At 45.6% G+C, this 71,372-nt stretch overlaps 5 protein-coding genes and 1 pseudogene across 5 annotated transcripts; 4 read left to right on the forward strand and 2 right to left on the reverse strand.

Moving 5' to 3' along the window:
* Positions 1–21,161: 21,161 nt before the first annotated feature.
* On the forward strand, positions 21,162–59,473 carry LOC142775804 (pre-mRNA-splicing factor SPF27-like). The gene is made up of 4 exons (XM_075877911.1): positions 21,162–21,251; positions 50,917–50,987; positions 52,776–52,959; positions 58,755–59,473. The coding sequence occupies exons 1-4, from the start codon at positions 21,162–21,164 to the stop codon at positions 58,767–58,769; spliced, it is 360 nt and encodes a 119-aa protein (XP_075734026.1). The 3' UTR covers positions 58,770–59,473.
* LOC119176580 (uncharacterized) lies at positions 23,082–28,751 on the forward strand. Its single transcript, XM_075877909.1, has 3 exons — positions 23,082–24,946; positions 25,854–26,547; positions 27,718–28,751. Exons 1-2 carry the CDS (start codon positions 24,741–24,743, stop codon positions 26,533–26,535), a joined length of 888 nt encoding a protein of 295 aa, XP_075734024.1. The 5' UTR covers positions 23,082–24,740; the 3' UTR covers positions 26,536–26,547; positions 27,718–28,751.
* LOC142775803 (uncharacterized) lies at positions 27,625–28,751 on the forward strand. The gene has a single exon (XM_075877910.1). The coding sequence runs from the start codon at positions 27,943–27,945 to the stop codon at positions 28,396–28,398; it is 456 nt and encodes a 151-aa protein (XP_075734025.1). The 5' UTR covers positions 27,625–27,942; the 3' UTR covers positions 28,399–28,751.
* LOC119172959 (uncharacterized) lies at positions 30,616–31,804 on the reverse strand. Its single transcript, XM_037424095.2, has one exon. The coding sequence runs from the start codon at positions 31,609–31,611 to the stop codon at positions 30,694–30,696; it is 918 nt and encodes a 305-aa protein (XP_037279992.2). The 5' UTR covers positions 31,612–31,804; the 3' UTR covers positions 30,616–30,693.
* LOC142776893 (uncharacterized) lies at positions 31,917–33,692 on the reverse strand. Its single transcript, XM_075881224.1, has 3 exons — positions 33,627–33,692; positions 32,107–32,211; positions 31,917–31,931 (listed from the first exon to the last, which is right to left on the reverse strand). Exons 1-3 carry the CDS (start codon positions 33,690–33,692, stop codon positions 31,917–31,919), a joined length of 186 nt encoding a protein of 61 aa, XP_075737339.1.
* A 6,000-nt stretch (positions 59,474–65,473) lies between the features above and the next one.
* On the forward strand, positions 65,474–69,579 carry LOC119175487 (pre-mRNA-splicing factor SPF27-like; annotated as a pseudogene).
* Positions 69,580–71,372: the final 1,793 nt, after the last annotated feature.

Raw genomic sequence — 71,372 nt, forward strand, 5'->3', positions numbered from 1 at the left:
CTTCTGCTAGGCGCGGTTCATTCCGTCAATTAAAACGGCCTCTTAATTGCGCAGCAGCGCCGCGCTCGACTTCTGTTATGCGCGGTTCATTCCGTTAATTAAAACGGTCTCTTAATTGCGCAGCAGCGCCGCGCTCGACTTCTGCTAGGCGCGGTTCATTCCGTAAATAAAACGAATTCTGTAAGGCGCGGTTCATTTCGTAAATTAAAATGGCCTCTTAATTGCGCAGCAGCGCCGCGCTCGACTTCTGCTAGGCGCGGTTCATTCCGTAAATAAAATGAATTCTGTAATGCGCGCTTAAGTCCGTTAATTAAAACGGAATTAAAACGACCTCTTAATTGTACGGCAGCACCACGCTCGACTTCTGCTAGGCTCGGTTCATTCTGTTAATAAAAACGGCCAGCGTCGCTCATGCACTCGCGAAATGCACCGCGGATAGCACGAAACTCTTACGGAGAAGCCACAACTACAAGAGAAAAATTTTCAGCCAAGAAATGCACCGCAGATAGCACCAAACTTTTACGGAGAAGCCACAACTACAGGAGAACAATTTTCAGCCAAGAAATGCACCGCGGATAGCACCAAATTCTTACGGAGAAGCCACAACTACAGAAAAACACTTTTCAGCCAAATTTAGCGGCAGTCTGGCAACAACCACCCTTTCAGTTTGGCAACCATTTATGCAACGCCAAAAGGAACCGTGCCGCCTGCGATGTGTTAGGTGGTGAAAACTCTGATGAAATCATGGCCATGGCCTAGGCCACTCCCAAGGAGGACTGGAGTGTCGTCGCTGCTTCATTCATGTGATTGCTGGATGCTTAGTTGAACCTGGTGGTTGGAGCTAGCGCGGCCGTCCACCGCACCGCAGCTTCATCTGAGTGTGTGCGCCATAAAGTTTCTCAGTATGATGTGCGGATTACAATCGTTGGACGTACTGCGTTTTCTAGATTGCAATGCCAAGCGTGGTGTTGTCAAAGGTGAAAGTGTTCTTGCTGCCGAGTTTTGCTTGTCAAGAAGGGCAAGGTCGACGATGAAATAAATGCTTTCGGACGGTTCACGTGTGACTGACCGGACGCACATGCATGAAACCCCAGTGCGTCGGCAAAGTGTTCATACGGTGGATGGAAACAACTTTATTGTAATGTTCTTACGAAGCCTGTGATCTACGAAGGCCAAAGCTACTGCATTGCCGTCTGTTTTGTCAAGTGCGAACACGTACGGCCGTTCTCAACCGTTGCTACGTGAATGCTCCCGTGCTGTCACAGGCCGCGCGTGTTATTGAGCAAGACAGACAAGTAGTTAGATGGGCTAACGCCGTCGGCACTTGCCCTTGGGCATTGTTTGTCAAGTGCTGATCGCCGAGAACATTGCGGTGACACGTCAGTATTTTTAAAGAAAGCGGCCTGCCGGTTACCTCGTCAAGTGATGGTACACTGAGCGACATAAAAAAAGTTGCCCGAGACTACGTTGCAGGGCACCTTTCTGTCATCAAAACTTTAATAAACCGTGGAAATCAACATTCCTGACACCTGTGCTGAAGAAACCAATGCAGCCAGCTGCATTCGAGTTTTTGTTTCGAGTTGGCACTAGCCCAAAAAACTCGAATGGTCGAGTTTGTGTCTTTTTGCGTCTCGCTGATTAAGAGCACTAATTCGCAAAACACTTTATCATAATTAATATAGTCAATCCTGCAAGAGCCATCGAAGATCCAATAATAAAGGACCTGCGGACGGGACCACCACCAGCAGCAAGTCGGGCTGATGAGGAGGCGCAAATGTTAAAACAATGCATGCGTGAACAAAAAAAAGAGAAAGTATCCATAACTGCAATGGGAATTGAACCACCGACCTCACCAGTTCATGTGTTGCTTTAACCAACTACGCCACAGCTGCCGATCGAACAAACAAGCTGGTTTCGTATTGTTGTCACGCTAAACCTAAATAACATTTTTGTTCATTTTTTTCGTTTGGACGTAATTTTAATTGCTTTTATCGTTATGTCTAGACGTTCCGCAAGGCACTCCTGAATATTTAAACAAAGCGCCTAACCGGAAAATGCAACACGTCACTTCCGTGCGGCGCAGAAGCCGTCTCTGTGTGGGGGTGGCTCGTGCGTCGCGCGGCGCAGCAGTCTAAACCTTTTTGAAGACACCCTTACTTGAGTGGCGCCACCACCGTAGTTCCGACGACCGCCGCTTCCCAAGTGACCGCCGATATGCACGGGAAATCTAGGAGGCGTTGGTGTGGGACACGGGCAACGTTGTAGTGACGTTGACCACATGAACGGGGTAGGCGGCTGTTTTGAAGCAGTTCGGGGCGCCCGGTTAGTTGTTAAACAGCTAGAGCCGAACGCGAAGGGGACCTAGTGAGAGGCTACTAGCGAAATAGAACACAAATTTTTGTGGTGTAGGCGGCAGCTTCAAACAGTTGTTGAGGCAGAAGAGTTAACGGAGGCGGCTGGATAGCGGGATTATGGTTGAACGTAGGGCTGTCAGGCGCTGGGTCCGATGGTCGGGCGGGCGATGGCTAAAGAGGCTAGGAAAACCACGAGCGAGAGTGAGCTGCTGCAGTGCGAAGAATGCAAGTGCTGGTGCTACTTAGATGAGACAGCATTCACGAGTTTGGCCGACGCGCAGAAGGCGAGCTTCGTGTGCAGGCTGTGCGAGGCACTGAAGACGGCCGTGCAGCGCACGGAGGCTAGCATCGAGGGGCTTCAGGGGGAGCTTAGGACGGAACAGGAGCAGAGGATAAAACAGCTCGGAGCGTCGCGTGAGCGGGAGGAGGCTCCCGCCAGCCTATTAAAGCAAATGAAGGGCGACCTTCAAAAAGAACAGGAAGGGCGGACCGAGATCGAGCAGCGGGTAAAGGAGCTGATGGCGCTTTGCCCCCGCCCCGAGCGTAGTCAGGCGGAAGGCATGGGTAGCGGAGAAGGTGACAGGCGGGAAGGAACAGGGGAGAAGGAAGGTCAGGGGGCCGCAGTGTCTGGCCACAGCACGGAGGCCCCGACAACATGCAGCTCGGTGGTGCGGCAGTCTTCAAGCAGGGCAGGAATACAGGACAGACGGCAGAGAGAGAAACAGGTGAAGCAAACAGGGGCGCCATCACAAACAGGAAGCCAGCGACTGGAGCGTAGAAGGGTCCCGGTGGTGGGGGACTCTAACGTGGCCAAGGTTAGAAATGGCGTCTTCAAGACAGTGAAGGAAGATGGGAGAGTGAGGGTGGAGGCCCAGTCAGAGAAGGGCGTGGTGGATGCACTGGCCAAAGCTCAGGAGGTTGTAGAAGACAGCATGGAGGGTGAAAATCTTGTCATTATTCATGCTGGGCTCAATGATGTATTGAAGGGCAAGAATCAGAACCTTCAAAGACAGTTAAAGAATGGGATGCGTAAGCTCCGAGAAGCCTCTGGAAGCGTGCATGTGACCTGTGACCATATGCACAGTCCCAGAGGTCTGGGGGCACAGTCTCGGGGGATTGAAAGGAGGGTAGTGGAGGCTAACTGTGTGATCAAGGGTATGAGCCGGCAACTCTGATACAGCATAATGGAAGTGAACCAAGACGTCTACGAGCCCGGCGCTCGCCCCTTTGCACAGGATGGCATTCACGACAGTGGTGCGACGGGCAGGAGGGTTGGTAATAGGATGGGTCGTCAAGCCACAGCTTTTTTAGTTGGGGGGGGGCCCAGAGCTCTGAGGCCAACAGTGTAGCCGAAGACGGTTCTAAAGGGGCACAAATATTCGAGCCAAACGAAGTCCGTGGGAGAATAAATCGACGTAAGCACAAGGGCCGAGCTAAAACAGACATAGGCTATATTAACATGCAGGGTGGCAGGAATAGGTTAAAGTGGGAAGAGATAGAAGGGCAGTTGAGGCAGGAGGAACTGATGGTATATGGGGTTGTGGAGACACATCTTCGGGACATGGAGCAACCACCTAGCAATCCGGACTACGTATGGGAATTATGTAATAGCACAGAAGGCAGCAGAAAGGGGGGTGGTATTGGGGCATTCATTCATAAAAGTATGGACTGGCAAAAGGTCAAGCAGGAGTGCAAGGAACATTTATGGGTCAAAGATAAAGTGGCAGGGCAAATGGCACTCCTTGGTTTGGTGTACTTGTGAACGGGAGCAAAGGCCAAAGAGGAAAACCAGGCGATGGTCGAGTGTATATCAAAGCAGATTGAGGAATTAGGAGGAGAGTGCGAGATAATTATACTAAGAGATATGGATGCGCACATAGAAGACAATGATGGGTATACTGACTCAACAGGCAAAATGATCATAGATATGTGGGAAAGGCATGATTTGATCATTTGCAACAGTACTGAGAAGTGTGAAGGGCAAATAACTTGGGACGTAGGAAGGCTGCAGTCGACGACAGATTACGCACTGATGTCACGTAGGATGTATGATAAGCTCAGGGGAATGCAGATAGACGGAGGTGGCTCCAGAAGTCTGGGTAGTGATGACAAACCTATCAAGCTAAGTTTTGGAAGAGCAGTGAAAGTGGGAAGGAGACAAGATGAGCAACTACAGGAAAATTTTCATTCAGAAAGGCAAATAGCAATTGCTACTAAACAAATTGAGAAAGTAATCACTGAGGATAATAAAACAGTGTAGACATACACAAATCTAATCAGACTGTTTGAGCTAGAGCTTGCTAAGGCACGTGACAAGTCACCCAGAGAAAAAGACACAAGCCCAAGAGTCGGTGGGATGAGGAAGTTAAGAGAGCCATAGCAAAACGTCAGGAAGATTCTAGGGAACACAGACATGCTAAGCGACGGGGTGAACCGATAGATGATGTTGAAAGAAAATGGGACATCTTTCTAAGCTCTAGAAGGGAAGCATCCCACCTGGTCAATGAAAAGATTTGAAGAAAGGGTTCGCAGTGGCTGGCAGAAGTACATAAAAAGGACAGAAAGGCAGCTGCGAAATTTTGGAACCATCTAAAGTCCCTAAGAAATGAAACAAGTCTAGAGCAGAGGTTTATAGCTACAGCTCGCGGTGCTAGGCTAGAAGGGGACGAAGCTATTGTATATATAAGAACAAGGGTGACATAAAAATTTCAACAAAGAAGTGCCTTATGCACCAGAATAGACGAGGATGGTTCTTGTGGTGCAATGGCTCCATTTTCACAACGAGAGTAGGAAAGAGCTGAGAAGAGGGTTCAGAGTAGTACATCAACAGCCCCATATGGCATTCAAATTATGTTTATAAAGACATTGGGTCCGAAGTCTAAACAGACTTTGAGAGAGGCAGAAAGCAGAACAATAATCGATGGTGAAGTCCCCGTTGGATGGAAGCTTAGCAGGATGAGCATGATCTACAAAGGAAAGGGGGACTAAGTTGACATAAGCAACTACCGTCCTATAACAGTGACATCAGTGGTCTACAGGTTGGCGATGCAGGCATGAATAGAGGATGAGGGGGTGCTGGGAGAACTGCAGAATGGGTTTCAGAAACACAGGAGGTTGGAAGACAATCTGTTCTCACTGACGCAGTGAATCAAAATAGCAGAAAAGGAACTAAGGCTCCTGTGGCTAGCAAGGGAAGAAGTTCCCTTAGGTATACACTTTCCCTTGTTCATTAACGAGGGTCTCGTACTGGCAGACTTGGTGCCTTTATGTTGTATACGACGGACTATTGGTCAGCTGCCTGCTCGCAATAAGTTCACGTGCTACGTGACAACACACAGGCTCAGAAAAGGGTGTTCCACACTCGCCACTATGGCTACAGATGCTGACTGACACTCCAACGTTAAAATTGATATATAAACCAAATAAAGTGGATGTGGGGACAGCCGCTGTGATAGCTCAGTGGTTAGACCATCGAACACGTTATTCGAAGGTCGTAGGTTTGATTCCTGCTCACGGCAAGTTATTTTTTCGCCCACTTTTTTTTCTTCTTACATTTCATTGGTTCTAATAACTTCCCCTATACATTATTTGGCATGATTGTCTGTTAGATCTCATATATATATATATATATATATATATATATATATATATATATATATATATATATATATATATATATATATATATATATATATGTGTATATATATATATATATATATATATATGTATATATATATATATATATATATATATATATATGTATATATATATATATATATATATATATATATATATATATATAGTGGGAGTAATATTTCACTGGGCCAGTTAGTCTTTGTAAAGGTATGAGATATGGCACAACGGGAGCATTGTCAACAAGGATAAATATATTTATTTCCCAACAGTTTCGGGAGGGGTCCTCCTTTCATCCCCTAATGAAGGGAGGACTCCTCCCGAAACTGTTGGGAAATAAATATATTTATCCTTGTTGACAACGCTCCCGTTGTGCCATATTCCATATATATATATATATATATATATATATATATATATATATATATATATATATATATATATATATATATATATATATATATATTTATATATATATATTTTTGTATATATATATATATATATATATATATTATTGTCTGTTAGATTTCATTAATATCATGTCAAAACACAGAAAAACGAGCCCATAGGTATACACTTCTGTCCCTTCAGAAAGTGAAATCTTTTAAATGGTAGGTATTTAATTGGTGAAAAACTTTCAATATGCATTTCAGAAAGAATCAGGTTTGCAGAGAACTGCAGTAGTATATGTTTAGTTAATACTGCAGATGACTTCAAGTATGGTCACATATCTCTTAACGTGTAATGTGCACATACATGTGCACCGTCACTGCACAACAAAAGTTATTGCAGTTGATGAATGAGGGAACCAAGTTTTTTGTATTAATTGCAGCTACATAAACTGCATGCTTAGTGCATATTGGGTTCTCTCGAGAGAACCGAAGATGCACTTTACATCCAGACATATTGTTGCAAAACAAACTTGTACTGCAAATGAAACAAGTTTTGCAAGGATCGAATAAGTACAGGCGATAATTAACAGCATGATGTTGTAAAACCAACATGACTATCACAACTGTATTAATTATAACAACCGAGTTTATTTTATGACTTAATTTTTATGGTTTATTTTTATAGTTGTGAGTAAGTCGTTGAAAGAGATTTGGTTGTATACAGTAGCGGTGATATTCTAGATCACTCATTTCTTTTCATATTGTTACGTGGAAAATAACAGTTGTCGGTCCGCAGCCACAACGCAGCTCACTGACAACGTCCACTTCTTCACTCTCAGTCTGAGGCACCTTACTTGGGTATGCCCCACTATGCCTTCTTTCAGTCAGACGAAATCACGTAACACGACCCCCGGCAGCAAAAGCGCCGACCCGGCGAGTTTACGGGGCCACAGCAGGAGCAGTGTGGTAACGCTTGAGCCTTGATGCGTGGACGATGTCCCTTGACAGCAGAGCGGAAGAGGTTGATGGATTATCAGGGACAATTTCATATGTAGTGCCGGTCACTCGTCTAAGCACGTGGTATGAGCCCGTGAAACGAGAGAGAAGTTTTTCTGACAGGCCTGCATGTCGCGTAGGGGACCAAAGAAGAACGAGGGAGCCTGTTGGAAAGTGTTCGTCGCGATGCCGCTCGTCGTAATGATGCTTCTGCGAGTCTTGGGACGCCATTAATCTGCTGCGGGCAAGCTGATGAGCGTGGTCAGCTCGGATAATAGCGTCGCGTGCATATTGAGAAGTATACTGCGCAGCGGCTGGCAGGAAGATATCCAACGGCAATGTTGGTTCGCCTCCAAACAGAAGGTAAAATGGCGAGTACCCGGCAGTGTCATGCCGGGAGGAATTGTATGCGAACGTCACGTAGGGTAGTGCAAGGTCCCAATCACGATGGTCGGCCGAGACGTATTTCGATAGCATGTCTGTCAGGGTGCGGTTTAAAAGTTCTGTAAGCCCGTTTGTGTGGGGGTGGTACGATGTCGTGAGCTTATGTTGGGTAGAGCAGGAACGCAGGATATCGTCAACCACTTTTGAAAGGAACGTACGGCCTCGGTCTGTCAGCAGTTGACGAGGGGCTCCATACACTAAAATGAGATCGCGTAGTAGAAAATCAGCGACGTCTGTAGCGCAGCTTGTTGGCATGGCTCGCGTAACTGCATAACGGGTCGCGTAATCTGTAGCCACTGCAACCTACTTGTTTCTGAAGGCGGATGTTGGGAAGGGACCGAGAAGGTCCAAACCAACACGGAAGAATGGCTCCGATGGGATGTCAATGGGCTGAAGATATCCGGAAGGTAGTGCCGACGGCTTTTTGCGACGCTGGCAAATTTCACAAGCGTTGACATAGCGACGTACAGAGCGTGAAAGGCCATGCCAGTAGAAGCGGCAGCGCACACGGTCATATGTGCGAGAGACACCAAGGTGACCCGCGGTTGGCGCGTCATGGAACTCGCGTAGGACTGTAGAACGCAGGTGCTTTGGTATGACCAGAAGTAGGTCGTGACCATTGGGCGATAAATTACGCCGATATAAAGTGTGGTCCTTTAAGGTAAACATGCGAACGGAAGCGTCTTGCGGTGAAGATTCGAGCTGTTGTATTAGGCGGCTGATATCCGGATCGCGACGCTGCTCGTCCCCGAGATGAAGCAGCTGGGAGATGGAAAGGACGCAGCCCACAGAATCAGTGCTCGTAGGATCGCAGTCGGCCACAGGGTAGCGTGACAGACAATCCACATCTTTGTGCAGTTTTTCCTGATTTGTACACTACGGTGTAAGAATACTCCTGGAGGCGGAGTGCCCAGCGGGCGAGATGACCTGTGGGAACTTTGAGGGAGGCGAGCCAGCAGAGAGCGTGGTGGTCGGTAATAACTATAAATGGTCGGCCGTATAAGTAAGGGCGAAATTTCGCGACTGCCCACACCAGCGCTAGGCATTCGCGCTCTGTGATGGAATAATTACGCTCCGAGGTGGACAGCAGCCTGCTGGCATAAGCTATCACGCAATTTTGCCCACGTTGTCGCTGAGCCAACACAGCGCCTATTCCGTAACCGCTGGCATCGGTGTGCACTTCGGTCGGTGCCGTAGGGTCGAAGTGAGCCAGCACAGGAGAAGAAGTGAGCAAAGTGGTCAGGTCGGAAAATGCTGCTGCTTGCGAGGGACCCCAGGTAAACGTCTCATCCGGTTTTAGTAAATCTGTTAGGGGCCGAGCGATTTCCGCGAAGTTCTTGATGAACCGCCGAAAATAGGAGCAGAGCCCCACAAAGCTGAGGACATCTTTGGCGGTTTTCGGCACAGGAAAGTCCTTCACAGCTCGAACTTTTTCTGGGTCAGGCTGTACACCGTAAGCGTCAACAATATGTCCAAGTATTGTAATGCGACGGCGACCAAACCGGCACTTGGATGAATTCAGCTGAAGGCCAGCGAGACGGAATACATCAAGGATTTTCGACAGTCTCTCAAGGTGCGCTTCAAAAGTGGGAGCAAACACAATCACGTCATTCAGATAACAAAGACACGTAGACCACTTGAATCCATGGAGCAGGGAGTCCATCATTCGTTCAAAGGTGGTGGGGGCATTACATAAGCCGAAAGGCATGACCTTGAATTGGTAGAGGCCATCGGGTGTTACAAAATCTGTCTTCTCTCGGGCCATGGGGTCCATGGCAATCTGCCAATAACCAAAACGAAGATCGATGAAAGAAAAGTAGGCGGCACCATGGAGGCAATCAAAGGCGTCATCAATGCGGGGCAGAGGGTATCCGTCTTGGTGATGTTGTTAAGGTGGCGATAGTCCACACAAAATCGCCACGATTCGTCCTTCTTTTTAACTAATACCACCGGGGATGCCCAAGGACTGGAGGATGGTTCAATAATGTCCTTCGCTAGCATCTTGTTCACCTCCTTCTGAATTATGCTCCGCTCAAAAGCAGACACTCTGTAGGGACGGCGGTGAACAGGGTTGGCATCACCTGTGTGTATGCGATGCTGGACAAGGGACGTCTGCCCAAGAGGTTGGTCACCAAAATCGAAAATATCCTGGTAGGCCTCGAGAAGATGTTGTAGGGCTTCAACTTGCGGAGGCGGAAGATCAGTGGCGATCATGTCTACAATTTGACGGCTGCCCGAATGTGTTGCGAGTGATGTGCGCTGCGGTGAAGCAAGTGTGTCTAAGGCAAGCACTTCAATTTGTGAATCGAGCAACGGACACAGGTGGGCCACAGAAATGCCTTGTGGAAGCACATGATTCATGTAGCCGAAATTGACAAGAGGTAGACAAGTTTTGTTATCTGTGATGCTGAGCACCGTATAGGGCACTGCAACATTGTGCGCAAGGAGTACGTCGGTGAGAGGCGTAGCGTATTAGTCACCGTCGGGCACAGCTGGTGAGCACAGAAAATTGATGTACGTCACAGTTTTGGAGGGCAGGCGAACAAAGTCGCTGCATTGTAATCGGCATGTAGGTTGGTACGGGGCGGCACTGATTTGTGGCACTTCAAGGCGGAGCACACCAGCGGAGCAATCAATCAGAGCAGAATTGGCGGCAAGAAAATCGAGGCCTAGTATGAGGTCGTGAGGACATGTTGCAAGCACGGTAAAAAAGACGAACACTTGATGACCGACTACGGTAAGTTGAGCTGTGCACATACCGACGACAGGAACTTTTGCACCATCTGCAACTTGGACGACACTGGTCAAGGGGGGCGTGAGGACCTTTTTCATGCGACGACGAAAACGCGAACTCATAATACAGACGTGAGCGCCCGTATCTATCAAAGCTTCAACAGGTGTGCCATCAACATATACTTCTAGGGTGTTCCGGTTCAAACGTAAGGGCAACAGAGGATTTTTGGGTAAGGTCGACAGGGCAGCTTCACCTCCAGAAGCTGCGCTGCCTAGTTTTCCAGGGACATGCGGCGGTTGAACGATGGCGAGGGAGAGCGGCGACGCGTATTTGAACGAGAAGGGCGGCTTTGAGGCGGTGGCGACGACGGGGCCGGGTGGCCGTAGTTCTCAGGGGCAGTAAATGCTGTAGACTCAGTACGGGTCGGATAACGGTGGTTTGGTGGACGGAATGAGTTACTGTAAGCGGGGTATGAGCCAGAAGACATAGATGGCCATTGGCTGTGGCAGTAACGAGCGATGTGTCCTGCACGACCACAGCGGAATCAGATTGGCTTATCATCAGCTGTTCGCCATTCAGACGGGTTCCTGGTTCGAATAGAGTACGGACGGCGACGTCTCATGTCCACAGAAGCTATCAAGGGACCAGTATTATCCAGTGTGGATGCAGTGGACAGGATACCAAGGTTAGCGAATTCCTGGCGGACAACAGCCTGGATCAAGGCGACAGCTGGCGTTGAGGCGTCGGGCAACGTCGGTTTGTTGGCAGCCGGGTAAGCGGCCTCGAGTTCACGTCGGACGATGCGCGTCACGTCTTCGGTTGTAGACGGATGACAAGAAGTGGCTTCACAAGACGACGTTGCCGCGGTGTTGGGTAGGCGCTGAAACTGCTGCAAAATGCGTCGACTCTTCGCCTGCTCGAGACGGCGGCACTCTTTGATCACGGCGTCCATGGTCGTTACGTTGGTAAATACAAGCAGGCTGAACGCATCGTCGGCGATTCCTTTTAACACGTGCGAAATCTTGTCGGCCTCAGTCATGTTGGGATCGGCCCTTTGACACAACGCTAAGACGTCTTGAATATAAGTCAAGTAGGGCTCAGTGAACGTCTGTGTACGTACAGCCTATTGCTTTCGGGCATCAAGTTGTTGACCAAACGGGTTGTCAAAAAGGTCGCGGAGCTGTTGTTTAAACATTTCCCAGCTTGTGATTTCGTGCTCGTGGGTCTCAAACCAAGTGCGAGGGGTCTTGTCAAGATAGAAAATGACATTCGCAAGCATAACGGTTGGGTCCCAGCCATACTGCTTGCTGATGCGCTCGTACACGCTAAGCCACTTGTCCACATTCGCGTTGTCCTCTCCAGTAAAGGTACCGGGATCACGGGGTTGCGTTAGGGCGACGTACCGGGTTGCTGTCGTTGCTGAGGTAGGTGGCGAAGCCGTATCCTCACCCGGAGCCATGGTAGCAGACTTAAGGAGGCGTCCACTGCGTAGCTCCGTTGTCAGAAGAGCACCCAGCACTTCCACCAAAATGTTACGTGGAAAATATCAGTTGTCGGTCCGCAGCCACAACGCAGCTCACTGACAACGTCCACTTCTTCACTCTCAGTCTGAGGCACCTTACTTGGGTATGCCCCACTATGCCCTCTTTCAGTCAGACGAAATCATGTAACAATATGATCGATATAATAATGAAAAATATATCGGTGCAGGCAGTGCGAGAATGTTTGAGAAACTTCTAGATTGTTTTAGACTATTCGTGTGTATGACACGTACTAGGAGTCAGGTTACTAACACAGTTTTTATAACTGTGCTCCCAACATGAGCCTCCGCGGTAACGCTCATTTCTCCTTTAAACGTCAGCTTATATGGCCACCTTTCTCATAAAACGGTATACTGTCATGAACACACATGACAATCGATACTCCTCGAATTAGATCGTCAGATGAGAAGCGGTTCTGAATGTCTGACAAATGATGTACATGTACATCGAACTATATATAGAGTATGTGAGCTAGCTGAAGTGCGTTGACAGGCTAGTTTGTTTATCATACTTGTATGCATGATAGCTTGAGATAATCACGTCATGTAATCACGAATATGATCTCTAGAGATAATGTTGACTTTGATCTACTCGTTTGAGTCAAAATTGCATCGTTGTGACCAGAGTTGAAAACGGTGGAAACGCAAAAATGTGCGTTACTTAGCCCTGAATTCTCAGGTTACAATCCGTGCGTTTGTGTGTGCATTCACACCGGTAAAAGCACACGAAGATATTAATTTGATGCGCAAGAGATGTTAACTCTTATTAGTCTGCTTGCCATGAGCAACCCAAGAGGTCGGATACCTTTCGTTACATATATAGTTAGATTTTTGACAGGCACACCTTCGATCTAATCGTGCAGCAAGGAAGTTTATTCTGTGTGGGTGTATGTGCTTGTTCTCTTCTGTCCGCCTTCAATCGCGCTGTTTCAACTTAGTGGGAGCTTGCGCAAGAAGCTCCTACAAGTTGTATACATCAGGGAGCCCCGCTTTCGGTATGCTCACAACAAATATGCTTTACCGCAAAGCAAATAAGCTTCACCGTGTGACATTTTGTCGTGCAGCGAAGCCGAACAAATGGTACGTTGTTTTTAAATGCATATACGATCGGCCCTTCCCCATGTGTAGATATGTATTTGTGTAATGACCGCGGTGCTATTCTATGATTGTGACAATATCTGTAGCTCCAGCTCCGCTTTCCATCTCGATAAGGGAAGTTTATTTTTAATTTGAATTAAGAGATATTTTGCATTGCATGCACCTTTCAGTACAAATATTTACGGCCGTTTTAATAATTTATATGTACACCTATAACCAAGAAGGGCCAGAAATTGAGTTGATAACGTTATAAAAATTCAATTGACCAAGCGTTTATTTGGCTAAGAAGGAAAAATTAACTTCAATGGTCTGTTTATATCTATCTATCTATCTATCTACCTATCTATCTGTCTATCTATCTATCTATCTATCTATCTATCTATCTATCTATCTATATATCTATCTATCTGTCTGTCTATCTATCTATCTATCTATCTATCTATCTATCTATATATCTATCTATCTGTCTGTCTATCTATCTATCTATCTATCTATCTATCTATCAATCTATCTATCTATCTATCTATCTATTTATCTATCTATCTATCTATCTATCTATCTATCTATCTATCTGTCTATCTATCTATCTATCTATCTATCTATATATCTATCTATCTGTCTGTCTATCTATCTATCTATCTATCTATCAATTTATCTATCTATCTATCTATTTATCTATCTATCTATCTATCTATATATCTATCTATCTGTCTGTCTATCTATCTATCTATCTATCTATCTATCTATCTGTCTGTCTGTCTATCTATCTATCTATCTATCTATCAATCTATCTATCTATCTATCTATTTATCTATCTATCTATCTATCTGTCTATCTATCTATCTATCTGTCTATCTATCTATCTATCTGTCTATCTATCTATCTATCTATCTATCTATCTATCTATCTATCTATCAATCTATCTATCTATCTATCTATCTATATATCTATCTATCTGTCTATCTATCTATCTATCTATCAATCTATCTATCTATCTATCTATTTATCTATCTATCTATCTATCTATCTATATATCTATCTATCTGTCTGTCTATCTATCTATCTATCTATCTATCCCTTAGCTTTGGGTAAACCAAATTAGTATGGGAAAGTAAGATGCTTTCATGAATATGATTGCACGCATGGTCATTAATAATTCCGCAATATCATCGCTTTTGTCGTCAAACCCTTTTTTCAAGATGTGTGGCACACATATATTGCAGTATGCGGTTATGTGCCACAGGTGATTGATAGTTCGTCTACCCAAGAATGGCAAGAAATAATGTTGGTTATTTTAACATGACAACATCGAGACAAAAGTCAGTGTTGATCTTTAGATCATCAAAGGTAAGATATGTGCAGGAGGATAAAAAGGCGCGGGCATATATGCAAAAAAAACTTGATAATTTCTATGTGGAAATAAAAGAGTACTCTGATAAATCGAACTGATACACACATATATGTTGACATGATATATAGATTATATACCAATAATTAAAATATTAAGAGAATACCACTGTGCTAGTGAACAAAAATTATATATGTATGCACAATTACAAATTACGTACCTATACCAGAACATGTACATTCAAAATTTATTGTGAAACATTGCCACAAGTGAATTTTTAAAATAAATTCGAGGAAAAATGATTGATTTTCGCGTGAATGCTGCATGAAAATGACGTGTTGCTTCAGGTTACATATAGCTGAGGAAAGTGAATTCAAATAAATGAATGAGTGCATAGCACTCAATCAGCTAGTTTGAAACAACTAAGGCGAATATCTTTAATTTCGATCTGGGAAGTTAAGTATGTTGTGGAACAGAACATAAATAATCGCAGCTGCGGCTGATGAGAAATTCTAAACAAACTGCATGCATGAGCATTGATCGAAGGTCATGGGCTCCTGCTTTCCATGCTAGTTTTCGTGGTTCAACGCTGTGCTGGTTCTGGGTTTTTGTACTGACCAATTCACCGAGTCGCAAAGAAAGGACTGACACCTTCCACTAAATAGTGAGTGATCATCTACACCAAACTCTTGCTATGCCGACTACTGTGCGACCTCAAGCGGGTGATGGCTAGTTGCACGTATTTCTTGTCATGCATAAAAAAGGCAGCTTCACCGCGATGTTGGTAAGAGCGATGGCAAAGATATACCACTCCTTTCTTCTCGCATTGCATTTTCTTCACACAATGCTGCTTACTGAACTTACTTTTGTGTAACGGTGGTTTAGTATTGTCCTACTGTTCCGTCTTACCTAAAGAATAACGATGGTTTCACATAAATTCCTGTTTTTAGAGGTGCGGCTGGTGTAACATATGCAGCATCTTTACAGCTAATTCTATTTAACAGCCAATTACTCGCACAAAAAAACTCAGTCATGAAGTGATTTTGCTGTTACTTTCGCCTACTTCCGCACTGGAATGTACAATTAACAGCACATACTATTGGGCGCACTTAACGTTTAGAATGTGTCATTATTTAAGGTATTGCAAACAGGAGTTTCGCCTCGTTCAGCCGTTTAGTTCTGCATGTAACTGCTCCCAAGCTCAAACATCGCATCTTTGACAATTAGCTATAAAATTCAGAGGCAAGAGGCACAAGAGACTGCAGTGGCTAGGCTTACCAGTTTATTTCTTACGCAGCGTCCCATATATTAAAAAAATTATTTTCCTTATGCTGTGTGGAAAGTATAAATTTGATAAATGCTTTCAGTGGCAATATAGTTCTGTGCACCAAAACGGATGCAAGAAACACAAAAAAGCAGTGCGTACACACAAAGCATTATTTTATTACCCACCTGTGATCTCATTTGGATGCACAACTTTTTAGTTCTTTAAGATGTTCATGAACACGTTCCAAGTGAACTCGTTCTTTGGAGGCAATGACCGACAACCCCAAGGTGACCCTCGCGTTCAGTGGCAAGAGAAAGTCGGGGGAAGGACTACATAATGGAGATGCTGAGGAAAAGGTGAGTCCGCAGTACTGCAGGCACTGCAGGAATCTCAAGGTGATGGAAGTACACAATATCATCATCATCATCAGCCTGACTACGTCCACTGCAGGACAAAAGCCTCTCCCATGTTCAGCCAGTTAACCCGGTCCTGTGCTTGCTGCTGCCAATTTATACCCGCAAATTTCTTAATCTCATCTGCCCACCTAACCTTCTGTCTCCCTCTAACCCGCTTCCCTTCTCTGGGAATCCAGTTAGTTACCCTAATGACCAGCGGTTATCCTGTCTACGCGCTACATGCCCGGCCCATGTTCACTTCCTCTTCTTTGTTTCAACTATGATATCCTTAACCCCCGTTTGTCCCCTAATCCACTCTGCTCTCTTCTTGTTTCTTAAGGTTACACCTACCATTTTTCTTTCCATTGCTCGCTGCGTCGTCCTCAATTTAAGCTGAACCCTCTCTGTAAAAATTCAGGTTTCTGCTCCGTAGCTAAGTACCGGCAAGATACAGCTGTTATATACCTTCCTCTTGAGGGATATAGTGGCAATCTACCTGTCATAATTTGAGAGTGCTTGCCGAATGTGCTGCACGCCATTCTTATTCTTCTAGTTACTTCAATGTTGTGGTTAGGCTTTGCGGTTATTACCTGCCCTAAGTAGACATAGTCTTTTACAACTTCAAGTGCACTATTACCTAGCTCGAAGTGATGCTCCTTTCCGAGGTTGTTGTACATTACTTTCGTTTTCTGCAGATTCATTTTAAGACCCACCTTTCTGCTCTCCTTGTCTAACTCCGTAATCATGAGTTGCAATTCGTCCCCTGAGTTACTCAGCAATGCAATGTCATTGGCGAAGCGCAAGTTACTAACGTATTCTTCATTAACTCTTAACCCTAACTGTTCCCATTCTAGGCTTCTGAAAACCTCCTGTAAGCACGCGGTAAATAGCATTGAGGAGATTGTGTCCCCCTGCCTTACACCCTTCTTGATTGGTATTCTGTTGCTTTCTTTATGAAGCACTATGGTAGCAGTTGATCCCCTGTAGATTTCTTCCAGGATGTTTACATATACTTCATCTACGCCCTGATTCCGCAGTGTCTTTTAAATGAAAAGACGGACTTTCAAACAGTTAAGACAGAAAGGCCTTCGAGTTAAGAGTCAGTTCAAGTTGAGAGCTTGTAGGCTCTCGGGGAGTATTCTACAGTGTTGAGAAAGGGCAACAGAACCAACTACTTCGAGATAACGCAGCAGCCTAGCATGCAATGATAAAATTCGTTTCGAAGGCAGATGCCGGTTCATTCTCAATCACATATTTATTCATCAGGCGTGATGAAATAATTGTTAAAAAAAGAACAGGTCTGGCCTCCTTGGTGACCAGCTGCTGGTAATGAACTCCCTCACTAGAGAAGGATTGGCTATCCTGGTGCAGTACCTGGCCACAACCTTCTATGAATACAGCCATTAACCCTCAGTTCCTGCAGTAGCTGCGAAGCAACTGTCCAAGGTCGCGGTGAGACCTGCGACGCTGAGTAGGGTGTTAAGAGTATCTGGGTCCACTAGAATCCCACTGGAGTTAATGGAGAGTATCTTGGTAAACTGCGATTCGCTGATGACATTGCCTTGATGAGTAACGCGGAGGACGAATTACTGCTCATGATTACTGAACTGGACACGGAAAGCAGAAAAGTAGGTCTGAAATTTATTATGCGCGAAACTAAAGGAATGTGGAACAGTCTCGCAGAAAACGGCACTTTGCGATAGGTGGCGAGACGCTGGAAGTTGTAAATGAATGTCTACTCAGGAGAGGTGGTATCCGTGGAGCCGAACTATGAGAGTGAAATAACTAGTAGAACAAGAATGGAGTGGATCTCATTCCGCAAGCATTCTCAAATCATGAATGATAATCTGCCACTAACCCTGACGAGAAAGGTATAGTATCACAGCTACACTTTATTTACCTACGGAGCGGAAACCTGGAGGCTTACAAAGAGAGTTCGGCTTGAATTGAGGACGATGCAGCAAGCAATCGCATGGAAAGTTATAGGTGTACCCTTAAGAGTGAAGAAGAGTGCAGAGTGGGTCAGAGAATAAACCGTGGTTAAATATATCATAGTTGAAATCAAGAAATGAACATTAGCCGGGCACGTAAGCAGGATAACCGCAAATAATTATGGGTTCCCAGAGAAGGAAAACGGGGGAAGGGGATACGGAGAGTTAGGTGGGCTGATGGGAATCAGAAATTTGCAGGTATAACGTGGTAACAAAAAGTACAAGACCTGGTTGATTGGCGGATCATGAAGAGGCCTTTGCCCTGCAGTGAGCATAAGCCCAAAATGTTTAGCGACTCTGACTTTATTGGGTGCTATTAAATAACTAACCCAAAGGTCCTGCCGCCATGTTCTTGGCCGATCCCCCTCAGTGGGCAAGTGCCAGCAATGCAGGATGATCACAATCATCAAGCCGGAGGGCGTTTTCAGGTTCGCCGTGAAGAGTCATCGAAAAACATCCGATTGCTGTGAAAAGACGCTATGTAAAAGTGTAAACGTGCAAAACAGAAAGAAAAAAATTTTGGTGGCGACCCCATGGTGAATTTCACATACCAGTCGCCACGACACCATGGATTTTTACGAGGTCTATTCAGGCCTACGTATTTTCTAATCAATAAAGATGAAGTTCATTGTCACTTGACATACTAAGTTGCGTAAAATATTGTGAAGCCAATATGAACAAAATACATGAGAACCGCATTGCAACCGGTCACGCTAAAATAAGAGATTTCGGCGTGATGTTCGAAAGTGGAACTTGAGACATTGGTGCAGCGTTCTCTAGAACCGAAAAAGCTGATGCAGTAGCTTTCGGCAGATAAGTTTATTTTCATAACGTGAACGCAATCGTGTGAGCTTTCAGAAGTTAACAGTTCTTATCTTCCAGCACAAAAGCATTCAGGGATGCTGCGCGTCGTCTTCCTTTTGCGTAATGTGAGGTAAGGCGCCGCGCTTTTTAAGCAGCGTAGCGCTTTTCATTCGAGCAACGAAGCGTTGCGGGTTCTCGTGGAACTCAATGAGCAACGCGCGCTTCAATAACAAGTTCTTATTTTGCTTCTCAGGGATAGCGGCGCGTACGTCATCTAGCCACTTGGACGTGCTGCCCTGACAACGGGCGATCATGTCGACCTCAAGCCTGTCGACGAGCTCATTTGCGCGCTGCCTCCGAAGCGCCATTTCATCGAGCTGGTCGGCTTTCGCGGCTATGGCGGCGACTTGTTGGGAGCAGAGCCGGTAGACGCTGGTTGCCACAGGATCTTGGTCTAAGCACACCGGGGTGGTAGCGACAGCTGCGTCGGTGGCGTTTTCTTGGCGCGCCTGGGCGTCGATGGCCGCCGCGACCACAGACTGGCACAGTCGCACTCTCGAAGCGAGCGAATCGCGCAAGGCTGAGACCTCAAGAGTCACGTTGGCGAGAAGGCGCTCGCTCTGCTCCACGTTCCCGCGGACGCGACGAAGCCGTTTTTTCTGCGCCTGCAGCGTTCTCACGCGCGCGGCTAGCTTCTCACGCTTGGCTAGCAAGTCCTGGACATGCAAGCAGTTGCGGGCCCCATCCACGTCCATCTTCACCGCGAGAGTGGCCCAACGCGCCAGCGCTTTCGGAAGTCCTGTCTCATTGTTTTCTCCCAGGCCGTCGCGCACTTGTTTCTCAACAAGGCGAGAAAGTGCGAGACGCGCTGCTTTGAGCAGTGCACGGTGCAACAACGTGGGGCGCTTCGCGTAACGCGCGTCGGTTGACGATTCAGTCCACGACTCGGCGTCCACGCACACGTCAGTCAATTCCCTCACGAGCACGGCGCAGTATTGTTCTTCCCTGCACTCCTTGTACTCGGCAGCTGCGCCCGAAACAATAGATTCGATCCGTCGAATCAATTCCGAGTCTATCGGAGGCGCAGCGCTGTCGTCGTTTCCGGGGCGGGTTACGAGTCTCCGCCGAAGCGCCGCGATTTCGATACGCTTCGTTGTGCACAACTTCTTTTCGGCGTCCAAGTAAGACAAAAGAGGACCAGCTTCAGACTTTGTCGACATCGTGTCATCATGGCAGGAGGCGACCACATCGACGACGTCGCTCACCTTGTCCACGACTTCGTTGAGGAAGGTTTTAGTCTCACCTGAATCACTCACGACGCCGAGCTGATCTAGTCTTGCTTGTAGCTTTTCTTCGGCACGAATCATGTCGTCCTGAGTGGGTTTGTAGACGTCCATCTCCGGCTAGAGCTGAAGCAGACAGCTACAACACACCATGCAACGAACCTCACACAAAGAGACAGCCGGCGTACGGCAATGGCGATGCCAAAGGTAATGTGGGCAACATTAGCAATACCAGTGGCGATAATCTCAAGTGTGATGCTGAAGACAAAACTATGCTGTGAATCTATACAAAATTATTTAACACAAAATAATTTGAAACCGCTATTCGTGGCAGTGTAATAAATTAAACAGCGTAATTGATTTCGGTATTTAATACACCAAAAAATAAATTTCCTAGGTCACTGCGTCCTAGGTCCTGTTTCGTAATGTTTCGGTGAAAATTGTGTAGCTAACAGCAGAAACTCCACCAATTTTACTATTTCTTACAAAACAAATTTTTTTGGGGACTTTTGAGGAATTCTAAATCAACAAACGCGAGTGTCGTAGTTTTTAAAACCACATGACACTTCAGTCTGTAGTCGTGCTTTCATCCGTACCTAGTCAGATCCAAATCCGAGCGTAGATTTTGCCAGAAGTCGCGCAACAAGGCAGGAGAGGTGATCGTCGACGCGCTGCCTTGATACATCGATCAAGGCTATGACGAGCCTGGAATTCGCGAAGCCGTAAGTTTTAGATTCCCAACCCTAATTTTAACTAGTCTGCTTATCTATGCCTCTAAATTGGCGCTCGAATGCGCGCTACGTATGTGGGAATTCAAGCGACAAATGACAACTGTGTCATCGCGCTGTATGTGTTTACGTTCTTCGCTTCTCATTTCATGTCATGGCTATGGTCGAAGAAGAGACGAGGCGATACAGACCCACAAAGAATTACCTGGAACATTTGCCCCAGCTGTCGCTGCATCAGTTTGAGGTAGTAATGATGCGCTCGAACGTTATGAACGTGCTGTTGTGACACTTGGCTTGATACGATGGGCGACGAGCGACTGCCGTAACATTGTGTGACTAATCTGGTTTTTTTTTTAACCATTTGCAGAGCGAAATCATGAAGACCGAATCCGAAGGCCTTCAGTCGAGGTTGCCCATGGAAATGACGAGCATGAAATGGTGAGTCGTGTTGCGTTAATTCGCTTCTTCGATTAGAATGAAACCAATACTCTGACCGGAGAATAGCGCAGGCCTAAGTGATTGGTTTCGTTTATTTCGCCCGGATGACGCAAGTCTGCCTTGTAACGTTTCGCATGTTAGGCTGTCCAGTTCGAAGCGCTGTTGCTCGTATCTCGCTGTCGTTCCAGCCAGCCGAAAAGCTTGCGTTTTCTCTCCACTACGTTGTTTCTCTGATAGCCACTGATTATAGTACGCCGCTCAATTAAGCTGCGCGCTTTCACGTGGTATCGAAGATGTTTGAAGAATCGCTCGCGGTAAGGAGTAAATGGGTCCAATAGTAGAAGCGTGAACCGTTGGGATAGTTGGTGGGAAATTCGTATGGCGAAGAGCGGAAAATGGCGGAATAATGACTGCGCCGACGAAAAAGACATAGTGTACACATGAGAGGCGTGCTATGGAATACAGCAGCCCATTATTGTGCTGATTTTGGGAATGATGCATTGTGACTGTTCAGCCTCCATGAGAGTGATAGGTAGTACTCTTTCTTTTTTTCAGCTAGGGTTGGTATGTTAACATAACAGTATGTTATGAGATGAAAGTTTGTCATGACTACCTGGAACTTTGAATTCGGTGTAACAGCAATGTCAGAATCCTTGATAAATTTCATGAGGATTGTCAGCTTTCCGACCAAAAACCAGCGATACAAAAGCGTGCCTGTGTTCCTGTATTGCGAAGTCTACTATGTGAAATAGTCGAGAAATATTCAAGGGAAACTAGAAGTATCAAACAACTCGCCCAGCTCCAAGTTATATTGAACTCGGGAAATGCATGGCTTCACAAAAACAAGTGGTCGCTATTTGGTGAGGCACTTCTCTGTGGGAAGGACGAGGTGGCTGTGCTCAAGCCTAATCTTTTCTTTACATTGTGACCAAGGTGCAGTGCATATTCACATTGCCAGGGACGAGTTCGTTCTTTGCAGCATTTGTTTCATATATTTTTCGTTGCTTTACAGATACGAGCTTCCGCAGCCGCCTGCTGGCAAAACGACGGGCGTCGCGTCCTGGTCGGAGTCCGTCGACAACTCATCGGCGCAGTTGGAACATAGAGCCACCCGTATTGCCAACTTGAAGGAAGGGCTGCAATGCTGCGCTCGTTCGCATGCTCCGCCAACTGCAGCGGCAACTCCAAGAATTGAGGTAAATTTGCATTTTCACAAGGTGGTGCTCCTACATGCAAAACAAAGGTACTTTATGTCATATCAGGCACTGGAGGCTCTCCTGCTGTTGACCCTTTTGTTTCCTTGTGGTGAGAACAAACTGAAGTTACCTTTATGCGGAATTGAAGCACTATTGATTGGCTTAAAGGGCCACTAAAAAAAAGATTTTAAAAAATTTTCCCGTATCAACAAGTTCGAATTTCTCGATCCTGAAAGCATTACTCTTACTGCAACAAGGTGCTCGATTAGTTAGAAAATGTGATAAAGTAACAAAATGGGCTGACGCGCCTCTTTGAAGTTGCTGCTGCACCAGCATGCCATAATGTCATGTATTTTGACTGTGTTTGAGAATGCCTGGTTGTCATGGAAAATTGTTTGCATTGTGTTCTAAGCTACACGAAACCTTAACATACCAAGTTTGATTCAATCATAGTGGCCGAAATACAGGAAAAAACTGTGAAATTTGTTGCGTCAGCATGACGTTCACTGGGGCAGATTTGGCACAAATTCATAAATAATATTCAGACATAAATTTTCTCTGCTTGTGTTTAACCAGTGACATAAAAAAATAAAGGAGAATACCTAAAGAATAATTTATCCGTTTGAACTGATTTAATTGTTTCATTTTAGGGTCCCTTTGAGTATCTTTAAAGTTGATGCTTTAGTAGGCTTCAATAGGCCATCTGTAATTGACAAGTGCTATCAATTCTGGTTACATTTGTGTACAACATTTTTTGAAGAAGTGTCTTCTAAATTGGTGGTTTGTGTAAATTTGCAGCACTGTGATTGTCCAGACGTATTGCTTGGCAAATTAGCAAATGCACAAAATGCATATGCAACAAACTGTACCACGGCCAGTGATGTCTTCAGCACTGGTGGTGGTAAATGTGCCTGAGGATATGCAACTTCTTACACGGCTCCAACGCCAGTGCTTTGTATTTTCTGACAGACAGAAATGTTACGTTTAAGGAATGCCTTTGCATATAGATTTTGTTCTAATCACTGTGCTGCCTGCCAACACCTTCTGCTTGTTGTGGGAGTCTACAGTCTTTGTATCGTTGTGCTGCATTTGATGTACAAGCAGGCCGACATTCGATGGACGAAAGAACAGCAATCTTTATTTGAGGCATGATTATATAGGCAGGCCGACACGTGTGGCCAAGGAAAAAGAGAAAGGGCGCATGTCTTGTCACATGGCGATACAACCTTCTTCTGAACAAAACAAAACAAAAAAAGCATTTTAATACGAACATTGTTCAAGGCACTTGTTTAAACTTGTGGCCATATTGTAGTCGCGTGGAGGGCCGTCCCTACCTACTGGATCTTCTAGGCAGAAGCAGAGTACCTTAGTCACTAGACCACCGCGGCGAGGTGTGCTTGATCTTGACGAACCATTATTGGGGTTGGCTCACGCACACTGTGCGGAGGGCAGTCTAGTGATCATGGAACAGTTGGCTCAATCGATCTATAGGCAGAACTTTATTGTGAAAAGCACTTGTTAGCGTTGGATTTTCTTAGTTGTTTTCATTCAGTCTGTTGTAAAGTACTGACATGGGTACCTGTTCCGGGTAAGTCAGCAGTAAAGTTGACGTGCATGTGGTCATGCGTGATCTTAGCCTCTTATATAGCGATCACTCTTTGAAAGCCGTAAAGTGGCATTGCGGCAATGAAAGTAGTGTGTCATCGGTTAACATTCCAGACAAAATATGCTTATCAGAAGATCACCGCAGTGAAGCAGTAGTTATAAGGAGCACGGCTGCTCACCCAAAGGTTGCGGGTTCGATCCCTGCTGGAGCAGTCGCATTTCTATGGAGTTTGAACGTAGCGGGGCGGGAACTGTCCGGTGTCAGTGCAGGTTAATGAATACCAGATGATGAAAACTTCGGCAGACCTCCACTATGGCGTCTTTCATAATCATGTCGTGGAATAGACCATATGCGAAATTGCTTTGTGCTCTGGCAACACTGTGCACTTCGACCCCGCCGCCATTTTAATGTGGGCGAGCGGTCGACGGAAACGCGTTCGCTAGTACGGCCGTATGACTTCTGAACACCCGCTTCACTGCGCTGAGCTACTGCGATGGCCACAGCAAGACGTTTCCCAGTGCCCGAACATGTGATGTGGACAAACTGTTTAGAAAACTTGCCGCATATATCGAACGACACTGTAGCGGACCTAATAAACCAGGCGCCGACGTCATCCAAGCAGCAAACAAAATCTTATGCCTTCGCCGTGGAAGCGTACACCTTGCCGCCGTCGGTTGTGACCAACGCCTGTGACACAAGGTAGGTAAGCGACGTTTTGTGTAACCTTCTGAAAGCATGCAGTGCTTTTCCTTTTGGAGCAACGTACAAATAGTGCCGCCGTTGTTAACGTCGTGCGGGCGTTCTCGGCGAGGTCGGTCATGTCACTGCGTGTTTCTTTCACTACGCGTGCTCACGTGCTTGGATAACTTGTCATTATGGCTTGGCAAGAGGAGGCTATGGTTTGGCGTTCATTTTTAGCACGTCCGATCAGCAGGCGTGGTCGCGCAGGAACTTCGCAGCTGTTCCGGTGGTGCAGTGTGCATGCCTTGAAGGACATCGCTCGTACTATGAAAACAGTTTTTTGTGCAAACAAATTTCGCGTCCGCACGTATGCATTACTGGTCTAATATTAATGTGCTGCCTTTACGAGTGCGCATGCTGCTTTGTATAAAACACGACGTACGCTAGTTTGTTCACTAAACATTTAGACTAAACGGGTCTACAAGGACAGCTAGAAAGAACGGAACTGATCCACCGCAAGTGTCAACGTAAGTTAACAGTGGGACTCCTTAAAAACCTGATTCATTCAGTGCATGTTGGTTTGGAGATTTTTCAGCAGCATTGGCATGTGGTTTTCCAACTCGTCAATAAAAAGCAGTGTTTTTTTATGTTCCACTAGAGGTTGTTCACATCGAAGCACTTCATGCAGGTTTTGTATTATTGCACTGTAACGTCAGCTGCGCAGGGGTTTTCCCGAATGACATAGTCATTACTTTGTGGAGAGTAGGTTGCATAACCTTGTTGCTTTGCATAAAGCTGTCATGGCAAGTGCCACGACAGCTTTATTCGTACTTGTGATATGGCACTCGGTAAAAAGATGGCAAACTTGACTGTGTGCAGCTTTAAAAGTTGTTTTTTGTTGTTGTTGTTGTTGTTGCTCTTACAGTCTCGGGATTGTCTATGCACGTGCCACGTGCTACCGAAGCCAGAAGAAGAGTGGGCGGCCGTACAAAGTCAGCTTGGCTTTGAAAAGCGACAGTGGAGCAGTGGCAGATTCCACTTGTGAGTGCCCCGCTGGGGCTGGTGGTGCCTGCAGCCACATTCTTGCGGCTCTGCGCCTCCTTGTTCTGCTGAAGCAGAAGGGCTTCAAAGAGGCACCACCAGAGCTTTCATGGACCGAGTTGCCGCAGCAATGGAGGCGCCCCCGACGACAAGGCATCAGGCCTATGGCCGTGGAGAACGTGGACTGGCGGAGTCCACGTGAGGGTGGCATGGGCATGCCAATGCCCATGCGACTTTTTGATGCGCAGGCTGAGGAGCAAAAGGAGCAGCAACACCTTGAAGCGATCCATAGCCTGGGAGAGGACCTCCAGAGCCTCGGGACCTTCGACTTTGCTGCCATTCTCCTTGCTGCTGGGGGGCCGTCAGTGGACACAAAGCTTGGGCCTGCGCCTGCGGGGTCTGCACTGTCGTACCAGCAGGCAAAACTCCCTGCAGGCTTCACTACGTGGATGTCACCCAGCATTTCGCAAGGGGCAGCCACCGTGACACCAGTGCCAGCTTTGACTCTGTTTAGTGACGGAGCCTCACAGCCACCCTTGCCCGGCAGATTCACGGCTGAAGAATGAAGGGTGTTGACTGTAAGTGCAGTATAGAAAAGATACTTCTCTCTGCACTGGTGGAGTGTGTACCATTGATGCTTTTAACTGATTAGGTGGACCTAGATGTAGAGCACATGCAGCCTAGAAATATTCTTATGCAGTCCTCTGTAAAAAGAGAAAGCGAGAAAATTATGAATGCCCTATTTGCTTCCACCAAATGTTACAAATGCCAAGACAATGGCCCCAGTGATGATAGTGGTTAAGCAATTTTAAACTACAGGCAAACCCAGCACTAATGCTGTGCTTTATTTTATCAGTGCAGATCATTGCTTTATGTTCTACGCTTTGAAGGGTGTTAAGCTGTGTGGTTATTAAACAGTCTCACTCATATGTGCTTCTACAGGCTAACATTTGCTATTTGCTAGATTTACCACCCAATATCCGTATTTTGATTCATTTCAATGCATCATTGTAATGTAAACCAAGACTTACACTTAATCGAACTTGGGGCCACTGTCGATTGCATGTCCTCTGATTTTGTCAAACCTGCATTATAACAATAGAGTTTTAGAATAGGGATGACCGGGCGCTAACGCTGCGGCGGCAGGTGGTGGAGCCCGACTCAGGTGCGCATTCATTCTGTGGTGCAAACACCGATGCCTCGGTTGGGGTGTGTGCCACTCTCAAGCCTAAATCTCTAGCTACTTTTGCGAGGACGACAAACACCCCGTTGTTGTTTTTTTTTCTGTGCGCGGTCACCATCCACTGCATATGCCATTTTAAACATGAGGGGACACACGTGTGGACTTCTTTTTATTGTATTGCGCTTTGAAAACATTTGCAGCCTCATGAGCTTCTATATCCAAATGCAAAAAATATATGGAACCCTAGCTATCCAAGCTTTGCTTAAAAAACCGGGAACTGTGCTCCTCTCTTGCCTGTTCTTATTAAAAAGCACAATTTCATTGCTGCTGCTGTTCTGCCATTCATGCCATTGACTCTCCTAAAAGTGGCTCCTAAATCTGTCTTTTGATGACTGGCTATTAATCTTAGTGCAGCACGGTACCGAAAACAAACATTGGCATACCAGCTAGGCTGCAGGAATTCTGATTGGGTCTTGCTAGTAGTCAAAGTACAGTGTATGCAAGCTCTGAGCCGTTAAAAGTTTCTAGCGCTTTCTCATGCTATATTTACTTCCACATTGTGCAGGAGATCCAGCTGTCACAAGAAGAAGCTCGGGACCTCGAGCTGAACTCAAGGCAGCAGCGGCTCATTGAACGCTGGCGACAGGCACGGGCCAATCGACTGACAGCGTCAACTTTCGGCCACGTCGTCAGGCGGCAGGCATGGACGGAGAAGGGCCTCCGTAACCTCATTGAGCCGAAGGACCTCACGCACGTCCGTCCGGTGCAATATGGCATAAGGAATGAGAACATGGCCAAAGATAGGTATATAGCTGTCATGAACAGCTACGGGCACAATGTGTCAGTGCAGCATTGCGGCCTTGTGGTAGACCCTGTGTGCCCTTGGTTGGGTGCAACACCAGACGGACTCGTGTACGACCCGGAAGAACTTTCATATGGTGTGTTGGAGGTCAAGTGCCCCCATTCTCTGAAAGACTCTGAGCCAGAGGAAGCGAAGAAAAGAAAGTTTTCCTTGGTGTTCGGGGAAAATGGTGAACCGCAGCTGGACAGAGACCATGAGTATTATGCTCAGGTGCTTGGGCAGATGGCCCTCACTGGCTGCTTGTGGGGCGATTTTGTCGTGTGTTCGGAAAAGTGGATTGGCATTGAGCGCATTTGGTTCGACAGGAACGAGTGGGAGGATATGCGCAAAAAGCTTGATGCCTTCTTCTTTGAGCAAATGCTGCCCCATCTTGCCAGGCGGTAATCAGTGAAGCTTCCAGATTTCGGCTGATTAGTGCGCCAAAGCTACACCTAACCTATGAGGCGTGCACAGTACCTGCACACCCTAGCCAAGAGGTAACTCGGTGCTACCTTCGTGCCAGAGGATTTTTCAATACTAAAAAAATAACGCTCCGAGCTTTACTTGCCATTTGTGCATCTGGGCAATACTGTGCCCTGTAATGGATGCTTGCAAATTGTCTTGGCTGCCTGGGCATCTTAACGTGCACCAAAATCTCAACGCAGAGAAGGCAACACAACATAATACCTTGAGACAAAAAATTTTCCTTTTGCGGACATGTGGAAATAAAAACATTGGCTGCTTTATTGTGAACCAAACATACACAGGCTGATTTCGTACAAGAATTTTTTCAGATTCACTTTTTTCAATAGACTTCACATTGCCACAGCACAAGTTATGGAGACCACAATAAGGAAATGAAAAATCTCATGCATCATATTTTGGGTAAAGATAAAAAATTGCATGCCATACCTATTATTATTAGACTCCCATCCAAGGTTTTTTAAGCAGTGTTTAATGAATCTTAGTACATACTTGCAGCATCCAGTTGCTTGTATTCATACAGAACTTAGTGAGGCCTTAAAAGTTTTGGATACGTCTAAGAGAATATAGATATTGTACGTGAGCTCACACTCGCTCGATTTAATCTTGAATAATTTAAAATCTCGCTGATGAAAGTTCAGAAAAACACCATTTTTCAGGCATAGTGATGCTTTGTAACGCATCAGTTTGAGTGATATTGCAGGAAGAGACGCAAACACAACGTAGCAGTTTTCTTAACCACATGCTACAGAGTCACAAGAGACATGTACTTTTGTGTTCCTGCATTTTTTTTTGAAATAGAGAAATACTCCGCACGCAGCGAGTGCGCCTTTCAAGCCATTCAAGGTGGACAGCTCCACATGTTTTAACATGTGATACACAGCGATACACAGAAGTGCTACGGCCTCAAAAAAAAGCAAAAAAGGCAACAAAACATGCCTAAAGGGGGGGGGGGAGAAAAGCTATGATTGTGGGCCACATTGCAATGCTGCGAATTAAATTCTTATCTCATCCAAGTAAGTTATAATGTACATGCTAGCACCACTCAATCCCTTTGTGAGCATTTTTTTTACTAGATTACTTAAAATTTAGTCTGTGGTAACCAAGAGCATGTCATGACTGGACACAACCACATCTTCTGCCATTGAGCTGCACATGGACAAAACAAAACCAGTTTATAGTCAATCTTTGCAAGATTTGTTACAATGAGAGTCAACTTGAGGTAGGTTAACAAACACAACACAGTATATGAACAATAAGGAAGGATTACAAATGAGCGAAGAAATAATAATAGAGCTTGACAAAGTACTGCTGTGAATCCAGGTTCGGGAGCCTTTTGGTAGCGTGAATGGTGTCCGGAGATGACCAGGAAAAAAATTGCACAAGTATTTACACGGTGAGTACAAGTTTGGTGGTTACGTCTTTGAATGAATCACACAGTGAGCAACAACTTAACAGCGCACAACATTGCCTTCTTGCTCAAGGCTTTTTGTTCGCGCACGTGGCGCCCCTGAGTGCTCAAGTCACACAGCTGCAGATTACCAGTTTCACGGTCCGTGCTGTCATCTCCCTTTTGATCCTGCAGTCATCCTCCATTTGTGGGCTCGTTTCCTGGCCGGAGCAGCCGCTTTTCGGACTGAGGCGGAAAGTGAAATTGCCTGCGTGTTTGAGATTTCAGTGCACGTTAAAGACCCCCAGGTGATCAGAATTACTCCGGAGCCCTCCACTACGGCGCGCTTCATCGCCTGTGTAGCGTCGGCAGGTTACACCTCACAACCAGTCAATCATCAGTCGTCGGTGCATTAAAACGTGCCAAGTGCTGTGTGTTCTTTTAGATGCGGAGCGTAACTGCGAATTCATCTTAGGCTTGGGCTCTGTCCCTCCATAGCCCGTCGTCCGCACGCCACCTGCGCATGCGCCCAGGAAGACGCCGGCAACACTGTCGCTCCAGGAGCCATCTCATGGTCGGGGCTCGTGCCGGCCCAGGAGGACACCAGCAACACTGTCGCTTCAGATCTTTTAAAGTGGGAGCGGGCTCGTCTCGTGAAAGCAAGTGCGTGCGCTGAAAAAAAAACCCTTGCACTTCATTGGTGCATTGCAAAAATATATACTTTGTGATAAGTCGCAAAGTACTGTTCAGATGGAGCCCCGTTACGCTCCGCATCCTTCGCAGGAATCCCCTCGTGGGAAAGGGCGTAATTTTTTAGCTTGCCACATCTAAGGCTCTTGTTGCGGTTTGCCACTTGACTGTTGCATGAGAGAAGACTGGAAGTTGCTCAGGATTGCCGTCACAGTCCAAATTTGGTTAATCAGTGGAGCCAAGGTTAATGGTATGGGTCTATCAAAAATGTGGAATGCCTTTATCCGCTGTATCCGCCGCTCCACGTGTATCCGCAAAGCAGCAATCTCCTTTGTAGATTTCACTTCCTCAGGTGAGAATGTGCCACCCTTCAGGAACGGCGGCAGGTTCAATTTCACTCCATTCTTTTCCAAGAGATCTTCGATGCGAAAGCCCTTATCTGCCATAACAGCATCTTCGTCGTCAAACTTCAAGTTTAAAAAACCACTCCTAATCACACACTCTCTGTCTGAGCTGGATCCTGTGAAAAGCTCTGACACAAAGGCGACAAGGCCATTAGGCAGGACGCCGATGAGTCCCTTGAATGTGTTGCTCGACTTGTATGGGGAGTACGTTGTAGACTGTAGGGACAAGGATGATGGCACCTCGCACTGTATTTCCGTGGCGTCCAGGATTACTCGAGTCGATGAATACTTTTCCTTAAACTCGGGTGGCATTGTAGCATCTACAATTCTTCTAGGAGCCCACAGAGGTAACAGGCCTAGTTTGGCATACAGGAAGTTAATCCACGATGTGCATATTCGGGACACAGTTGACTGGGCAATGCAGAACCTGTGAGCCAAATCATCTTCAAACAGGCCGAGGCGCAGTCGGACTAGCACCAAAAACAGCTCATTTTCCGTGCTTAGTTTTCTCTTCCGCCCTCGCGATGATCTGGGTTCACTGCTTTCTGTACGTTCTGAACGTAGAACGTTGCACCCATCATCACCGGGGTTCAAGTAGACCAGAAGTTTCTTGAAATGGTTGTAGCTTGGCAGCCCAGTGTAAAATAGCATGTCTTCGTCGCAGTCCTTGAACCGTTCCACTGTGAAGGGAGCCGTTCGTTCTCTTTCAGCAGCAAGTTGGCAACTCAAGGACGCCTTTTCGAAGCCCAGTTGCCCGATAATTCCTTTTGCAGCAACAAGCTGCTCCTTGATTTGGCAAAGCTCGTCTCGGAGCCGCGCGATTTCGTTGTTTTTCTGTTTTATCGTTTCGGCCAAATGTGCATTTTCACCTTCAAGTGAGCTGTTGAGCCTAGTGGGTTCCTCTAGAACTACCGGTGCTGCCTTCACTTCATCTGGGCTATGCATAAGCTCATCGCCTAGCACTCCTGGGCCTAGAACCGGGTTTTGGCTTCTTACTTGTGGTGAAGCACGTGGCTTTGGGGGCTTCCATTCTTTCTTTTCCTTGGGAAAAGCAAAAACTGACGGAACTGCCGAGTCCCGAAGGAGGCTGCGGCCACTCACAACGCTAGGTATAAAGTCCAATGACCTCAAATGCTTCGAGCAGACCTTCGTTGGCTTGCCGACTTGAAATTCCGGGCCTTCATCCCTCTTGATCGCAACAATCCACTTCTTGTATATCATTGCATCTTTCGGAAAGCGGTGGAAGGATACCTACAAGATATAAGCAAACAAACATTCAGTGCGACGTCATGAGCTAGGTTTCTCTTAGCTGTTTGATTGTTGTTTACAAACACAGGCACTATCACAAATTCATCTCACAAAGAATAGAGGTCACACTAATACGTGCATTGCAGGACTAATGATGCACTTGTAATGTGACCCACCCCCCTCAGTTTTTTCTGCGCACACTCCCCTTTTCTAGCAGCCTTTCCTAGATATGGCCCTTCACAGCAAGCCTTAAGAGGCATTAGTCACTTGTGGACACTGGGGGGAATTTAAATCAGTTATTTTTTATCTCCAGGTAGCTTCAAAGGTTTCTATGATCTGCGAGTCTAAGGCAGCCAAAAGGCAGAATACCGTACAACTAAGTTATGGCTGCCTCCACAGCTGTATGTTTGATAATGCAACATGAAACATTTTTCAGGTGAGGTGAGTTGCAACACAACCAAACAGCTGCAACACAACTGAGCCGAAGAGACTAAAATGCAGAGAATGAATCCCGTCTCACGAATAAATGGAACTGCCGCGCTCTGAACTCATGCAGAACGTCATTCAGTCAAGCCCTGGCGATACTCATGGTGCCAGTTTTCCAAACCTACGGCAGCGCGCCCCGCTATCTTTTCGATTTTATTTCGTTGGTAAAGGAATATCGGTGAGAGAGGACCGAATGGAAAAGTTGCGTCCGCGCACGTTGGGGGAACTGAAGTTAAGCGCCTGAGCAGATACTTTTCTGTTCGAAAGTGGGCATAGCCCTCATCTTCCGAATGACAGTTTTATTGCTGCGCGGTGACCGTACTTGGGGACACAACGGAGCCTGAACGCGGAAAAGCAACCGAGTTGCCTTTCTAGGATGCGTGTACGGCATGTTACTCGGAGTAGCGGAAGCTCTACACGTCTCTGTGCGCAATCACCTTCAAAAATAACATTTATACATCGTCTACCTACATGGTGTAATCTCATCACAAACAGCCCGTCCTAACACTTCGGTTCTATCACACTAGTTACCCCAACAGCAGCGGTGCACTCTCCACTCGACTGCAGAGAATCACCAGGGCTCTTCGATTTACCATCTCGGACTCGCCGCGGGTAGTCCGAGGATTCCCCGAAGCCATAGGGAAATTCGAATGCCGGACAGCTTCTCGGCGAGTCCGAGACGGTAAATCGAAGAGCACCACTGTCGTGGAGAGGGCCGACGTAGTGAAAACACCTAGCCGCAAAGCTGACAAACCTATAAAAACACGGCCTGTCTGAGTAACACAGAAAAATGGTTAGTCCTGCATCGCTCTCGTGCAGCCCGTGCACCGCGGAGATTCATGCAACCTAGAATGTGCCCATAAAGCTTCTGCACGCCATACCCTGTTTTGCGTTTAAATGATCGTTGCAAAAACGTAATTCATGCCACATACCTTGCTCCCATCGCTGTCTGTGACTCCGCGCTGCTTGCACAGCGGTACACAGCAGTGTACTGGCATTTGGCCAGCAAAAAAAATCTGACTGCGACAGTCGAAGCGTCGAAGCGCGTACGTTCCGTGGTACGCTCGCATGCGGGTCGCCCGTGCGTAGTGGTCGAGCCTTGCCAGCATCAAAATGGCGGATAGGGTACCTGCTGCGTTCACTAGATGGCGCTGTTAATTTCGCATATTGCCTATTGGACCGTAAAACCCCAGATATTATGCTGATCAGGAAAGCAGAGTATACTGAAGAATGAACGTGTTAAAAGAGTGTCGTTTCGCCTACCGAAAATAGTCCTGAAATCTTGCATGCGCCTCACTTGTATGATTGATGCGCTCACGCCATTTCCATTCAAGAATTGCAAGCATGTTATCAAGCTGAGGCATTTTTTTGTTTGTTTCATAGGAAAGTGGTGAGCGCCGAGAATTCAAGGAACGAAACGGAAGCCAGCAGCCGATGGAAAATATTTGTTGTTGCTATGGTAACCAACTCGCAGCCGTGCCTTGTCGCGTCTGCTGGGCTATAGGGTCTAGCCGTCTGTTCCGCGCACATCGGTTCGCGCCGCCATCGCGGCTGACCTTGGTCAGTCGGAAAGGAGGAGGGTATTTGTACATATTCTATTTATGCTCGTGCGTTCATTTGCATACGAGCGTGTATACACATACAAAATTTTAAAATTTCGAAAGGAGTGCAAAACACCCCTCCTTCGCCTACGCCAATGTTGGCTATAGTTAGGTGTACATCACTGAAGCAACGTGCCATCTGTGACGCCTCAAAATGGCAAATCTACGCGTATGTACATCGTTGCTGCCACCGGTTTTTAATAGTCGAATTCGCCGTAGGTTGTTCGTTTCTGCCCTTAATGTTACCTTGTGTTTTCTCTCCTACGTTCGCATATGCAATTGCCTTTTTTTATTTTGGTGCCCTCCTTGAATACAGGAAAGGTGGAAGCGAAGTGAGCCTGCTCGCCGAGGCAGCCGGTATCACAGTGAACCTAAACACCCCCGCTTCACGTCAATTAATCTAAAGAAGTGTCTATAACTTGGCTGTGCTTTGTAGAAATACTGCTTTTATACCTGAAGATAATCTTTCCTATTCCGTGATGGGCGTCGATACACCGAAATAAAGTATTAGTGTAAGTTTTTTCAGAGTGATCGCAAGGGCAAGGATTTGTTGACAATACATCAGTGGCGCCCGCTGTTCATCTCACTTCTGCCGCGGTGAGATTGAATATGTTGACACTGTTGTGACACCATATCCAATCACACAACAGAGAAGCGTGCCATAGACATTCATGAATATAGTATGACTTCTTGCGATTATCACAACATGCGAATATTACAATGACTTCGTGGTTTAAAGCCAGTAACCCACTACAAAACGCACACACGCTACTGCACCGTTTTTCTTGAGGCTATGTAAAGGGTGCATACCTGGTTCCAAAAGGTTTCATGTATTAGTTGTTTGAAGTACGCACTATACAAACAGAAGATCGCTATCATGTTGAACTCCTAAACGCGAAGCTTTAGGATGCCGTAATTTTTAACGACCATCATAACCTTGTTCCGGTTTTATCAAATGAGCATGATATAAGCCGTTATTGACACATCGGCCGCTAGGGCATCGGTAGATTTTTATGGGGGTTGGGGGATGGGCATATATTTATTATATATGGGTAATGGGCCTTCTATGTTGAGTTGGTCATAGCGAGAAAAAAAAATAGGTGAGGGGAGGGGGCAAGTATATTATTAACTTCACTCTTGCTGTGATTGCCCTGTCGCGGTGTTCTAGTGGCTGATGTACTCGGCTGCTGACCCACAGGTCACGGGATTGAATCCCGGCTGTGGCGGTTGCATTTCCGTTGGAGGCGGAAATGTTTTAATCTCGTGTGCTCCGATTTGGGTGCGTGTAAATAACCCTAGGTGGTGGAAATTTCCGGAGCCCACCACTACACAGTAAAAATTTTTACACCCAGAAGGGTGTAAATGAGCTTGTCCCGTGGACGACTTCCTAAGGGTGTTAATTCAGCACCTTCCAAAAAGGGTGCTTTTTCATGCACCCTTAGAATAGGGTGTACATGTAAAAAACTGTAGGGTGTTACAAAAACACCCTTGAGGAAGGGTGCCTTCGATGTCCATCACTTTTTTAGCACCCTCTGAGGAGGGTGCGAGAAGGGTGCACAAGGGTGTTGAGTGCCCATGGCAGGGGCGCCAGTATTCTTTTAGACTGCACTAATAGATATCGGCATGCACTGATTACACACTACTTGAAGAAAGTGGTCCTGATTATCAATGGTGCGCCACCTGTCGAGCTCCATTCATTGCGTCTGGGCAAAAATATAAACGCGTACTATCGTGTATGAACTTGTGCTGGATCTATATATACTTCACAGTATATGCATAATGCACGTTACAGAAAATGAAGCCTTGCTGCCCTTGCATATTGCGTTTATTTAATAGGCAAATAAAACATAAACTTTTCTTCTGCCACACAACTTTTTCACCAGATATACGTTCACGTATACGTACACTACACATGCAACACCTCAAATGTTTATTATATTTATTCACTTTCACTTCATTAACAATTCTTTGCAACATACAATTAAACTGGTTTCAGTTTAGTATACTGCTTCAAGTACATAAAGACTACAAATGAAATATACGCTAGTATATCCCTATAATTCTTTCAAGTATCTACAATCCCAGTGGTTTCCAGTTTAATACTCCTTCATGTACACAATCGGTTAATAGGAATGAAATACAGGCAAATATATACTGATGATTCTTTCAAATATATACAATCACCACGATTTCACTATATACGCCTTCATGTCCACAATCGTTCCCAAGAAGTGATGCACACAAAAATATATATGGATAGTGTTTTCAAATGTATACAATCACAGTGGATTAAGCTTTGTATTCCTAGATGTATAACAATTGGTTATGAGAAATGATGTACATGCAAACATATACGGGTTTTCGCACATATAACTTTAGCGAATACTTAAGAAACCAATACAATGATCAGAAACACAATAAGCTAAAAACGAGCACAAAACTAAGTCAAAACACACAAAAAACAAAAGAGGTAATGCATAATTATGGCTAATGACACAGCTGGGTCACTTTATGCCAAATGTCCCAGACATTTTGGCAACCATCTCAAATGTATTCAAAAAAACTCGTGCTGCATTGAAAATAGTGAACTTCTGGAATATTTAGGAGAGGAAAAATATTTGGTCACGTGGCTGCCCTCTGAACTTCCTGGAATGCCGTCTAGGTGTTGTATGTTAAAAATTTTATTTTAAAAGCACCGCTCTTTCTTTCCATACGAAACTCGGTCTACGTGTTACGTAACAAGAGCTTAATTTGGGAGAGTTGGTTCATTGTGGTTGTGTGCTAGTCACAGCGCGACAACTTTAGGAAGAGACAAAAAGGACAGGAAAGAGCACCGACTGTCAACTGAATTTAATGAATGTGCTACGAGCGCTTTTATACGGAGTACAAGAACCGTGTTCATGCGCGACGACACGTGTGAGCACTACAAAATAATCTTAACTGTGAAAAGAATACTCCCTCTCGGAAAGGATAACTAAACGTGTAGTGACGCACTGATCATTGGTTTACCTGATAAAAAATACTTCTACAAACGTTAAATTGGCATTAAGTAAACCTATTCTCGTGACGAATGGGGCAAGATTGACTATTCCTGTTGCTGTTTAGTACACACACTTTTGAAAGCTTGCAAGGGGTGGAAAACAACACGCTAATATCATATCTGCTGGCTATTTTTTTAATTGTGAGACACATGATGTGGTATAACATGCAAAGGTTTTGGTCATTGTTTTTTGTTGGTCCTGTCTTCTTTAACTTTACTTTCTGCAGGAGGGTTTTGCAAACGGGTGTGATGATTCTGTTGGGATACCCAGTATCTTTTAGTCTTTTAATCTGGTTTTTAAACCTGACCTCACCCTTGTGCTAACATGACTTCTGAAGGGTGGCCTGAGTACATGTGGTATCAATTCTTCTTTCTACTGATTTTGAATGCCCACTATGAAAAGGCAGAACATTCTTAGCACTCCTGGGCTGATAGCACCAGCCAATACCCCAACAGCATCATCACACTTGTTTGCGAAACCCTCCAGCAGAAAGTAAAGTTAAAGGAAACAGGACCAAAAGAAAAAGAAAATGACCAATCACCTTTGCATGTCACACGGTACTACGTACATAAGGTGTCTCACAATTTTAGGAAAAGAGCCAGCAGATATGACATTGTTGTTTTCCACCCCTTGCAAGCTTTCAAAAGTGCATGTACTTACAGCAACAGGAATAGTCAATCTTGCACCATTCGTCACTAGAATAGGTTTACTGAATGCCAATCTAATGTGTATAAGATGCCACTAACATGTGGAAAAGTAAACATAGGACAAACTGGGCAATGCTTCAATGATCAAGCAAGACAGCATGCTTTAAATGTTAAGAAGAGCTATAGTAGTCTCATGGCCGGGCACCGTATGTAAGTGTAGTCCTAGGTTTCATAGAACACGGTTTTTGAAAAAAAAAGCTAGCAGAAAAATGAGATTTTAGAACTCTTTATCAGGAAGGCCAAGGATCGATACATCAGTACACCTTCACTTATCTTTTCCGAAAAAGAGTATTCTTTTCTCGGTTAAAATTATTTTGTCATGGTCACACATGTGTTGTTGCAGATGAGCCCTGGTCTTGTGCTCAGTATAAAAACGCTCGTAGCACCTTCAATAAAATTCAGTTGACAGCGCTCTTTCCTGTCCTTTTTGCAATAAGATTTTTATTACAGAAAAAAAAATTTCATTTTCTTACAATTCAGGTATAATGATGAGTTTTCATTGTATCACAACATGGAGCAAATTGCATCTCAATATGGACAAAAATCACAATTTTGTGAAATTCGTGATATTTTCTCGTATATTTCAGCAGCTTGAGAGGTCTAAAGATATTTTTTCCTCAAAATATACCTTCTGTGGAGTAAGTATTCACTGCTCAGATATTCATACAAAGTGCAATATTGCAATAAAAATGCAAACATAACACATTTTGGCTTTATTCTTGGAAGCGAATGTGGCAAAAAAATTGCACTATTATTATTAAGCTTCAAATACCTTAAAGAAGCACATTTACTTAACAAGTAGACCAAACTTGCTTCACAAAAAATAAGCGGTAGTTTTAAAACGAAATTTTCCACAAACAGCACACAGACAGCATTATGCCAGGAAGTTATAAGCCAGCCACATGAACAAAACTTTTTTTCTCGCTGAAATATTCTAGCAGTTCACTGTTTTCAACGCAGTAAGTCAGCACTTTTTTTTCAAATACAATTCAGATGGTCCCCAAAGTGGCTGGGACGTTTGGCATGGAATGGTCCAGCTATATTTAGGCAAAATAACTTACACAAATAACAATGTTCATCTACCATGACCACACTAGAAAAAGTTGTTCAGGCATTGTGACACTAAAATTTTCAGCGTCGTACTGCCTGAACAACTTCTTTGATAAACTCCAAACTCACGCCGACAAAAAGCCGCTCAATCACGGTGGATGTTAAAGGCCTTGCAGCCGTAGACAATGTTGAAAATAAAAAAAAATCAACTCATCAGTGCTGTCACTCCTTCTTCGTCATTACTGAAACAGAAGATTTTTCGGTTATCCATGTGGAGGTTCAGGAAGTAGGCTTGCTCTAGGCTGGGGCGGGGGGTAGACTACGCAGGGCGTCAGCGGCACCCTCTCATCCTGTAATAAGAGCAAATATGACTTCTCATAAAAGGATGTTCGTGCTGTTCTGGCAGCACCATATATAAAGAATGTGTAGTGTGTATCCTTCGAAATGGCGTGTAATTGACATTACACTGGACTCGAAGCATACAACCCATACATTCCAATAATTTCGTATGATAAAGATAAGAGTTTTCCAGCATACAGCAAATTCCCGAAATGAGGTGAAGTGTAAGACTACAGCTCAAAAATGGCACTTACGAAAGCCTGAACTCACCTAAGAATGAAATTCCTTCTAGGGTAGTGAGCCAGTGTGAAAAACAATTCCTAAAGTACAACGTTCCGAACATGTAACATTAATCAAAATGCACAAGAAACTTACCTCTTCATTTACAAACAGTGAAGACATCTCTGCTTTCTCTTTTACATGAGAACAAATGATCTTGGGCGTGGCACTAGCGAAGAGGTCTGCAAAAAAAAGTAAAAGATTTACTGACTTTAATCACGCCTCTAACAATCTGAGGAATGGTTACAAGTCACCAATCAGTGCAATTCTGACTGCCTCTATAAGGGCATCAAAAATGAACAATTTTCTCGTTCTTTCTACTCTCACAAGACGCTCTGTCAATGGAATCTAATCCAAATTTGACGCTGTGCTTTCTATTTGCCTGCTTTCGAGACGTAGGGCTGCGAACATGTGTTTTGTGCACCTAATCTAGCACAGAAATTCGTCATCTATAATTCAATCATCTTAATTCATTGTAACTTGATAAAAGATGTGATAGCTCGTCCAGTTTTTAAAGAGTTGCGGGCCTGCAATAGGCACTGCCTTGCACGTATGAAAATACTTTTTTAAAAAAAAATTCAAAGCTTGCTTTCAGAAAAAGCATCTGGCATATTTCGACAACCAAGCCCATCTTCTGATCGCAATCAGGGGCACGCTATTAGCGATTATTGACTACAGAATTTACAAACGTAACCCGTGCCTAAATACTCAGTTAAACACAATCACGCAAGAGCGCTCGAACGACACCAACGCGCGCGGACGCCGACTACGTTGCAGCAGCCGTAGCTTATGCTAGAGCTACCGCACATAGCTCCAACAGTCACGTATACTATCTCGATTCTGTTATAACGCCGAACATTATCGCAGATGAAAGCGAAGCACGAAAACAGCAAACAGAAACGAGGGAAAACAATGCACGGCGATGGCCAGAACAACGCGCCTTTGGAAGTCTGCTAGATCTTTCCCTGTTGCTGGTGGCACTTGTTCTAAATAGCCTAAAAGACCGAGGCGCACGTGCTGGGAGCATCGCGGCATATCAGCACCTTCAACTATACCGTCTTTAAGCAAAAAAAAGCCATTTCGTACAGTGCGCCTCTGTACATCATTTTTGCTTTTTCTTTCTTTTTTTGCGCTTATACTTACAGAAGCACGTTGCACATTTGAGTATTAATAGAAATGTTATTACGATGTAGCCTAGAGCGCATCTTGAAACAATATCAATCACTTTGAGCAGTGTAGAGACAATGTGCGATCGGCAACTAATCCCGCCCTTGTTAAGTGATCACATAACTCACTGTATGAGTGATGCAGGCACTTACACAACATCGCGCAAAGCAGTGTGAACTCGTTAAGTCACACGTTTAATCGGGCATCTGCAACAGGCCCGCGAACGCATGCTGTTGTAAATGGCTGGCAGCCTACTTCGGCAGAGCTGCTGCGGGCGCCCAGCTAGCGCTGCATGATTACTATTTACGAAAACAGTACACTCACCGTTAACAGGCCCACATTGTCCGTGTCCGCCACTCCATGAATATTCCTTAATCCGAGCGTCACTTCGAACACGGTGTCATGCGTGACCACCATTGAATCTGCGCCTGTTCACTAGAACACACACAGCGACCAAGACCCCAGACCAACGCTACGCATTTGAAAGACGATGAGACAGAGAGAGCGACGTTGAGAGAGAGAAGGAGGAGGCACTGGCGGCGGCTAAAGCCCCGCGGCGGCGCCGCAGCTGTCGACGCAGGTGTTCGGTGACGCAACTATTCGCTTATCTACGCCGCCGTTGTGGGAGCAACGCTGGCCGGGGTGAGCGCGGGGGGGGGGGAGGAGCGGGAAACCCGCCAGGATGGCGCCGAAGAGCGAACGCTATGGCGCATACGGCGGACGGCCGTTCCTCGCGGAATGACTACTTGTAAATGGCAACTCTCCTTCCAGCCAGTCGCACATCGACGCAGGTTATTTACCAGCCTCGGGTTCCTTGAGTATTTTGACGGAATGCGATTGCAGTAGGCGAAAAATAGTGAAGCAAAACTTGCGGAAAACAAAGTGCACCATGGAATGGCCAGAAACAATAATTATTTCGTCCTCGGTGGCATTAGCGGGAGAGCATCGCTACACCTTTTTCCAGAGGAATTTCTTTTTGCATTGTCTGTGTCTGGCTCTTTCGCGTATGGTGCCGCAAACACTGAATGCGTAGTCGAAGCTGGAACAAATTAATCCACAGTCGCGTATGTTTAGAAGGCTTGTCACGCACCACGAAACATGCCGAGGTTGTTATAACAAACTTTTTGCTCGCCACATGATCAGCACATAATTCCATATGGTTACCCAATGAGCTAGCTACGCACCTGTAGCAAAGGCAGGGCACGTTCTTGTTAAACGTTGTTAATATAAACGATGGTTGTGCATAAGTGCAGTGACAGCTTTCCGTGGGAATTGGTCATAACCCACGTTTTCGAGCGTAGAAGCACCTCAGCGGACCTAATCAGCTACCACAGCAAGTTCGTAAGCAACGATCAGGTACGAAAATGTGCAGCTGTTTTCCATGTACTGAATAGTCCATGTACAGTGCGTTGACAACCGCCATTCCTTAAGCCACCTCCCATATAGACTCCCAGTCTGAACAGGTGTGGGACCTTAAACAATAGGAAGCAGTGCCTCCCCCCCGCACACACACACACACACACGAAATTCGAGGGCGCACGGGCTGATACACACGCATACTTATTCACAGGCGCACACACATACACGTATACACACATACGGCCACACACACACGCGACCGTAAACGCACGCATGCATGGGCGTACACATGTGCACAGGCACGCTCAACACAAGCAGGGACTCGCACATACACGCGCACGCACACATGCACGGGTGTACACACAATCGCGCTTACACGCACACACACCCACCCATACTCGGGCGAACATTATTTGCGTGTATATAATCCATAGCAAACATGCAGCTTATAACCAACGCTAAGGAAAGCTTTCGTAACATGAATTGCAGTTAATTGCCATTATAGATGAAACGCGATTTGCTTCTGCTGACATTTTGCTGCATTCGGAGAGCACCTTCACACATTCTAAGTCAATTAGGCCGTCATTTAACGCAAGGTCCACATATTCGTGCAGTAGCTGCGCTGCTCGGACGCCAATCTGAAGGTCGCGGGTTCGATGCCGGCCGTGGCAGTCGAATTAAGGCGGAGGCGAAAAGGTAGAAGCCTTTGCACTGTGCGAAATGAACGCTCATTAAAGAACACCAAATGGTGAAAATCTCTGCAGCTTTCCACTACGACGACTCTCATAATCATATCGAGGTTTTTGAGACGTAAAATCCCAAATATTATAATTAGGTGCTCTTCTTATGCTGCATATTCCATCTGATGAATCGACACCTACACCCTTCTCAGGCACAAAAGCACCCTTAGAGCCTATTTTAGGGTGCTATTGCGGCAAGCACCCAAACAAAGGGGTGCTTTTTTTAATCAACCATTTATGGGTGTTAAAGGGTGTTGCAAAGGGTGCTTTCTCGTAAAAGCACCCTTTTTACACCCTTTTGGGTGCAAAAATTTTTACTGTGTATGGCGTCTCTCATAATCCTGTGGTAGTTTTGGGATGTTAAACCCCACATAGGAACAAATTATCCGATGCAGGTATAATGGTCAAGAAAGAAGGCATACTTGTCATTTTCTGTTAAAGCAGCACTTTAGATATGACTACTTATGAAAACATGTCCCAGTTTCACCGCAAGGGTGATGTAATGAGTGTGGTAGCGACAAATTAAGTAAAGCTGAATTCTCGAATCCAGTGTGGTGTATCTCCACAAAATGCTGCTGCAACAGAACACAGCCGCTCGTGGTAGGATTAGGTAATGCGCACAGCCACTTCTCGTTGAGATCGAAGAACGTGGAACGGTATACAAGCTGTCTGCTGATGCTGTCAATATAGCATTCGCCACCGCGTCCTTATAGCTTTTATAGCGGAACATGGACGTCGTCATCGCCGTCATGTTCCGTAGAAAGTTTCCTTAAGGAAACTTTTTACGGAACATGACGTCGATGGCGAGAACATATTGATAGTGTCCTATCAATATAGTCCTATCATATCAATATATATTGTTCATATTGCAATAATAAACAATTGAGATAAAACACGAAAGTATAGGTTTACTGGAATGCTATTGTTTTGCCTCTCCAAAGAAGCCCTACAGATTCGTTCCCATCGTATAGACAAGATGGACTTTTCATTATTTCAATTGGCAGATTTCACGTAACACGGGGATATACGTTATGTGAAGCATGTGCAAGGAGTGTGACCTTGTTGTACTTTTTAATTAAGCCAAACATCACGAAATCACACTAAATATATGTTCAAATGTCGTCGCTCAGACATATGTTGAAGAGTCAGGTATGCTATATATAACCAAATTTTCACAGTTGTGCAACGATGCCAATAGCAACATGGTTATTACCAACACAGAAGAGTTAAACAGATATCTAGCGCTCATGCTTGCGAGGATGGTAACTCTAGTTAGTGGTGCATACACCAACTTCAGTGGATGTAGATTAGCAGTATAACGGACGCTAAGCTGTCGTGGGGACTGTGTCATAGGAGTACATATGCAATGTTTATAAATTTGAATGATCAGCAACGCAACCACAATTGCCGTTTTACCAGCAATAGGGTGCTTCTCCAAGGCACTTTCGAGACCTAACACGACGCTGTGGTGCTGCACTCTATTGCCACGCAGAATGCTTGGCTTAAATTCCTGCTGGGACCATAATATTTACCTTTTACATTCGTCGCGTCAATGCTGCCGGTTTCGGTTTTTCTTGGCACTATTACACTTAAATTACTAATGTCTCTCGCGACGCTCCAGGGTAAAAAAAACTGTCCATCACCTAGGTCGTACACACGCGAATCACCACACGGGGTATGTGCCAGATATTCGTGAAGTAACATGTTTCACGAGGTACGTACCCAATGAGGTTTGCAAGTTGAATATATCATGACCCCTCAAACTTATTCGACGAACTTTCTAACCCCTAATTACTAACTCTGGTTTACGCCAAACTACGGAGGCGATATACTTAGTACGTAGTGCGTTACATAATATACGGCGATATATACTACGTATATCACCTCCTTACCTGGTAGAAAAGAGGGACGGTGATATACACACTTGGGCGGCTAGAGATAGATAGATAGATAAACAGATAGATACTAGGCAAAGAAACGCTTCGCATTTGAAGCAGCGGCAAAATGCATAATTTTGCCATATACTATGCCTCGCTTCTGTACTCTTAGTTCGTGTTTTTTACATCGGCTAACTGGAGAGGTACAAAAGCATATCGAAATCATGAAAACAGCAAGTAAGTTTACAACACACTATGAACAAAAAAAAACGAAATAGGTGTGTTCGTCTAACTGGATCAAGCGTCGTTTTCCTCAGGATCTTTAAAAGAAGGAAGTAAGAATCACAAATGTACATCTTGTACTGCTATGCTAGATTTCGCCAGCTGGCCGCACAGAAAAAGAAAAAAAAAGTGAGCCGCGTGACTCGTGTGGCACGAACCACAAGGAATTTCAGAGTGGCCTAGCTCCTGGCCTGGCTGGACGCTGCAGCAGTGACTTTGCCTACTCCTGCGTTCCAAATAAAAGCTGCGACCTCGGCTTGGGCTCATCGCCGCCGTCTCCCCTCTCCTTCCTCAACATATGCTGACCCCAGACCAATGGACAAGCGACCAGCACTGCACCGCTGCCTCTGAGCTTCACAGACATGTTCCTGCCAGCTCAGGCCTTGCAGCCGCACTTTGACTCGCCTCTCCTACCACGCGCCTTTCGACAAGCCATCGGCTGCCATTTTCCCACGACTCTGCCTGCCAGTGCCACCGTTCCAAACGACCTACTTGAAAGTATATATGATTTACGCAGCTCGACGCCGTTTTTGCACTGAATGGCGTCACGGACCAGCCGCTGATGCACACCGTTCTTTTTGATGCCCTTCCGGGAGGCGAGACGGCTGCCTCTCTTTCCTCAACAATATTAAGAGTGTGATATGCGTGCAGTATTTAAAATGCATTAAAAAGTAATAAAAATGAAGGAAAACATAAGACCTCAAGATCACTGCACGAAATTCAAATTGAAACAAAAACTTGTTTGTTTTCTTTCGATGGCGACATCGTGTAGGATGCTGTGGAACTAATTCACGCGCTGTAAAAAGAATGCTTTGACGCTTGACATTGAACCTATATGACTGGGCGCTGATGTTGCGCCCCCCAACTGTGTCATTAATGCACTCGGCCATGAATGCCGCTGAGTCACTTGCAATAAGTAAAAGTAGATCAATATACCGCTAGCATTTGAAAAACCATGTTGCAAAAACGCGTTAGGGAACAATGTTAAGCCAACTGCAGCACGTTAAAAATGTCTTCAATCGAAAACTGAGTGTCATGGCTACGGTGCACTGACCAATAATATAACCTGCTTAGTTTTGCTGCAGTGAACGTTTTTGTCTCGAACAAGGGGCCCCTTTTTTGCCGTTTCCAAAGACTCCCATTGTACGAACTTTACCTGCTCTGGGAAAAAAATATAAACTTACCCCAACATAATCGCTGCAGCCTTCTCGTCCGTTTGGGCAGGCGTGCTCTGTTTTCTGAGTTTTTGAACATTCACCCTCTACACTGCATTATTCGAAAAAAACTCACTGGTTCTATTGAAAACGTGCCAGATTCGAGTCGGTACCACGAGGGGCGCTGGCTGTTGTGTCCAGAAATGCTTGATATAATAAAGAGACAGAAATGCGTGTGTTATAATGATATTTGAACGAGTATAGTGAACTCCTAGGGAATGTCTCATGTGGACTTATCGTTGTGTACGAGTGTGGGGTCGAGAGTCATAGGGGTCTAGCAATGCAAGCTGACACTTTGTGATGAGGAATGGAAACCCGTCATTGGTTTCGTACGAAGTTTGTTGCCGTTCGCCGCTTTCTAGAACTAGAAATAATTCGCTGCTTGCCTTTTATTCCTTTATTTTATGTTATTAGGATAACCCTGTATGTGATTACTAGTGCTTATATCATACTCTCGGCCGAGCGCCACTGTCTACTTTTATATCTATTTACCAGAATATAATTACTACTTGAAATCGCCAACGAAATAGCATACAGCCTTAAAGGCAGTGCCAGCCTATTCTTCAGCAGTTAGAAACTTTTCAAGTCTACTTTTCATGCACTCCAATAGAACGCGATATACGTATACGCTCAACATAACATTGACATAGAAGTAGCTGATTACTTCGTAAGACAAGAGCGCGCTCCTCGTCAATCGACATGAAACGTAAAAGTAGGGGTTGCGGACCACTTGAAAGAAAAAGTCGCATTGAGGACACTTTGAAGCTAAAAATGTCAAAATTTAGCGAGACAGGAAGAAGTTAAAAGAGAGAAAGGTCATCCAGAGAACTAAGCCAGCCTAAGCTCGCAATATTAGAAGCTGAAAACCACGTCGTTTCTTTTAAATGAAAAGACGGACTTTCAAACAGTTAAGACAGAAAGGCCTGGCGAGTTAAGAGTCAGTTCAAGTTGAGAGCTTGTAGGCTCTCGGGGAGTATTCTACAGTGTTGAGAAAGGGCAACAGAACCAACTACTTCGAGATAGCGCAGCAGCCTAGCATGCAATGATAAAATTCGTTTCGAAGGCAGATGCCGGTTCATTCTCAATCACATATTTATTCATCAGGCGTGATGAAATAATTGTTAAAAAAAGAACAGGTCTGGCCTCCTTGGTGACCAGCTGCTGGTAATGAACTCCCTCACCAGAGAAGGATTGGCTATCCTGGTGCAGTACCTGGCCACAACCTTCTATGAATACAGCCATTAACCCTCAGTTCCTGCAGTAGCTGCGAAGCAACTGTCCAAGGTCGCGGTGAGACCTGCGACGCTGAGTAGGGTGTTAAGAGTATCTGGGTCCACTAGAATCTCAATGGAGTTAATGGAGAGTATCTTAGTAAACTGCAATTTGCTGATGACTTTGCCTTGATGAGTAACGCGGAGGACGAATTACTGCTCATGATTACTGAACTGGACACGGAAAGCAGAAAAGAAGGTCTGAAATTTATTATGCACGAAACTGAAGGAATGTGGAACAGTCTCGCAGAAAACAGCACTTTGCAATAGGTGGACAGACACTGGAAGTTGTAAATGAATGTCTACTCAGGAGAGGTGGTATCCGTGGAGCCGAACTATGAGAGCGAAATAACTAGTAGAACAAGAATGGAGTGGATCTCATTCGGCAAGCATTCTCAAATCATGAATGATAATCTGCCACTAACCCTGACGAGAAAGGTATAGTATCACAGCTACACATTACCTATCTACGGAACGGAAACCTGGAGGCTTACAAAGAGAGTTCAGCTTGAATTGAGGACGACGCAGCGAGCGATCAAATGGAAAGTTATAGGTGTACCCTTAGGAGTCAAGAAGAGAGCAGAGTGGGTCAGAGAATAAACCGTGGTTAAATATATCATAGTTGAAATCAAGAAGAAATGAACATTAGCCGGGCACGTAAGCAGGATAACCGCAAGTCGTTATGCGTTCCCAGACATTACTCGATTCCCAGAGAAGGAAAACGGGGGAAGGGGAGACAGAGAGTTAGGTGGGCCGATGGGAATCAAAAGTTTGCAGGTATAATGTGGTAACAAAAAGCCCGAGACCGGGTTGATTGGCGGATCAAGAAGAGGCCTTTGCCCTGCAGTGAGCGTAGTTAGGCTTATGTTGGTGATAAGTCCAAAATGTTTAGTGACTGACTTTATTGGGTGCTATTAAATATATAACCAACTAACCCAAAGGTCCTGCCGCCATGTTCTTGGCCAATCCCCCTCAGTGGGCAAGTGCCAGCAATGTAGGATGATCACAATCAGGGATGCTGCGCGTCGTCTTCCTTTTGCGTGATGTGAGGTAAGGCGCCGCGCTTTTTAAGCAGCCTAGCGCTTTTCATTCGAGCAATGAAGCGTTGCGGGTTCTCGTGGAACTCAATGAGCAACACGCGCTTAAATAACAAGTTCTTATCGTTCTTCTCATTGATATACGCGTGTATGTCATCGAACCACTTGCGCACGCTGCCCTGACATCGCGCGATCATGTCTTCTTCGAGCCTGTCGACGAGCTCATTCGCCCGCTGCCTCCGAAGCGCCATTTCATCGAGCTGGTCGACTTTCGCAGCCATGGCGGCGACAAGTTCGGAGCAGAGCCCGGAGACGCCGGTTACCACCGGATCGCTGTCTGAGCACACCGCGGTGGTAGTGCCAGCTGCGTCGGTGGCGTTTTCTGGGCGCGCCCGTGCTTCGATGGCCTTCGTTACCACAGACTTGCACAGTCGCACTCTCGAAGCGAGTGAATCGCGCAAGGCTGGGACCCCTAGAGTCACGTTGTCGAGAAGGCGCTCGCTCTGCTCCGCGTTCTCGCGGACGCGACGAAGCCGTTTTTTCTGCGCCTGCAGCGTTTTCACGCGCGCGGCTAGCTTCTCACGCTTGGCTAGCAAGTCCTGGACATGCAAGCAGTTGCGGGCCCCATCCACGTCCATCTTCACCGCGAGAGTGGCGCAACGCGCCAGCTCTTTTGGAAGTCCTGTCTCGTTGTTTTCTTCCAGGCCATCGCGGACTTGTTTCTTGATAAGGCGAGGAAGTGCGACACGCGCTGCTTTGAGCAGTGCACGGTGCAATTACGTGGGGCGCTTCGCGTAACGCGCGTCGGTTGACGATGCAGTCCACGACTCGGCGTCCATGTACACGTCACTCAATTCGCTGACGAGCCAGGCGCAGTATTCTTCTTCGCTGCACGCCTTGTACTCGGCAGCTTTGCGCAAAACGACAGATTCGACTCGTTAGATCGATTCCGAGTGTTCTTCTATCGGAGGCGAAGCGCTGTCGCCGTTTCCGGGGCGGGTTCGGAGTCTCCGTCGAAGCGCGGCGATATCGATACGCTTCCTGGGGCACAACTTCTTTTCGGCGTCCAAGTAAGTCAAAAGAGGATCAGCTTCGGACTCTGTCGACATCGTGTCATCATGAGAGGAGGCGACCGCATCGACGACGTCGCTTACCTTGTCCACGACTTCCTTCACGAAGCTTTTTGTCCCGCCTGAATCACTGACGAGGCCGAGCCGAGCTAGCCTTGCTTGTAGCTTTTCTTCAGCACGAATCATGTCGTCCTGAGTGGGTTTGTGGACTTCCATCTGCGGGTAAGGCTGAAGCAAAAGGCTACAAAGGACCTCTGACAACAAGACAGCCGGTGCAGCTTGATGCGTACGGCAATGGCGATGCCAAAGGTTATGTGGGCAACATTAGCAATATCAGTGGAGATAATCTCAAATGAGATGCTGAAGACAAAACTATGCTGTGAATCTATGCGAAAATATTTAAAACAAAATATTTTAAACCACTATTTTTGGCAGCGTGCTAAATTGAAAAGCGCAATTGATTTGGGTATTTAATACACCAAAAAATAAATTTCCTAGGTCACTGCGTCCTAGGTCCTGTTTCGTAATGTTTCGGTGAAAATAATGTCGCTAACAGCAGAAGCTCCACCAATTTTACTATTTCTTACAAAACGATTTTTTTGGACTTCTGAGGAATTCTAAATCAGCAAGCGCGAGTGTCGTAGTTTTTAAAACCACATGACACTGCAGCCTGTAGTCGTGCTTTCATCCGTACGTAGTCAGATCCCAATTCGAGCGTAGATTTTGCCAGAAGTCGCGCGACATGGCAGGAGAGGTGATCGTCGACGCGCTGCCTTACATCGATCAAGGCTATGACGAGCCTGGAATTCGTGAAGCCGTAAGTTTTAGATTCCCAACCCTAATTTTAACTAGTCTGCTTGTCTATGCCTCTAAATTGGCGCTCGAATGCGCGCTATGTATGTAAGAATTCAAGCGACAAATGACAACTGTGTCATCGCGCTGTATGTGTTTACGTTCTTCGCTTCTCATTTCATGTCATGGCTATGGTCGAAGAAGAGAGGAGGCGATACAGACCCACAAAGAATTGCCTGGAACATTTGCCCCAGCATTCGCTGCATCAGTTTGAGGTAGTAATGATGCGCTCGAACGTTATGAACGTGCTGTTGTGACACTTGGCTTGATACGATGGCCGACGAGCGACTGCCGTAACATTGTGCGACTAATCTGTTTTTTTTTATCCACTTGCAGAGCGAAATCATGAAGACCGAATTTGAACGCCTTCAGTCGAGGTTGCCCATGGAAATGATGAGCATGAAACGGTGAGTCGTGTTGCGTTAATTCGCTTCTTCGATTAGAATGAAACCAATACTCTGACCGGAGAATAGCGCAGGCCTAAGTGATTGGTTTCGTTTATTTCGCCCGGATGACGCAAGTCTGCCTCGTAACGTTTCGCATGTTAGGCTGTCCAGTTTGAAACGCTGTTGCTCGTATCTCGCTGTCGTTCCAGCCAGCCGAAGGGCTTGCGTTTTCTCTCCACTACGTTGTTTCTCTGATAGCCACTGATTATAGTACGCCGCTCAATTAAGCTGCGCGCTTTCACGTGGTATCGAAGAGGTTTGAAGAATCGCTCGCGGTAAGAAGTAAATGGGTCCAACAGTAGAAGCGTGAACCGTTGGGATAGTTGGTGGGAAATTCGTATGGCGAAAAGCAGAAAATGGCGAAATTATGACTGCGCCGACGAGAAAGACATAGTATACACATGAGAGGCGTGCTATGGAATACAGCAGCCCATTATTGTGCTGATTTTGGGGATGATGCATTGTGACTGTTCAGCCTCCATGAGAGTGATAGGTAGTACTCTTTCTTTTTTTCAGCTAGGGTTGGTATGTTAACAAAACAGTATGTAATGAGATGAAGGTTTGTCATGACTACCTGGAACTTTGAATTCGGTTTAACAGCAATGTCAGAATCCTTGATAAATTTCATGAGGATTGTCAGCTTTCCGACCAAAAACCAGCGATACGAAAGCATGCCTGTGTTCCTGTATTGCGAAGTCTACTATGTGAAATACTCGAGAAATATTCAAGGGAAACTAGAAGTATCAAACAACTCGCCCAGCTCCAAGTTATATTGAACTCGGGAAATGCATGGCTTCACAAAAACAAGTGGTCGCAATTTGGTGAGGCACTTCTCTGTGGGAAGGACGAGGTGGCTGTGCTCAAGCCTAATCTTTTCTTTACATTGTGACTGTGGTAAGAGTGCTTCTCACAACCAAAATCGAAACTGGAAGTGAAACCGACAGTGGAAAATAACCGACGAAGACGAAAGTGTGCACGGGGTCAGACGAACGTGAGCGCGTGAGCTTCGGAACAGCGACGGGCAGAGGAAGAACGCGGCCAGCTAGCAAGAGCGCTAGGCGTTGGTCCTCAGGGGACCGAACCAACGAGCGGGTGTCACCAACCCAACCGGGACGAGCGTGGCATGTTCCTGAGGCGAGTGGCGGTTCCGGGCCGGGCCTGACATGCTGTTCCTGTGGCGGACGAGCGTGCAGGCTAGGGCAAGCGGCTGATCCTGTCCAGACTCGGGTCCGGCACAACCAGTCACCGAGATCGTGGCCACGGTGCCACGTCGGAGCTGGTCCGGCACAACCGCCAATTGAAGGTGCGACCTCGGTGATGCGTCGGCCGCAGCGTGGGGCTGCCTGGTCCAGCACGAGCAGCTGGTGGTCTGCTCGTGAGCTCCCGTGCACTTGGCAACCTTCCCGTGGCGAGGTTGCGTCGTCGACGCCATCGTCTTCAGCGGGAGCGTGAGTGGCACCCGACGGAATTAGACTTCCGAGTAGTGAGGACGCGTGGGTTACTCGCGGGCGCGTAGACATAAGGACTGTATGACTGAATTATGGAGCCAGTGTGTTGTACAGATAGCCACAGTGTTGTGATCGTTTTGTGTGTGAAGTCAATAAATGTTTCTCTTGTCCTTGTCTTGGGTTTCTGCGTCTGAGGGCCCAAGAACCACCACAGTGACCAAGGTGCAGTGCATATTCACATTGCCAGGGACGAGTTCGTTCTTTGCAGCATTTGTTTCATATATATTTTGTTGCTTTACAGATACGAGCTTCCGCAGCCGCCTGCTGGCAAAACGACGGGCGTCGCGTCCTGGTCGGAGTGCCTCGACAACTCATCGGCGCAGTTAGAACATCGAGCCACCCGTATTGCCAACTTGAAGGAAGGGCTGCAATGCTGCGCTCGTTCGCATGCTCCGCCAACTGCAGCGGCAACTCCAAGAATTGAGGTAAATTTGTATTTTCACAACGTGATGCTCCTACATGCAAAACAAAGGTACTTTATGTAATATCAGGCCCTGGAGGCTCTCCTGCTGTTGACCGTTTTGGTTCATTGTGGTGAGAACAAACTTAATTTACCTTTATGCGGAATTGAAGCACTACTGATGGGCTTAAAGGGCCACTAAAAAAAGATTTTAACAAATTTTCCCGTATCAACAAGTTAGAATTTCTCAACCCTGAAAGCATTACTCTTACTGCAACAAGGTGCTCGATTAGTTAGAAAATGTGATAAAGTAACAAAATGGGCTAACGCGCCTCTTTGAAGTTGCTGCTGCACCAGCATGCCATAATGTCATGTATTTTGACTGTGTTTGAGAATGCCTGGTTGTCACGGAAAATTGTTTGCATTGTGAAGGTACACGAAACCTTAACATAGCAAGTTTGATTCAATCATAGTGGCCAAAATACAGGAAAAAACTGTGAAATCTGTTGCGTCAGCATGACGTTCACATGTGGCAGATTTGGCACAAATTTATAAATGATACTCAGACATAAATTTTCTCTGCTTGTGTTTAACCAGTGAAAGAAAAATTAAAGGAGAATATCGAAAGAATAATTTATCCGTTTGAACTGATTTAATTGTTTCATTTTAGGCTCCCTTTGAGTATCTTTAAAGTTGATGCTTTAGTAGGCTTCTATAGCCCATCTGTAATTGACAAGTGCTATCCATTCTGGTTACATTTGTGTACAACATTTTTTGAAGAAGTGTCTTCTAAGTTGGTGGTTTGTGTAAATTTGCAGCACTATGATTGGCTAGACCTATTGCTTGGCAAATTAGCAAATGCACAAAATGCATATGCAACAAACTGTACCACGGCCAGTGATGTCTTCAGCACTGGTGGTGGTAAATGCGCCTGAGGATATGCAACTTCTTACACGGCTCCAACGCCAGTGCTTTGTATTTTCTGACAGAGAGAAATGTTACGTTTAAGGAATGCCTTTGCATATAGACTTTGTTCTAATCACTGTGCTGCCTGCCAAGACCTTCTGCTCTTTGTGGAAGTCTACAGTCTTTGTATCGTTGTGCTGCATTTGATGTAGAAGCAGGCCGACATTCCATGGTCAAAAGAACAGCAATCTTTATTTGAGGCACGATTATATAGGCAGGCCGACACGTGTGGCCAAGAAAAAAGAGAAAGGGCCCATCTTGCGCCAAGTAACTTAAATACAGAATACTTCGGCGCATGTCTTTTCACAAGGCGATACAACCTTCTTCTGAACAAAACAACACAAAAAAACGAAAAAAAAGCATCCTAATACGAACATTGTTCAAGGCACTTGTTTACACTTGTGGCCATACTGTAGCCGCGTCGAGGGCTGTCCCTACCTACTGGATTTTCCAGGGAGAAGCAGAGTAACTTAGTCACTAGACCGCCGCGGCGAGGTGTGCTTGATCTTGACGAACCATTATTGGGGTTGGTTCACGCACACTGTGCGGAGGACAGTCTAGTGATCATGGAACAGTTGGCTCATTGGATCTATAGGCAGAACTTTATTGCGAAAAGCGCTTCTTAGCGTTGGATTTTCTTAGTTGTTCTCATTCAGTCTGTTGTATAGTGCTGACATGGGTACCTGTTCCGAGTAAGTCAACAGTAAAGACGACGTGCATGTGGTCATGCGTGATCTTAGCCTCTTATATAGGGATTACTCTTTGAAAGCCATAAAGTGGCATGACGATAGTTATAACGCGAGAACAAAACGACGACACAGAAACAAGAAGGACACAAAAGATCCTTCTTGTCTCTGTGTCGTCGTTTTGTTCTCGCGCTATAACTATCGTCATGCCATACCAACTAGCCCAAGCTGCCACACGTAAAGTGGCATTGCGGCAATGAAAGTAGTGTGTCATCGGTTAATATTCCAGACAAAATATGCTTATCAGAAGATCAGCGCAGTGGAGCAGTAGTTTTAAGGAGCACGGCTGCTCACCCAAAGGTTGCGGGTTCGATCCCGGCTGGAGCAGTCGCATTTCGATGGAGTTTAAACGTAGCGGGGCGGGAACTGTCCGGTGTTAGTGCAGGTTAATGAATACCAGATGATGAAAACTTTCGCAGACCTCCACTATGGCGTCTTTCATAATCATGTCGTGGATTTGGACCGTAAAACCCCAGATATTATGCTGATCAGGAAAGCAGAGTATACTAAAGAATGAACGTGTTAAAAGAGTGTCGTTTCGCCTAACAAAAATAGTCCTGAAATCTTGCATGCGCCTCGCTTGTATGATTGATGCGCTCACGCCATTTCCATTTAAAAATGGCAAGCATGTTATCAGGCTGAGACATTTTTTTTTGTTTGTTTCATAGGAAAGTGGCGAGCGCCGAGAATTCAAGGAACGAAACGAAAGCCAGCAGCCGATGGAAAATATTTGTTGTTGCTATGGTAACCAACTCGCAGCCGTGCCTTGTCGCGTCTGCTTGGCTATCGGGTCTAGCCGTCTGTTCCTCGCACATCGGTTCGCGCCGCCATCGCGGCTGACCTTGGTCAGTCGGAAAGGAGGAGGGTATTTGTACATTATCTATTTATGCTCGTGCGTTCATTTGCATACGTGCGTGTATACACATACAAAGTTTTAAAATTTCGAAAGGAGTGCAAAACACCCCTCCTTTGGCTTCGCCAATGTTGGCTATAGTTAGGTGTACATCACTGAAGCAACGTGCCATCTGTGACGCCTCAAAATGGCAAATCTACGCGTATGTATATCGTTGCTGCCACCGGTTTTTAATAGTCGAATTCGCCGTAGGTTGTTCGTTTTTGCCCTTAATGTTACCTTGTGTTTTCTCTCCTACATTCGCATATGCAATTGCCTTTTTTTATTTTGGTGCCCTCCTTGAATACAGGAAAGGTGGAACCGAAGTGAGCCTGCTCGCCGAGGCAGCCGGTATCGCAGTGAACCTAAACACCCCCGCTTCACGTCAATTAATCTAAAGAAATGTCTACAACTTGGCTGTGCTTTGTAGAAATGCTGCTTTTATGCCTGCAGATAATCTTTCCCATTCCGCGATGGGCATCGATACACCGAAATAAAGTACTAGTGTAAGTTCCTTCAGAGTGATCGCAAGGGCGAGGATTTGTTGACAATGCATCAGTGGCGCCCGCTGTTCATCTCACTTCTGCCGCGGTGAGATTGAATATGTTGACACTGTTGTGACACCATATCCAATCACACAACAGAGAAGCGTGCCATAGACATTTATGAATATAGTATGTGACTTCTTGCGATTATCACAACATGCGAATATCACAATGGCTTCGTGGTTTAAAGCCAGTACCCCCTACAAAACGCACACACGCTACTGCGCCGTTTTTCTTAAGGCTATGTAAAGGGTGCATACCTGGTTCCAAAAGGTTTCATGAATTAGGTGTTTGAAGTACGCACTATACAAACAGAAGATCGCTATCACGTTGAACTCCTAAACGCGAAGCTTTAGGGTGCCGTAATTTTTAACGACCATCATAACCTTGTTCCGGTTTTATCAAATGAGCATGATACATAAGCCGTTATTGACACATCGGCCGCTAGGGCATCGGTAGATTTTTTATGGGGGGTGGGGGATGGGCATATATTTATTATATATGGGTAATGGGCCTTCTATGTTGAGTTGGTCATAGCGAGAAAAAAATAGGTGAGGGGAGGGGGCAAGTATATTATTAACTTCACCCTTGCTGCGATTGCCCCGTCGCGGTGTTCTAGTGGCTGATGTACTCGGCTGCTGACCCACAGGTCGCGGGATCGAATCCCGGCTGTGGCGGTTGCATTTCCGTTGGAGGCGGAAATGTTTTAATCTCGTGTGCTCTGATTTGGGTGCGTGCTAAATAACCCTAGGTGGTCGAAATTCTCGGAGCCCACCGTTACGGCGTCTCTCATAATCCTGTGGTAGTTTTGGGATGTTAAACCCCACATATGAATAAATTATTCAATGCAACGAACAGAGCTTTAAAATGGTCAAGAAAGAAGGCATACTTGTCATTTTCTGTTAAAGCAGCACTTTAGATATGACTACTTATGAAAACATGTCCCAGTTCACCGCAAGGGTGATGTAATGAGTGTGGTAGCGACAAATTAAGTAAAGCTGAATTTTCGATTCCAGTGTGGTGTATATCCACAAAATGCTGCTGCAACAGAACACAGCCGCTCGCGGTAGGAATAGGTAATGCACACAGCCACTCTTCGTTGAGATCGAAGAACGTGGAACGGTATACAAGCTGTCTGCTGATGCTGTCAATATAGCATTCGCCACCGCGTCCTTATAGCTTTTATAGCGGAACATCGACGTCGTCATCGCCGTCATGTTCCGTAGAAAGTTTCCTTAAGGAAACTTTTTACGGAACATGACGTCGATGGCGAGAAAATATTGATAGTGTCCTATCAATATAGTCCTATCATATCAATATATATTTTTCATAATGCAATAATAAACAATTGAGATAAAACACGAATTTATAGGTTTACTGGAATGCTATTGTTTTGCCTCTCCAAAGAAGCCCTACAGATTTGTTCCCATCGTATAGACAAGATGGACTTTTCATTATTTCAATTGGCAGATTTCACGTAACACGGGGATAAACGTTATGTGAAGCATGTGCAAGGAGTGTGACCTTGTACTTTTTAATTAAGCCAAACATTATGAAATCACACTAAATACATGTTCAAATGTCGTCGCTCAGACATATGTTGAAGAGTCACGTATGCTCTATATAACCGATTTTTCACAGTTTTGCAACGATGCCAATAGCAACATGGTTATTACCAACACAGAAGAGTTAAGCGGATATGTAGCGCTCGTGCTTGCGAGGATGGTACCTCTAACTAGTGGTGCATACACCAACTTCAGTGGATGTAGATTAGCAGTATAATGAACGCTAAGCTGTCGTGAGGACTGTGTCATAGGAGTACATATGCAATATGTATAAATTTGAATGATCAGCAACCGCAATTGCCGTTTCACCAGCAATAGGGTGCTTCTCCAAAGCACTTTCGAGACCTATCACGACGCTGTGGTACTGTACTATATTGCCACGCAGAATGCTTGGCTTCAATTCCTACTGGGACCATAATATTTACCTTTTGCATTCGTCGCGTCAATGCTGCCGGTTTCAGTTTTTCTTGGCACTATCACACTTAAATTACAAATGTCTCTTCGCGGCGCTCCAGGTTAGAAAAAAAAACTGTCAATCACCTAGGTCGTACACACGCGAATCACCACACGGGGTATGTGGGTATGTGCCAGATATTCGTGAAGTAAAATGTCTCACGAGGTACATACCCAACGAGATTTATATCATGACCCCACAATCTTATTCAACCAACTTTCTAACCCTAATTACTAACTCTGGTTTACGCCAAAATACTGAGGCGATATACTTAGTACATAGTGCGTTATATGATATACGGCGATATATACTACGTATATCACCTCCTTACCTTGTAGGAAAAAATTAGTTTGGGACGGTGATATACCCACGTGGGCGGCTAGATATAGATAGAGTCGAACCTCGATATATTGAACGGCGCAGCGATCGCGAAATAGTTCGATATATCCAGAATTCGATATAAAAAATCACGAAAAAATGCGTCAACAGCTTGCTGAAAACAATCAACGAACCGTTCAAGCGTGGTGCAGTAAATACTCACTTGAAGATTCAAACATAGTATTTATTGTGTTGGTTTAAAATATCGAAAAAGAGTAGCCTGCTTTTTGTTGGCCATGGCGTGTTTGACGACTGCGTCCTCAATATATTCCAGGCGATCCATAAGTGATAGGCCGGTGCCTTCAATCGCACCGCAGTGGCGGTGCACAAGGGCCAAGGCAGCTATGACCTCAGCTGATGTCGGGAGCGGGGCACCATCAGCGCTTGCGGGATCCACCTTTGAAGAGTCTTCATTTGGCTGCTCAGCAGTAGCTTCGGCGACAATCTCCACATCCGTGAGCTCCGCCGTTCGGAGTTAGGCCTGTCGCGCACCACAGCGCGCGACAGGCCTAACTCCGAACGCACGAACACTGCGAGCACAACGACTGATGCCTGCCGATGCTACGGGGGAGGAGCTTGCAACAAGTGCGCAGTGTGCCACTGACACCATAGAGACTGCAAGCAAGGCTGCGGCGTGAGACCTGGTGTAAAGTGCGCACATGGCACGCCCATGCTGGCTCGCCTGACTGCTTTCCCTTTCCCGGCGGCAGCACGGGCTTCGTCCGAGACAGTCGTCTGCGTCCTTTCCCTCCTATACTTTCCTCCTCAATCTTTACCTCCCACTTCCCCTACGCGAAGCCGTGTCGGTGCCTTCGTATTGAAAGACAAAAACAGCTCCGCGCTTTTCTCTTCACTTTCCTCATTCAAGAACCTCTACCGCAAGGCTGCGGCGCGCGTACGCCGCTACGTTAAAGTGGCGCTCTCGGCGCCATCGATGTATGCAGCATTCGTAAACGCCCGGCGCTCTACCGCTACTTTCGAGAGTTGCGGGAAAGCTCGCTTCCTGTCAATGGAGCGCGGGCGGTTTGAGGTGGCCGAGTTCGATATATCCATTATATGTCAAACTTTCTTCGAAATAAAAAATCAATAATGCATGCGATTCCCGCATGGTATAGGAACCGTTCGATATAGGCAATAATTTTATATATCCGTGTTCGGTATATTAAGGTTTGACTGTAGATAGATAGATAGATAGATAGATAGATAGATAGATAGATAGATAGATAGATAGATAGATAGATAGATAGATAGATAGATAGATAGATAGATAGATAGATAGATAGATAGATAGATAGATAGATAGATAGATAGATAGATAGATAGATAGATAGATAGATAGATAGATAGATAGATAGATAGATAGATAGATAGATAGATAGATAGATAGATAGATAGATAGATAGATAGATAGATAGATAGATAGATAGATAGATAGATAGATAGATAGATACTAGGCAAAGAAACGCTTCACATTTGAAACAGCGGCAAAACGTATAATTTCGCCATATACTATGGAGAGGTAGAAACTGGAGAGGTAGAAAAGCATATCGAAATCATGAAAACAGCAAGTAAGTTTACACCACACTATGAACACGGAAAAACGAAAGAGCTGTGTTTATCTAACTTGATCGAGCGTCGTTTTCCTCAGGATGTTTAAAAGAAGAAAGTAAGAATTACAAATGTACAGAATGTTTAAAAGAAGAAAGTAAGAATTACAATTGTACATCTTGTAGTGCTACGCTAGGTTTAGCCAGCTGGCTGCGCCGAAAAAAAAAAGTGAGCCGTGTGGCACGAACCACAAGGAATGTCAGAGTGGCCTAGCTCCTGGCCTGGCTGGACGCTGCAGCAGTGACTCTGGCTATTCCTGCGTTCCAAATAAAAGCTGCGACCTCGGCACGGGCTAATCGCCGCCGTTTCGCCTCTCCTTCCTCAACATATGGTGACCCCGGACCAACGGACAAGCGACTAGCGCTGCATCGCTGCCTCTGAGCTTCACAGCCATGTTCCAGCCAGCTCGGGCCTTCCAGCCGCACTTTGACTCGCCTCTCCTACCGTTGTGGATCTGAAGGAGCTGGTGATCTGAAGGACGCGCCTTTCGACGAGCCATCGGCTGCCATTTTCCCACGACTCTGCCCGCCAGTGCCGCCGTTCCAAACGACCTATTCGAAAGTATATATGATTTACGCAGCTCTACGCCGTTTTTGCAGTGAATGGCGTCACGGACCAGCCGCTGATGCACACCGTTCTTCTTGATGCCCTTCCGGGAGGCGAGACGGCTGCCTCTCTTTCCTCAACAATATTAAGAGTGTGATATGCGTGCAGTATTTAAAATGCACTCAAAAGTAATAAAAATGAAGGAAAACATAAGACCTCAAGATCACTGCAACAAATTGAAATTGAAATAAAAACTTGTTTGTTTTCTTTCGATGGCGCCATCGTGTAGGATGCTGTGGAACTAATTCCCGGGCCGTAAAAAAAATGCTTTGACGCTTTACATTGAACCTATATGACTGCGCGCTGATGTTGCGCCCCCCAACTGTGTCATTAACGCACTCGGCCATGAATGCCGCTGAGTCACTTGCAATAAGTAAAAGTAGATCAATATACCGCTAGCATTTGAAAAACCATGTTGCAAAAACGCGTTAGGGAACAATGTTAAGCCAACTGCGGCACGTTAAAAATGTCTTCAATCGAAAGCTGAGTGTCATGGCTACGGTGCACTGACCAATAATATAACCTGCTTAGTTTTGCTGCAGTGAACGTTTTTGTCTCGAACAAGGGGCCACTTTTTTGCCGTTTCCAAAGACTCCCATTGTACGATCTTTACCTGCTCTGGGAAAAAAATATAAGCTTACCCCAACATAATCGCTGCAGCCTTCTCGTCCGTTTGGGCAGGCGTGCTCTGTTGTCTGAGGTTTTGAACATTCACCCTCTACACTGCATTATTCGAAAAAAACTCACTGGTTCTATTGAAAACGTGCCAGATTCAAGTCGGTACCACGAGGGGCGCTGGCTGTTGTGTCCAGAAAACCTTGATATAATAAAGAGACAGAAATGCGTGTGTTATAATGATATTTGAACAAGTATAGTGAACTTTTAGTGGAATGTCTCGTGTGGGCTTATCGTTGTGTACGAGTGTGGGGTCGAGAGTCATAGGGGTCTAGGAATGCAAGCTGACACTTTGTGATGAGGAATGGAAACCCGTCATTGGTTTCGTACGAAGTTTGTTGCCTTTCGCCGCTTTCTAGAACTAGAAATAATTCGCTGCTTGCTTTTTATTCCTTTTTTTATGTTATTAGGATAACCCTGTATGTGATTACTAGTGCTTATATCATACTCTCGGCCGAGCGCCACTGCCTACTTTTATATCTATTTACCAGAATATAATTACTACTTGAAAACGCCAACGAAATAGTATACAGCCTTAAAGGCAGTGCCAGCCGATTCTTCAGCAGTTAGAAACTTTTCAAGTCTACTTTTCATGCCTTCCAATAGCACGCTAAATACGTATACGCTCAACATAACATTGACATAGAAGTAGCCGATTACTTCGCAAGACAGGAGCGCGCTCCTCGTCAGTCAACATAAAACGTAAGAATAGCTGTTGCGGACCACTTGAAAAAAAAAGTCACATTGAGGACACTTTGAAGCTAACAATGTCAAAATTAACGAGACAGGAGAAGTTAAAAGAGAGAAAGGTCATAGGGAACTAAGCCAGCCTAAGCTCGCAATATTAGATGCTGAAAACCACGCCGTTTTTTTAAATGAAAAGACGGACTTTTAAACAGTTAAAACAGAAAGGCCTGGCGAGTTAAAAGTCAGTTCAAGTTGAGAGCTTGTAGGCTCTCGGAGAGCATTCTACATTGTTGAGAAAGGGCAACAGAACCAACTACTTCGAGATAACGCAGCAGCCTAGCATGCAATGACAAAATTCGTTTCGAAGGCAGATGCCGGTCCATTCTCAATCACATATTTAATCATCAGGCGTGATGAAGGAATTGTTAAAAAAATAACAGGTCTGGCCTCCTTGGTTACCTGCTGCTGGTAATGAACTCCCTCACCAGAGAAGGATTGGTTATCCTGGTGCAGTACCTGGCCACAACCTTATATGAATACAGCAATTAACCCTCAGTTCCTGCAGTGGCTGTGAAGCAACTGTCCAAGGTGGCGGAGAGACCTGCGACGCTGAGTAGGGTGTTAAGAGTATCTGGGTCCACTAGAATCTCAATAGAGTTAATGGAGAGTATCTTAGTAAACTGCGATTTGCTGATGACATCGCCTTGATGAGTAACGCGGAAGACGAATTACTGCTCATGATGACTGAACTGGACACGGAAAGCAGAAAAGAAGGTCTGAAGTTTATTATGCACGAAACTGAAGGAATGTGGAACAGTCTCGCAGAAAACAGCACTTTGCAATAGGTGGACAGACGCTGGAAGTTGAAGATGAATGTCTACTCAGGAGAGGTGGTATCCGTGGAGCCGAACTATGAGAGTGAAATAACTAGTAGAACAAGAATGGAGTGGATCTCATTCGGCAAGCATTCTCAAATCATGAATGATAATCTGCCACTAACCCTGACGAGAAAGGTATAGTATCACAGCTACACTTTAGCTATCTACGGAACGGAAACCTGGAGGCTTACAAAGAGAGTTCAGCTTGAATTGAGGACGACGCAGCGAGCGATCAAATGGAAAGTTATAGGTGTACCCTTAAGAGTCAAGAAGAGAGCGGAGTGGGTCAGAGAATAAACCGTGGTTAAATATATCATAGTTGAAATCAAGAAGAAATGAACATTAGCCGGGCACGTAAGCAGAATAACCGCAAGTCGTTATGGGTTCCCAGACATTACTGGAATCCCAGAGAAGGAAAACGGGGGAAGGGGAGACAGAGAGTTAGGTGGGCAGATGGGAATCAGAAGTTTGCAGGTATAACGTGGTAACAAGAAGCACGAGACCGGGTTGATTGGCGGAAGAGGCCTTTGCCCTGCAGTGAGCGTAGTTAGGCTGATGATGGTGAAAAGTCGAAAAAGTTTAGTGACTGACTTTATTGGGTGCTATTCAATGTATAACCAACTAACCCAAAGGTCCTGCCGCCATGTTCTTGGCCGATGCCCCTCAGTGGGCAAGTGCCAGCAATGCAGGATGATCACAATCAGGGATGCTGCGCGTCGTCTTCCTTTTGCGTGATGTGAGGTAAGGCGCCGCGTTTTATAATCAGCCTAGCGCTTTTCATTCGAGCAATGAAGCGTTGCGGGTTCTCGTGGAACTCAATGAGCAACGCGCGCTTAAATAACAATTTCTTATCGTTCTTCTCATTGATATGCGCGTGTATGTCGTCGAACCACTTGCGCACGCTGCCCTGACATCGCGCGATCATGTCTTCTTCGAGCCTGTCGACGAGCTCATTCGCCCGCTGCCTCCGAAGCGCCATTTCATCGAGCTGGTCGACTTTCGCAGCCATGGCGGCGACAAGTTCGGAGCAGAGCCGGGAGACGCCGATTACCACCGGATCGCTGTCTGAGCACACCGCGGTGGTAGTGACAGCTGCGTCGGTGGCGTTTTCTGGGCGCGCCCGGGCGTCGACGGCCTTCGCTACCACAGACTTGCCCAGTCGCACTCTCGAAGCGAGCGAATCGCGCAAGGCTGAGACCTCTAGAGTCACGTTGGCGAGAAGGCGCTTGCTCTGCTCCGCGTACTCGCGGACGCGACCAAGCCGTTTTTCCTGCGCCGGCAGCGTTCTCACGCGCGCGGCTAGCTTCTCACGCTTGGCTAGCAAGTCCTGGACATGCAAGCAGTTGCGGGCCCCGTCCACGTCCATCTTCACCGCGAGAGTGGCGCAACGCGCCAGCTCTTTCGGAAGTCCTGTCTCGTTGTTTTCTCCCAGGCCGTCGCGGACTTGTTTCTTGATAAGGCGAGGAAGTGCGACACGCGCTGCTTTGAGCAGTGCACGGTGCAACAACGTGGGGCGTTTCACGTAACGCGCGTCGCTTGACGATGCAGTCCACGACTCGGCGTCCATGTACACGTCACTCAATTTGCTGACGAGCCAGGCGCAGTATTCTTCTTCGCTGCAAGCCTTGTACTCGGCAGCTTTGCCCAAAACAACAGATTCGACTCGTTGGATCGATTCCGAGTGTTCTTCTATCGGAGGCGAAGCGCTGTCGCCGTTTCCGGAGCGGGTTCCGAGTCTCCGTCGAAGCGCGGCTATATCGATACGCTTCCTGGGGCACAACTTCTTTTCGGCGTCCAAGTAAGTCAAAAGAGGATCAGCTTCGGACTCTGTGGACATCGTGTCATCATGAGAGGAAGCGACCGCATTGACGACATCGCTTACCTTGTCCACGACTTCCTTCACGAAGCTTTTTGTCCCGCCTGAATCACTGACGACGCCGAGCCGATCTAGCCTTGCTTGAAGCTTTTCTTCAGCACGAATCATGTCGTCCTGAGTGGGTTTATAGACTTCCATCTGCGGGTAAGGCTGAACCAAAAAGCTACAACGCACCTCTCACAACAAGACATCCGGTGCAGCTTGATGCGTACGGCAATGGCGATGCCAAAGGTAATGTGGGCAACATTAGCAATATCAGTGGCGATAATCTCAAATGAGATGCTGAAGACAAAACTATCTGTGAATCTATGCGAAAATATTTAAAACAAAATATTTAAAACCACTATTTGTGGCAGCGTGCTAAATATAAAAGCGCAATTGATTTGGGTACTTAATACACCAAAAAATAAATTTCCTAGGTCACTGCGTCCTAGGTCCTGTTTCGTAATGTTTCGGTTAAAATAATGTCGCTAACAGCAGAAACTCCACCAATTTTACTATTTCTTACAAAACAGTTTTTTTGGACTTCTGAGGAATTCTAAATCAACAGACGCGAGTGTTGTAGTTTTTAAAACCACATGACACTGCACTCTGTAGTCATGCTTTCATCCGTACGTAGTCAGATCCAAATCCGAGCGTAGATTTTGCCAGAAGTCGCGCGACATGGCAGGAGAGGTGATCGTCGACGTACTGCCTTACATCGATCAAGGCTATGACAAGCCTGGAATTCGCGAAGCCGTAAGTTTTAGATTCCCAACCCTAATTTTAACTAGTCTGCTTGTCTATGCCTCTAAATTGGCGCTCGAATGCGTGCTATGTATGTGGGAATTCAAGCGACCAATGACAACTGTGTCATCGCGCTGTATGTGTTTACGTTCTTCGCTTCTCATTTCATGTCATGGTTATGGTCGAAGAAGGGACGAGGCGATACAGACCCACAAAGAATTACCTGGAACATTTGCCCCAGCTGTCGCTGCATCAGTTTGAGGTAGTAATGATGCGCTCGAACGTTACGAACGTGCTGTTGTGACACTTGGCTTGATACGATGGGCGACGAGCGACTAACGTAACATTGTGCGACTAATCTGGTTTTTTTTATCCATTTGCAGAGCGAAATCATGAAGACCGAATCCGAACGCCTTCAGTCGAGGTTGCCCATGGAAATGACGAGCATGAAATGGTGAGTCGTGTTGCGTTAATTCGCTTCTTCGATTAGAATGAAACCAATACTCTGACCGGAGAATAGCGCAGGCCTAAGTGATTGGTTTCGTTTATTTCGCCCGGATGACGCAAGTCTGCCTCGTAACGTTTCGCATGTTAGGCTGTCCAGTTCGAAGCGCTGTTGCTCGTATCTCGCTGTCGTTCCAGCCAGCCGAAAGGCTTGCGTTTTCTCTCCACTACGTTGTTTCTCTGATAGCCACTGATTATAGTACGCCGCTCAATTAAGCTGCGCGCTTTCACGTGGTATCGAAGAGGTTTGAAGAATCGCTCGCGGTAAGATGTAAATGGGTCCAACAGTAGAAGCGTGAACCGTTAGGATAGTTGGTGGGAAATTCGTATGGCGAAGAGCGGAAAATGGCGAAATTATGACTGCGCCGACGAAAAAGACATAGTATACACATGAGAGGCGTGCTATGGAATACAGCAGCCCATTATTGTGCTGATTTTGGGAATGATGCATTGTGACTATTCAGCCTCCATGAGAGTGATAGGTAGTACTCTTTCTTTTTTTTCAGCTAGGGTTGGTATGTTAACATAACAGTATGTTATGAGATGAAGGTTTGTCATGACTACCTGTAACTTTGAATTCGGTTTAACAGCAATGTCAGAATCCTTGATAAATTTCATGAGGATTGTCAGCTTTCTGACCAAAAACCAGCGATACAAAAGCGTGCTTGCGTTCCTGTATTGCGAAGTCTACTATGTGAAATACTCGAGAAATATTCAAGGGAAACTAGAAGTATCAAACAACTCGCCCAGCTCCAAGTTATATTGAACTCGGGAAATGCATGGCTTCACAAAAACAAGTGGTCGCTATTTGGTGAGGCACTTCTCTGTGGGAAGGACGAGGTGGCTGTGCTCACGCCTAATCTTTTCTTTACATTGTGACCAAGGTGCAGTGCATATTCACATTGCCAGGGACGAGTTCGTTTTTTGCAGGATTTGTTTCATATATTTTTCGTTGCTTTACAGATACGAGCTTCCGCAGCCGCCTGCTGGCAAAACGACGGGCGTCGCGTCCTGATCGGAGTGCGTCGACAACTCATCGGCGCAGTTTGAACATCGAGCCACCCGTATTGCCAACTTGAAGGAAGGGCTGCAATGCTGCGCTCTTTCGCATGCTCCGCCAACTGCAGCGGCAACTCCAAGAATTGAGGTAAATTTGTTTTTTCACAACGTGGTGCTCCTACATGCAAAACAGAGGTACTTTATGTCATATCAGGCAATGGAGGCTCTCCTGCTGTTGACCGTTTTGGTTCCTTGTGGTGAGAACAAACTGAATTTACCTTTATGCGGAATTGAAGCACTACTGATGGGCTTAAAGGGCCACTAGAAAAAGATTTTAAAAAATTTTCCCGTATCTACAAGTTAGAATTTCTCAACCCTGAAAGCATTACTCTTACAGCAACAAGGTGCTCGATTAGTTAGAAAATGTGATAAAGTAACAAAATGGGCTGACGCGCCTCTTTGAAGTTGCTGCTGCACCAGCATGCCATAATGTCATGTATTTTGACTGTGTTTGAGAATGCCTGGTTGTCACGGAAAATTGTTTCATTGTGTTCTAAGGTACACGAAACCTTAACATAGCAAGTTTGATTCAATCATAGTGGCCAAAACACAGGAAAAAACTGTGAAATTTGTTGTGTCAGCATGACGTTCACATGTGGCAGATTTGGCACAAATTCATAAATGATACTCAGACATAAATTTTCTCTGCTTGTGTTTAACCAGTGACAGAAAAATTAAAGGAGAATACCGAAAGAATAATTTATCCGTTTGAACTTATTTAATTGTTTCATTTTAGAGTCCCTTTGAGTATCTTTAAAGTTGATGCTTTAGTAGGCTTCTATAGCCCATCTGTAATTGACAAGTGCTATTAATTCTGGTTACATTTGTGTACAACATTTTTTGAAGAAGTGTCTTCTAAGTTGGTGGTTTGTGTAAATTTACAGCACTGTGATTGGCTAGACCTATTGCTTGGCAAATTAGCAAATGCACAAAATGCATATGCAACAAACTGTACCACGGCCAGTGATGTCTTCAGCACTGGTGGTGGTAAATGTGCCTGAAGATATGCAACTTCTTACACGGCTCCAACGCCAGTGCTTTGTATTTTCTGACAGAAAGAAATGTTACGTTTAAGGAATAACTTTGCATATAGACTTTGTTCAAATCACTGTGCTGCCAGCCAAGACCTTCTGCTCTTTGTGGGAGTCTACAGTCTTTGTATCGTTGTGCAGCATTTGATGTAGAAGCAGGCCGACATCCGATGGACGAAAGAACAGCAATATTTATTTGAGGCACGATTATATAGGCAGGCCGACACGTGTGGCCAAGGAAAAAGAAAAAGGGCGCATCTTGCGCCAAATAACTTAAATACAGAATACTTCGGCGCATGTCTTGTCACAAGCGATACAACCTTCTTCTGAACAAAACAAAACAAAAAAAACGAAAAAAAGCATCCTAATACTAACATTGTTCAAGGCACTTGTTTAAACTTGTGGCTATATTGTAGCCGCGTGGAGGGTCGTCCCTACCTACTGGATCTTCTACGCAGAAGCAGAGTACCTTAGTCACTAGACCACTGCGGCGAGGTGTGCTTGATCTTGACGAACCATTATTGGGGTTGGCTCACGCACACTGTGCGGAGGGCAGTCTATTCATCATGGAACAGTTGGCTCATTGGATCTATAGGCAGAACTTTATTGCGAAAAGCGCTTGTTAGCGCTGGATTTTCTTAGTTGTTTTCATTCAGTCTGTTGTATAGTGCTGACATGGGTACCTGTTCCGAGTAAGTCAGCAGTAAAGACGACGTGCATGTGGTCATGCGTGATCTTAGCCTCTTATATAGGGATCACTCTTTGAAAGCCGTAAAGTGGCATGACGATAGTTATAGCGCGAGAACAAAACGACGACACAGAAACAAGAAGGACACGAAAGATCCTTCTTGTCTCTGTGTTGTCGTTTTGTTCTTGCGCTATAACTATCGTCATGCCATACCAAATAGCTCAAGCTGCCACACGTAAAGTGCCATTGCGGCAATGAAAGTAGTGTGTCATCGGTTAATATTCCAGACAAAATATGCTTATCAGAAGATCACCGCAGTGGAGCAGTAGTTATAAGGAGCACGGCTGCTCACCCAAAGGTTGCGGGTTCGATTCCGGCTGGAGCAGTCGCATTTCGATGGAGTTTAAACGTAGCGGGGCGGGAACTGTCCGGTGTCAGTGCAGGTTAATGAATACCAGATGATGAAAACTTCGGCAGACCTCCACTATGGCGTCTTTCATAATCATGTCGTGGATTTGGACCGTAAATCCCCAGATATTATGCTGATCAGGAAAGCAGAGTATACTAAAGAATGAACGTGTTAAAAAAATGTCGTTTCCCCTAACAAAAATAGTCCTGAAATCTTGCATGCGCCTCGCTTGTATGATTGATGCGCTCACGCCATTTCCATTTAAAAATGGCAAGCATGTTATCAGGCTGAGACATTTTTTTTTTTGTTTGTTTCATAGGAAAGTGGCGAGCGCCGAGAATTCAAGGAATGAAACGGAAGCCAGCATCCGATGGAAAATATTTGTTGTTGCTATGGTAACCAACTCGCAACCGTGCCTTGTCGCGTCTGCTTGGCTATAGGGTCTAGCCGTCTGTTCCGCGCACATCGGTTCGCGCCGCCATCGCGGCTGACCTTGGTCAGTCGGAAAGGAGGAGGGTATTTGTACATATTCTATTTATGCTCGTGCGTTCATTTGCATACGTGCGTGTATACACATACAAAGTTTTAAAATTTCGAAAGGAGTGCAAAACACCCCTCCTTTGGCTTCGCCAATGTTGGCTATAGTTAGGTGTACATCACTGAAGCAACGTGCCATCTGTGACGCCTCAAAATGGCAAATCTACGCGTATGTACATCGTTGCTGCCACCGGTTTTTAATAGTCGAATTCGCCGTAGGTTGTTCGTTTTTGCCCTTAAAGTTACCTTGTCTTTTCTCTCCTACATTCGCATATGCAATTGCCTTTTTTTATTTTGGTGCCCTCCTTGAATACAGGAAAGGTGGAACCGAAGTGAGCCTGCTCGCCGAGGCAGCCGGTATCGCAGTGAACCTAAACACTTCCGCTTCACGTCAATTAATCTAAAGAAATGTCTACAACTTGGCTGTGCTTTGTAGAAATGCTGCTTTTATACCTGCAGATAATCTTTCCCATTCGGTGATGGGCGTCGATACACCGAAATAAAGTATTAATGCAAGTTCCTTCAGAGTGATCGCAAGGGCGAGGATTTGTTGACAATGCATCAGTGGCGCCCGCTGTTCATCTCACTTCTGCCGCGGTGAGATTGAATATGTTGACACTGTTGTGACACCATATCCAATCACACAACAGAGAAGCGTGCCATAGACATTTATGAATATAGTATGACTTCTTGCGATTATCACAACATGCGAATATTACAATGACTTCGTGGTTTAAAGCCAGTAACCCACTACAAAACGCACACACGCTACTGCACCGTTTTTCTTGAGGCTATGTAAAGGGTGCATACCTGGTTCCAAAAGGTTTCGTGTATTAGGTGTTTGAAGTACGCACTATACAAACAGAAGATCGCTATCACGTTGAACTCCTAAACGCGAAGCTTTAGGATGCCGTAATTTTTAACGACCATCATAACCTTGTTCCGGTTTTATCAAATGAGCATGATATATAAGCCGTTATTGACACGTCGGCCGCAAGGGCACCGGTAGATTTTTTATGGAGGGTGGGGGATGGGCATATATTTATTATATATGGGTAATGGGCCTTCTATGTTGAGTTGGTCATAGCGAGAAAAAAATAGGTGAGGGGAGGGGGCAAGTATATTATTAACTTCACCATTGCTGTGATTGCCCCGTCGCGGTGTTCTAGTGGATGATGTACTCGGCTGCTGACCCACAGGTCGCGGGATCGAATCCCGGCTGTGGCGGTTCCATTTCCGTTGGAGGCGGAAATGTTTTAATCTTGTATGCTCCGATTTGGGTGCGTGCTAAATAACCCTAGGTGGTCGAAATTCCCGGAGCCCACCATTACGGCGTCTCTCATAATCCTGTGGTAGTTTTGGGATGTTAAACCCCACATATGAATAAATTATTCGATGCAACGAACAGAGCTTTAAAATGGTCAAGAAGGAAGGCATACTTGTCATTTTCTGTTAAAGCAGCACTTTAGATATGACTACTTATGAAAACATGTCCCAGTTCACCGCAAGGGTGATGTAATGAGTGTGGTAGCGACAAATTAAGTAAAGCTGAATTTTCAAATCCAGTGTGGTGTATATCCACAAAATGCTGCTGCAACAGAACACAGC

This window comes from Rhipicephalus microplus, chromosome X (assembly GCF_043290135.1).
Source record: "Rhipicephalus microplus isolate Deutch F79 chromosome X, USDA_Rmic, whole genome shotgun sequence".
In the NCBI taxonomy this organism is placed as follows: Eukaryota; Metazoa; Arthropoda; class Arachnida; order Ixodida; family Ixodidae; genus Rhipicephalus; species Rhipicephalus microplus.

What these genes read in the sequence shown, in the direction of transcription:
- LOC142775803 (XM_075877910.1), top strand. Translation starts at nt 27,943, where the DNA reads ATGGCCAAAGATAGGTATATAGCTGTCATGAACAGCTACGGGCACAAT.
- LOC119172959 (XM_037424095.2), bottom strand. Translation starts at nt 31,611, where the DNA reads ATGCTATTTTACACTGGGCTGCCAAGCTACAACCATTTCAAGAAACTT.
- LOC119176580 (XM_075877909.1), top strand. Translation starts at nt 24,741, where the DNA reads ATGGCCACAGCAAGACGTTTCCCAGTGCCCGAACATGTGATGTGGACA. An exon ending in ACCAACGCCTGTGACACAAG is followed by an intron (nt 24,947 to 25,853) that starts GTAGGTAAGCGA and finishes TTGCTCTTACAG; the next exon opens with TCTCGGGATTGTCTATGCAC.
- LOC142776893 (XM_075881224.1), bottom strand. Translation starts at nt 33,692, where the DNA reads ATGCCAGTACACTGCTGTGTACCGCTGTGCAAGCAGCGCGGAGTCACA. An exon ending in CAGACAGCGATGGGAGCAAG is followed by an intron (nt 32,212 to 33,626) that starts GTATGTGGCATG and finishes TATATCTTGTAG; the next exon opens with GTATCCTTCCACCGCTTTCC.
- LOC142775804 (XM_075877911.1), top strand. Translation starts at nt 21,162, where the DNA reads ATGGCTATGGTCGAAGAAGAGACGAGGCGATACAGACCCACAAAGAAT. An exon ending in TGTCGCTGCATCAGTTTGAG is followed by an intron (nt 21,252 to 50,916) that starts GTAGTAATGATG and finishes ATCCACTTGCAG; the next exon opens with AGCGAAATCATGAAGACCGA. An exon ending in GAAATGATGAGCATGAAACG is followed by an intron (nt 50,988 to 52,775) that starts GTGAGTCGTGTT and finishes GTTGCTTTACAG; the next exon opens with ATACGAGCTTCCGCAGCCGC.